This window comes from Ochotona curzoniae, unplaced genomic scaffold (assembly GCF_017591425.1).
Source record: "Ochotona curzoniae isolate NIBS_2020 unplaced genomic scaffold, NIBS_Ocur_1.0 scaffold_2587, whole genome shotgun sequence".
In the NCBI taxonomy this organism is placed as follows: Eukaryota; Metazoa; Chordata; class Mammalia; order Lagomorpha; family Ochotonidae; genus Ochotona; species Ochotona curzoniae.
Window position 1 is genome coordinate 22,990,194 of NW_024467096.1, and position 60,948 is coordinate 23,051,141.

General features: G+C 44.8%; 1 long non-coding RNA gene across 1 annotated transcript; it reads right to left on the reverse strand.

Moving 5' to 3' along the window:
* Positions 1-14,277: 14,277 nt before the first annotated feature.
* Positions 14,278-59,215, reverse strand: LOC121171307. Its single transcript, XR_005886109.1, has 3 exons — positions 59,173-59,215; positions 56,214-56,354; positions 14,278-14,506 (listed from the first exon to the last, which is right to left on the reverse strand). It is a non-coding gene; the product is annotated as an uncharacterized LOC121171307 (long non-coding RNA).
* Positions 59,216-60,948: the final 1,733 nt, after the last annotated feature.

Below are 60,948 nucleotides of genomic sequence, written 5' to 3' on the forward strand. Positions count from 1 at the left end.
CAAAATATTTAGGTGCGCAATCCACTCATCACATAAAGTGAAAAAAAAAAGTCTGTTCCTAAGACCCAGATTAGACTATTCCAGAATTCATGGGGCAGCAGTCGGAGTACCCAGGAGGGCTTTAACACAGCAACATGGAAAAGTAGGCCTGGAGTGGGCACCGCTGTGGCCTTGGTTCTCTGTTTTAAAGCCAGACGCAGAGGAACCAGCTATCTCTGAATAATTTAGGCATACGTAGCAGGCAAGCCCAACAGTAACTATAGGAATGCGCCAATAATAAGGCAAAAAAATCAGTCCAAAGATGATGACCCATGAGCCCCACATCACAATACTAATTGGAGTCTCAATTGCTCTGCTTGCCAGAAAATTCCCCATTATTGTGCCTGGAAGGCAGCAGAACATGGTCCCAGTACTGGGGTCCTGCCCATGGGAACCATTGAGAAGGAGTTTCTGGCTCTTGGCTTCAGCCTGGTCAGCACTCTCTGCTGTGGCCATTTGGGGAGTGAACCGTGGCTGGGAGTCCTGTCTCTGTCTTACTACACTTTCAATAAATAAATCTTAAAAATAAAGAAAAAAATTTGTTATAATTGACTGACTTATAGTATACTGAAATCAAATGCTTCACTTTCAAACTTGGATTCAGATTTAAAATTATTATGTCAATGACAGATAAAGAAAACAGATCTATGTAGATATACTTCCAAATCACATGTATTTTACACTAGCATGAATCCTAAACAGAAACTCAGCCAGGGGCCTGGTATGATGGTTCTACTGAGTAATTGGTTGCTTCTAAGTGCCAACATTCCATATGGTCACCGGTTCATGTTCCTGTCTGCTCCACTTCCCATCCAGCTTCCTGCCTGTGGCCTGAGAAAGCAGAGGAGGACGGCCCAAAGCCTTGCAACCCTGCACCTGCATGGGTGATCTGGAAGTAGCTCCTATTACCTGGCTTCAGACTGGCCGTTTGGGGAATGAACTAACTGATGGAGAATCTTTGTCTCTCCTTCCCTCTGTAATTTTGCCTTTCCAATAAAAAGAAATAAATCTTCTTAAAAAAATACAGCCAGAATATACTGCAGCACTTGGCTGTGGTTCTCGGTACTAAGAAAGTAGGGAGAAAGTTGAAATGTCAGCTGGTGTGTAGTGCAACAGGTTAAGCCTCTGCCTGCAACACCAGCATCTAGCTCCCTGCTAACACACATGGGAGAGCAGCAGAGGATTGCCCAAATGCTTGCCCTGTCGTCCTGCAGAGAGACATGCACAGATTTCTGAGCTGGCTGGCCCGGCCACAACTGGTAAGGCCATTTGTGAATCCGTTAGAAGATGAAGGACCGGGCCTGGCGCAGTGGCGCAAGTGGTTAAAGGTCCTCGCCTTGCACGCCCGGGATCCCATATGGGCGCCGGTTCTAATCCCAGCAGATCCGCTTCCCTTCCAGCTCCCTGCCTGTGGCCTGGGAAAGCAGTCGAGGACGGCCCAAAGCTTTGGGACCCTGCACCCATGTGGGAGACCCGGAAGAGGCTCCTGGCTTTGGATCGGCATAGCATCGGCCCGTTGCGCTCACTTGGGGAGTGAATCACCGGACGGAAGATCTTCCTCTCTGTCTCCCCTCTCTGTATATCCGTCTTTCCAATGAAAAAATAATAAAAATAAATCTTAAAAAAAAAAAAAAGAAGATGAAGGATAGCTCTCTTTTTTCTTATTCTTCTATCATTCTATTCTGCCTTTCAAATAAATAAAATAAATACTTCTTTCAATTAAAATAAAAGCAATAAATTGAGAAACGAAACAATAGCTTTGGCTGAATTTTTCAGGTTTCATAATATTATCGACAAGGTTCATCGCTCACTTTTGTAGTCAAGGTTTCACATCTCTTTCAGGTCAGTGAAGGACATATTTCTCAGGCCTATTTTAGAAAGAAAATAATTTTTTAAGATTTATTTGCTTTTATTACAAAGTCAGATATATAGAGAAGAGGAGAGACAGAGAGGAAGATCTTCCATCGACTAATTCACTCCCCAAGGGGCCGCGATGGCCAGAGCTGAGCCGAGCCAAAGCCAGGAGCCTGGATCCTCATCCTCCCATGTGGGTGCTGGGTCCCAAGGTTTTGGGCCGTCCTCAACTGCTTTCTTATGCCACAAGCAGGGAGTTGGATGGGAAGCCAGGCTGCTGGGATTAGAACCCATATGGGATCCCTACATGTGCAAGATGAGGACTTCAGCCAATATGCTACCACACCAGGCACCCCCCCAAAAATTTTTTTTAATTTATTTATTGGGCCCGGAGTGATAGCCTATTGGCTAAAATCCTCAGCTTGAACGCACTGGGATCCCATATGGGTACGCATTCTAATCCGGGCAACCTGACTTCCCATCCAACTCCCTGCTTGTGGCCTAGGAAAGTAGTCAAGGATGGTCCAAAGCCTTGGGACCCTGCACCTACACAGGAGACCTGGAAGCAGCTCCAGGCTCCTGGCTTCGGATTGGCTCAGCTCCAGCAGCTGCAGTCACTTGGAGAGTGAACCAGCAGATGAAAGATCTTCCTCTCTGTCTCTCCTCCTCTCTGTATATCTGACTTTCCAATAAAAATAAATAAATTTTTTAAAAATGTATCTATTTGGGGCGGGGGGATGAGAAGGAGGTCTCCTACTTGCCAATTCACTTTGGAAACAGTCGAGACACCCAGCGCTGGGTGGGAGGCACAGTCGGAATTTGTAAAGTCCATCCAGTGATTGGATAGTGATTGCGAAAACGACCGATACTCCACAGGGTCTACGTTGCAGGAACCCAGAGTCAGGGGCTGACCTGGGAATCAAATGCAGACATCCCAACCCAGATGTTATAACCAGAGATACAGGAATTCTAGACAGTTACCTAACCACTAGGTCAACGCCTGTCTCCAAAAAGAATTTATCAAAATTAAAAGCAATACAGACCTATTGAAATATAAAGAAACCAGAAAACTAGTAAAGTGTGACGGATACTACTCACATTCATGAAACACGAGAATTACTGGAAGAAAGTTTGGTAGCTTAGTGTGAGGTGCATAATAGTTGTGCCTTTTCATTCTCAAGGTAGATAAATAAGCAAATCAATGTTTTTTCAAAATGAAAACACCTCACATCAAATGTCATCTTGCCATTGCCAGGGCCTTGTTGGTTGTCTCTTTCGAGTCTTGTGTCGGCTCTGTGAAGTAGCCCTGGTACACTCCACCTTACAACTGAGGGGGAAGATCAACGCAGTGAATGACTCCCCCTCGCTTCAGCACGTGTGTTAGAGATGAGGTCGGACAAGTTCACTCGGTACTTCAATCCATTCTCCCCTTGCATAGAACAGTCTCCTCGCATGATGTGGAGGCCGTGTTTCCAAAACTCAAAAACAAAAGCTGTTTTGACTTACACGTGATTCAATTTTTTATTTAGTTCTTTCTCGCTCAGTTGCAGTTCCTGTGTTGACTTTTGAAAACATGAACAGAAATGAAGAATTTCTCCTCTCCAATTCATGCAACTTGAACAAAATGCAGATTTAAGAGAACCCCTTTAGGCTTAGATTCACCAAAGACAACCAAGACAGGAAAGAGGCTCTTTAATGCCACGTGTGGAAAAAAAAAAAAAAGAACGCTTCAGGACAGAAAGGAGGCTTCTAAGAGAAATGAGAAAGATCCGGCTTCCTTCAGCTACTAACTCCAAGACTGGGCCCCAAAAAGTCCTAACTTCAAAAAAATAAATAAAAGAAAAACTTCAAACCCTTACTCTAAGAGGAACTCATGTTGAATAAAGCAGGTATGGAGTCAGGAATCCTTCCACAGCTGAACAGAGCTAACTGAGGAAAAAGAACATCAGAATAAATATAACTGAAACTGAAAACTTAGCAGAATGGACGGCAAGGAAGGATTTAAGGGCCCGGAACTAAGGGAAGAGCAGGCTGAAGAGGAGAAGGAATTCGTTAGTATGTGTTTCATAGCTTAAGTTGATGAGAATATGAATCCCGCTGTGTCTGAGCTCAAATGGAAGGCGGTAAAATCACAGCGTCAGATTAACAGCAAGATTTCACTAAAACCACTCCATCACAGAGCCGTTCCCCAAACTAAAGAAAACAGACACTATTGGATCCAGCATTCTGCATTAAGAAGCCTAATGTGTATTCAGTTAGCGTGCCAATAACTGAAGAGCAAATGATTAAACTCCTAAATAAAGCTAGCCGAAACACTACAAAGTAGAAGTTGTTGTAAAAGGTAGGAGACTAGAAAGTTCTCTCGTCCCAAAGGAAGGGACGAACGGGATATTCAAATCAGTTCAAAGAAAATTCGATTCAGAAGACTCAACATAAACACACCTTGGGTGTGTTACTAGACATTAAGCACCAAGAGAGAATTCTTAAGGCATCCGGGGAAAGCACATTACCACCCGCGCTGGTTAATTTTCTGCACCAACTTGACCAAAACACAGGTGTGCAGACATTTGGCCAAATATTACTCTGGGTGTGTGTTTGTGAGGGTATTTCTGGACAAGATTAACGCTTAAAGCAGTGAACCGAGGAAAGCACACTGCCCTGCTCAATGTGGGTGGCTCACATGGCAAGTAAAAATACGAGTCAAACAAAAAGGCTGAGTAAGAGAGGCCCTGCTGCTTGGTTGCCAAGGCTCAGTCCTCGGTCCTTGGAGGCCTTCATGCCCTGAAGCTCTGGTTCTCCTTAAGTCTCCAGCCTTTCCCCGCTACACTGACATCACCTGCTGAGGTGGGCCTCCCCAACTGCATGAGCCATTTGCACACGGTAAGTCAGGGTGTACGCACCACAGAGTATTTCAGAATATTCAGGGGAAAACAGAATGTAAAGCTACGTTGATTGGCGTCCAAAACAATAAAAAAAATTTGAAACCCACGTATATGTTTTTTTTCATAATACATTTTTTTCTTGCACTTTTGGAAAATGTCTGCAGAGGTTTTCTTCTTTCTTTTTAGGGCACAAAACAAACGTTTCAATTGCATTTCCCATGAATTTTATGGCGTGCCCTTTTAAATACACACACGCATACACACAATTTAGTTTTGTTTCTGTAGAAAAGCCTAATACACCTAAAAAGAAACAATATCAGTCCTTCTTGCCTCAGCAGTCTCCATAGTAACACACACAGGAAGTAAGTGTGACTCGGGAACAGTGATTCTGTCGGGATGTCTTCCCAGGACAAAGAGCATGCAGCCAGGTATTTTCAAACATAAAACAGCCAGAGAATAACCCTGATGTGCCCTTTCAGTAAAAATATCTTACGATGAAATCAAAGCAAATAAGGCAGGAATCACAGTAAAAGTCAGAGAAGCTGTGGTACCTAAGCTAGTGGGAAAAAAAGCGGTGAGAACAGAGCGTCGGCATTATAAGTCTAGATAAATTGGAAATGATAAATCAAGTAAGCAAAGGAGAGATGGGCCAAGACGAGGTAGAAAAAGACAACATTGACCTTCACATTGTTTACCACCAAAAATTGGAGAAAAACACATGCACTCTTAGTTGTCTTTAGAAGATATCCCAAGTGGAGAAGACTTTTCTGAATTAACAAAAATTTAGTATGTAATAATGATACTTGTTCATGAAATACAATGTGATATTTTGATACAAGTATATAATGTGTAAAGATTAAATAAAAATCAGCATATCTGTCACTTCAAAAGAAAAAAAATATATAGGATACAGATGCCAGAACACTTGAGCCATCCTCTACTGCCATCCCAGGTACATTAGCAACGAGCTGGATAGGAAGTAGAACAGCTTGGAGTCAAACTGACACCCATATGGAATGCTAGCACTGTTGGCAGTCACAACCCACCATGCTAGTGCTGATTCCCAAATATATTATGGAGAAATCTCCCTTAAAAACATAGTTTTGTGGGCCTCTGGTGAAAGTGGGGAGGGTTGAGACAAGAAGGAGAGTATGTGGGACAAATGTTTCAATTTTCTTTTTTCTCCTGTATTTGCAGGGTAGGAAAAGGTGGATACCACTTCCTACTGTCAAACCACATCAGCACTCTGGAATAGGGGACAGTCAATGATGACACTTCAGAGACCCAGAAGTGGGGAAGGGTGTCCTAAGGGTGTTACCTGAGCAGTTTCAATAGCTCTGAGATGTTGTCGGCTTCATTGCACCATGGTTGAGAAAATCTTTCCAAGGTGTATTGGCTAACCAAGTCCACCTTAATGCACCCACACACCCAGAAAACATGCAAAACCTGACCTGGAAAGTGATCCAACCTGTTCTGCTTTCCATCCTCTGATGAGCCACTCAACGCTCTCCATTGGCTTAGATGAGCTGGCTGGCATGTCCCCTTTGTGCATCAGGGCATGCTGTCCACTGCACAGGCATCAGCAACTGAGAAGGCTGAGTACTGACACATGCATTCTAAGGTTGGATCACATATATTAAGATTTTCTCTGTGGCCAGGGTTTTCATTCCAGCATTGTAGCTGGGAAGTCCCCCCAGAGACTCTCACCTGGAGTGACCTCAGACTTGATTCTTATGCACACCAGCCAGTGCAGGGTCAGGTTCGATCCATCACCCACACCAGCCAACACACACAACAGTAGATATAGTTGCCCAGTCATTTCTTCCCCTCCCAGTCCTATCTCTCATGCAAACTGATTAATCTGCAGCCAAGCCCAGTCTGCCACAGGTCCAGCCTTTACGTACACCAACAGGTGCTGTGGCCTAGCCAGGGCAATGCCCAATAACCCTCACCAGGCCTACCCCAGCACCAGTTTTTGCATGTGTCAGCATGTGCTTTGGCCTAGCCTGGCCCATCTGGCATCCTATCTGGCTCTTGTGCATACCCATGGGTGCTGAAGCTTAGCACAGCCTGACATATCCCCAGACATAGCCTACAAACACACCCACGGTGCTGCTGCCTTGATCAGCCTGGCCTGCCCCCAGCTCTGGCTCTCATGCTTCTCCAGCAGGTGCAGCAACCTAGTTCAGAAATGCCCATAGTTCCCCTACCAGGCACACTCCCAGACCTGGACCTTGAGTGTGCTGGCGGGTGCTTAAACCTGTTATGACCTTCCTGCATGCTCAGCTCTTACTCACAGGTATTGCAGCCTTGCCTAGCCAGGCATGACCTACACCCTGTCCTGGCTCCAGCGGCTATTGTAGCCTGGTTCAGCCCAACCTGCCCCCAGACCCAGCCCACAAAAATGCTGACAAGTTTTGCAGACTTGGCTGGTCTGGCTTGCTTCCAGCCCCAGTTCTCACACTAACCAGCAGCACAACAACCTAGCAAGGGAATTCCCCAAGTTCCCCTCTGAGGCCCACTCCCAGGCCTAGACCTCATTTGTGCCAGTGGGTGCCTCAGCCCCGCTTGCATATGCCAGCAGGTGCTGCAGCCTGGCGCAGCCCAACCTCCTCCCAGCCTTGTTTCCCACGTGAGTTCTGCCTTCCAGCCTGGCTCAGCCCCATCATCACTCCCGGTTCTCGCACGAACTCGTAGATGCCACAGTCCCACAGAGGCAAGTCCGTAAGTTCCCTACAGAATCTGACCCCAGATCCAGTTCTCTTGCGTTCTGGTGGTGCTGTGGCTCAACCTAACATGACTCACCCCTGCTCTGACACTCAGACACACACAGCCAAACGTGCCCCTCAGCCTCAGCTTTTGCTTGCACCTGAGGGTGGCAGGTGATGCTACTTAATCCAGCCCAGCTCTGCCTTGAGGGCTGGTGCCTTGGTTGACCCAGTCACACCCTGCAGTTCCCTCTCTCTGAACCACGCTGTCTCAGCTCCCTTGCCTACCTGCAAGCTTAGTGGTCCAGTCTGTAGAAGCCCCCAGAAGCCATTCCTCTCCTCTGTCAAACATGCCCTCGGCTGCACTACTCCAACATGTCCCCAAACCCCCTTCCCATGGGGAAACTGCAGCCCCCCCCCCCATGCCTAGGGGCCAATGGAGTATGTCCAAGTCTGGTATACCCCAACTTCTCCACTTATCTTTTTAAAAATGAGGCAACTGGGTCCGGCGCGGTGGCGCAAGTGGTTAAGTCTTCGCCTTGCCCGCCCGGGATCCCATATGGGCGCCGGTTCTAATCCCGGCAGCCCCGCTTCCCTTCCAGCTCCCTGCCTGTGGCCTGGGAAAGCAGTCGAGGACAGCCCAAAGCTTTGGGACCCTGCACCCGTGTGGGAGACCCGGAAGAGGCTCCTGGCTTCGGATCGGCATAGCATTGGCCGTTGCGCTCACTTGGGGAGTGAATCATCGGATGGAAGATCTTCCTCTCTGTCTCTCCTCTCTGTATATCCGCCTTTCCAATAAAAAAATAAGAAAAATAAATCTTTAAAAAAAAATGAGGCAACTATGCTGGCACATTGGTATAATTAACGCAATTTGTCACTAATAGACCCAGAATGCCCACTGGACATTGGCTGCTTTTCTCCCAGCAATATGAAACTTACCTAGGCACAGGCAGCCTAGGAGTAGTCCCATACTTTAAAAAAAAAAAATACTTTATTTATTTTTATTGGAAAGGCAGATATACAGAGAGGAAAAGAGACAGAGAGGAAGATCTTCTGTCCACTGGTTCACTCCCCAAGTGACCGCAATGGCTGGAGCTGCGCCAATCTGAAGCCAGGTGCCAGGAGCTTCTTCTAGGTCTCCTACACAGATGCAGGGTCCCAATGCTCTGGGCCTTCCTTGACTGCTTTCCCAGGTCACAAGCAGGGAGCTGGATGGGGAGCAGGGCTGCCGGGATTAGAATTGGCACCCATATGGGATCCCAGAGCGTTCACGACGAGGACTTTAGCTGCTAGGCTACCATGCCAGGTCCAGTCCCATACTTTTTTAAACATGTATTTGAGAGATAGAGTTACACAGAAAGGGGGAGAGACAGAAACAAAGAGAGAGGTCTTCTACTGGCTGGCTCACTTTCCAAATGGGCCATGTCAAAGCCACGAGCGTGGAACTCCATCTGGGTCTCCCATGAAACCGAAGCACTCGGGCCACGTTCTCCTGCCTTCCCAGCCACAAGTAGGGAGCTGGATGTGAAGTGGAGCATCCAGGACTCAATCAGAGCTCTGGGATTCTGGCATGTAGTTTTCTGGGGTATGGTTTTGATAAAATGTGTCTGTTGAGCACAGAAAGATGCAAACCCACCAGTTTTAAGCATGGAAATGTCTGTGCAGTGGCCTTCATGAACATTTTAATCCTGCTTTTCACAATGACCTCCCTATATGGTTTGTATTATTTCAACAGTAAAGCAATTTTTCTTTCAAAAAATACTAGACGATGAAACGAAAAGATCTTAACAAGCATGGATATGTACCTCATTATTCTTTGCTTGTTTTTCTAATGAATTTTCAATTTCTAAAAAAAAAAAAATCAAATTACTGCCTAGCTATCTTCCATCTTCTTGCTTATTAAGAATTTCACACAGTACCTACAAAGGATCACTCAAAATTCTCCCAGGGAAATTTCTCACATTCTCCCAATGGCAACAACTACACGCTCTTTGGAAAGAAGCAGCTCCCTCTCTTTAGAAATATTCAGGATAGCAGGGCTGCATGTTCTCTCCAGGGTAAATATGCAAAAATAACCCAAAGAAGTAGTGTCAGTACAGACAGTGGTACAGGCAGACCTTGGTTCCTGTTTTCTAGCTGTTTGACTTTGGATAGACCAAGTCTCAGGTGAAAGATCACTGAACATGGTCTGTAATGGACAAGTACTAAAGAGCTTATGAAAATAAACTGGCACAGAGTAAGTCTTCACTAAGTGGCAGCTCTTACTATTTCCATAGTCGCTATAAATGGTCCAGCACTGATGATAGAGGTACTTTCATATATATTTTTTTAACATTATCTAGTTTTACCTGAAAGATCCACAGTGAGAAAAATCTTCCATCCACTAATTTACCCCCGACAAGTGGTCACAACAGCTGGAGCTGAGCTGATCCAAAGCCAGGAGCTAGGAACTTCTTCCAGGTCTCCCACAAGGGTGCAGGGTCCCAAGGCTTTGGGCCATCCTTGATTGCCCTCCCAGGCCACAAGCAGCAAGCTGAGTGAGAAGTGGAGCAGCTGAAACATGAATTGGTGCTTGCAAGGTAAGGATTTTGTCACTAAGCTGTCGCACTGGGCCCAACAGAATTATTTCTTAATAAACCCATCACATATTGAACATATTGTTAAGTGGGAAATCCATTTAGTTAAAAAGCCTAACTTGCCAAACATCACAGTGTTCTACAGGGCCTGGGTGCTTCCCCTTGGAGTCCCGGGACTGGCCGAGCTATGACTCATTGCCACTGCCCAGAATCAGGAGCTCTTGCTGGCTGCGGAAAAGAGCAACTCCCAAAAGCTGAAGGACAGGTTCTGCTGAATGTATCGCTTTTGCACCACCATAAGGTGGCAAAATTTCATGTCAGGCCATTATAAGTTGGGGAGAGTCTACTTATTTCACTGAATCAAGAGGAGGGATTTGGAGGGAGGACTAAATTAGAGAACATTCTAGAAGCTTCTTCAAAGGTAGCTTCAGGGTTTTTGTCGTGTGGGTTGGGCATTTTCAGACCTTTTCCATCGGAGCAGCGAATGGGCAATTCCAACTGTGAAAAGTGGTAGGAGAAGGCTTTTTCCTTTCTGGCACGTCTTTACCCACACACAGCTGGGCCCATGGAAGAATCAAAGAGAAGGAAGGTCTCTACTCATTATTTCACAGACTCAGCTTTGTAGCATGTACCTGGATTAATGTTTATGAGCCCTTAGAGTGTATCATTTACCAGATCATAAACTGCAATCAGATTGTTCGACTTCCCAGAATCCAGGTACGTGAGATAGTGCTGAGCCTTTCCAGGTGAGTGAACGACCCCAACAAAAGCCCCTCTTATCTTCACCCAGTCGTGACACCCAAGGGCATAACCGCCTGCATCACTAGGCCAGCCAATGCTCACCGGTCCAGCACCGTGAGCCTTACACACCCTCCCTTCTCTTTGAAAAGGGTGTTCACGGGCACACTCAGCTATCCAGAGGAATAATTCCTCAGGCAGTCAGCCTAGCCGTTGCTTTTGTGAGAGACAAGTAAACCTGAGCCGTGTGGAGATTAAGGCTAAGAAAATGCTGTGTTCCCACTGCAAGGCCAAGTCCAGTCTTGCGTGTGCATGCAGCTGGAATTCTGAGCCACTGGCACTGAGTTCCCCAGGCGTATGTGAGGATGTTCTCTGGGGTGCTGAGATCAAACAGACATGCCTTCAGCAGCACCTCAAAACACTTTTGGGAAATAGAATTAAAGGATAAATGTACGGGCAGTTGAGATGCTCCTGCCCCACGTGCGGATCCTGGATTCCTCTCTCTGCTGACTCCAACTTCCTACTAACGGAAGGCAGTGACCATGGCTCAAGTGTCTAGCATGCTGCCATCCTCCTAAGAGGCCTGGCCTGAGCTCCTGGGCCCTGGCCTCCCCTCCTCTGGCTGTGTGAGCATTTGGGGAATGAACCATTGGATGAGAACTCTCTCGCTCTGCTTTTCACTTCCTTATTCTCGCTCTTGCTCTAAAATAATGTTACTAACTGAGGCCAGCATGGTGGCATAGTGGCTAAAGGTGCCATCTGCTATGCCTACATTTTTCATGGGTGCCAGTTCATGTCCCAGTGGTTGCATTTATGATCCAGCTCCCTACTATGCTGCTTAGGTCTGGGAAAGCAGCAGAAGGTGGCTCAAAGACTCGCCTTGCGGGAGACCTTGAGGGAACTAAAGGCTCTTGGCTTCTGCCTGGCCCAGCCAGCCACAGCGACTGCAGTCATTTGGAAAGTGAACCAGCAGATGCAAGATCTCTTTCTCTCCTTCTCGCTAGCTTTCAAACAAAAATAAATTTTAAAAGTGACAATTACAGCAGTAACTTTCAAAATGGATTCCTTACTCTTACTAGTTTCCTTCTGCCACCCCATGTCGCACTGCCACCTTCCTCCACTCCCCCAGTTAAACCGCACACTGGCTTCTGTTTGCCTGCACAGAAAATACTGAACTCTTTTGACTAGCAATCAAGAGAAAAAAATTCTTCTAAAAAGGTTTATTTATATTTATTTATTTGAATGACAGAGTAACTGAAAAGGGAAGATAGACAGAAAACCAGACAAAGAGAAAAAGCAAAAGATCTTCCATCCACTGGTTTACTCTCCAAATGACTGTGATGATGGGGCCTGAATCAACCCAAATCTAGCAGCCAGGAACTCCAACCAGCTCTCACACAAGGGGGGCAGGACCCCAAGCACCAAGACCATCTTCTACTGTTTTCTCAGGTGCTTTAGCAGGGAGCGGGATCAGAAGTCAAGCAGCTGGGTCTCCTCAAGCTGTAGTTCCTATGGAATGCAGCATCAAAGTTTCTTCTGACCCGTAACATTCTCTTGTATTCTAGGGTCATCATGAAAACTGACCCTTTCAAATACTGTTAAGCTTTTCTCATAAAATATCAATACAGAATAAGCAGAGGGCTTAAGGGGAAGGGTCAGGTGAAGGTTCCTTTTAGCACAGCTGAAATATGCCCCTGATTTCAAAATTAATATTGAGAGATGCAAGAGGAAATGCCCAGAGAAAATTCAGATAGCACAAATCAGCAAGTTCCTAAGGAACAATCCCTGATTCTACAATTGCATATTAGTGGACAGGTGTGGAGAACTGACTACACACCACGCCTGCCTGGAATCAAGCGTTTCCTACCCAATCTCCTTTTCATCATTAGAGTGGCTGTTTTGTTTTGTTTTTCACTATACTTTTCCCCTTTCTTCTGGGGGAGGTGTCAGACATCCACAGACAGGTAACAGGTTAGGCAGTCAGTTTAAAGTCCAGCAAAAACCCTCGTCCTTATCTCATTGTCAATTATCCCATAAGGAAGTTGCCTGGGTACTAGATACCTTCTCTTTCTCCAGGTTACAGGTTATTTCCTCATCTTTTTGTTTTGTTCCATCTCATTTTTTGAAACAAGTCCTTATGTTAAAACAGGGGCTCAAAGGACTGAGTAGATCAGAGTTTTTTCATATGTAATAGGCCACTAATGAATAGACTAATTATTTATTTATTTATTTATTTATTTATTTGATAATCTTACTTAGTTGATTAGGGTACAAAGGGTCAAGGGCTACAGGAAAGTGGGTAAGACCATTATTTCCACACTAATATGATCAATTGTTCCCTGTATCTGGGGTCAGGGAGAAACAAAGGGAAAAGCCCCTCCCAGCCTCCCACCCATCCTTGGTCCCTGATGGCCCAAGTCTGTAGTACAAACTGGCATGCATGGGAAATAGAGTAGGGGGCAGGCCTGATGGGGGATATGGGGAGTCACCCCAACTAGGCTGCAGCTTCCACTGGTTCACGTGAGAGTCGAGTATGAAGTGGGTAGGATCGAGCTGGACTACAACACCCATTGGTTCAAGCGGAAGACAGGGCTGGAAACAGAACTTACCCAGCAATTGCAAAGACCAGCATGTGCATAAGTTGATTGGGACTCGGACTGTGCCGGACCCTGTACTGGCAAACTCACACAAGAATCAGGTTTGAGATCACCTGAGATGAAGTTTTTTTGGAGATCCCTCCAACTGAACTGCTGATCTCAGAACCCCAACCATGAAGAGACTATGTCAGTTAGTGGATTCTAAATAGGTTTAATCGTGATTGGAATGGCAAGATTGGCAGCAGTTCAGAACTGTTGAACTGTCAAAACTGCTTGAGCAGGACCCTCGGAACATGCCTCACATCGGGAATAGACTCATTCTTATGGGAATACATGGGGACAGGCGTTTGGCCACTTTGAAGGCAATGATCTATGGGGTTTTCATTAATATATGATAATTTTCTTGACACAGTTGGCAAAAATTCAGCTACTGTGAGTGTGCAAGTTCTGCTGGCAGGCCTCCACAATATGTGAATAATAGGTGTGCCTATAGTGTGTCATATGGTCTACACACAAACAGAAATATCTAACCAGCACATCTTTTTTTAAGAATTTGTTTCCTCCCCACCCTCATTCTTAACAGCTCACCCACACTGACATATTTGCCAAAGGAGCTGCAGCTCTGCTCTCACCAGGTGTCAGGTTTGATATTTTTGCCATATTCTTCCATACTTCTTATATTATCACTTTTCATGACCATAAGAGTTACCTATTATGAAGCCATTTTTGAGTAATAGAACTTTGAATATGAAAATAATGTATGTTACGTAAGTATAATAATGCCACTGGTAGAATAATCTATTCTGGCAATTCTCCACCCATAAAACATGGACCCCTGAGGATCTGGAAAGTTAGCAAGTCACACAGGAACTATTTTCCATAGTTTAAAATCTCTAAAGAAAATTATATTTGTATCATATGTCTATTTGTATAAGTTAATAATAGCATTACACTTCTTAGCTTTGGAATAGAGTCAATTCAGTCTGGCAAATGGCTAGCCCATAGTGTTTGCAACTTGTGATGGGTGGTTGTGCTAGCAAAGACAGTCTTCTGATGCAATGCGTGCGTCAGCTTGTTAGCAGGTGATAGGACCCAAGGTGCAGTGCAGGGACCTGTAGATGAGAACAGGTTGACAAACAAAATTAAACAAAATCTGTACCAGTGAATATTTCTTATACATGGCTACGTTAATATCTGTTCGTTTGACATAACTGTGAGGGAGGTAAATATGGTTTTATTTACTAGGAAAATGCATTCAAAACATGAGATAAGAGAACAAAGATGCTCTCTGGGTAATGAAAAGTGGTGCTGTCTTTTCTGCAACATTACCTGGTATAGCATTTACCTAGGTGTGGTGCCCAGAAAACTAAATCTGAGGTACAGTGGCCACTATGGGCCACTGCTTTGGTTCTGCAATAATTTATGTTGATCTGGTGCTCAAAATGGCTACCCCAGTGAAAACAAACAAGGTGGGCCAACGTCTCTCATGAATTTCCAGGAAAATTCCTCCCTAATCATAGAGAAGGAAGAACAGCTCTAAGGACCTGTATGAACATAGCCCGAAGGAGTTTAAGCCCAACATTGATCTCGAGCGTCCTGACGCATTTGATATTCATATGAATTTTACACTCAGCTCCATCCTATTGCCATGTTTGCTTTCACATAAAAGGACATTAGGACTTGACAGCAAACACAACGGATACTAACCAAGAGGGGCCGCGGAGCAGTTGAGCCTTGTTTGCCAGGTTTCCAGGCTACCAGAACAAGCTTCCAGGAGGAGACCTTGATAAGAGCTCCAGGGGGAAGTCAGTCTCTATGTGCGCTGATAGGGGCAAAAGTAGGTGAGCGCCAGTGCCTTGGCACAAAGCCGGAGGACGCTTGGCAGCGGTGAAGGTCAGGTGTTCCTGGAGAAGGCGGCAGGGCTGAGCGGCAACAAATGGAGAGGCGGCCCGGGCTCCCTCCCCGGCCTCTTTCCCCTCCCCCTCCTGATCAGCAAGGCTGTTCTGTGCCCACACTCACCTCTTCTCTACACTTCCGCTTTCCCTTTCTATTCCTGAACCTCATTTTGATTACTCCCTCCTCCCACGTTCTTTATTTCTTCTTCTATTTTACCCCTAATCCAGCCTTCTATTTATTATTGTTGGGGATGTGAGGGAAGGGAGGCAGGGGGCAGGTGGACAGGTATGGCTTACCGGGAACACACTTTTGCTTCCTCTTTGTGAAGAGGGAAAGGATTTCAGTTCCTAAAGGGACAAGCACACGATGAGGGGCGGGAAGGAGTGGTCTGCTGTTTCCCCACTCTGCAGTAACTGCTACCCAGTGCCAGTGTTAGAAGTGGTCTTCCACATCCAGTGGTTTTCATGCATTTGAAATTGAACACTTCGTCAAATCAACTTCTTGGAACAAAGAGAAGTAATATTTTTTTAGTGTGCGCAATCTCATATTCAATATTCAGGACCCATGAACACAACAGGAAGTAGCTGTGTATTTCTGCCCCACTGACCCTGCATGTGCTCACCCTTTGAGGCCAATGTACCTCTTCTTTTGGAGGCGACTTCGTGCCAGCCTTTTCTGATCCCTCCAAGATCTGAGAGAGAAAGAAGAAAGTCGGTTGCTCACTGGATACCTTCAAAGAGTTTCAGTTTGGCTATCCTGTGATGAGTTAACTCCAGGCTTAGCCCCTCCTCCAGCAGGACCGTGCCTCGGGCTACTCTGGCACCGGGGAGGGGCTTTAGCTGCTCACCCTCTAGATTAGCACCTTCCTCAGTTGTATTCTAATTAGTGCCTGGAGTTGCTCTGCACCTGCTGGACTGAAAGGTCAGAAGAAAGGGGAGGAAGGACAAGAAAAGCTTTCCCAGACTGGGCTGCTGTGGGGAAGCATTTGGGGCTCTCTGGGGCTGGCAGGTTGCAAAATGTTGGCTTTTTCTCCTATGGGGTTTTCATGGGTTTTGTTGAGACCCTCACATCTTCGGACTTCCAAGCCTGTTCTGGCAACATCGAAGTGAATGTCTTGAAGCAGGTGACTCATCCGGAAGCCCCTACCTCCAGTCTCTTTCTGTTGCAATCTCCTGGTCTTGTGTCTGTGAGGTGGAATTAGGCAACCCAAGCTAGCTCCTTCTCTGTCTCAGACCGTGTGAGGCCACAGCAGCACACAGCTCCAATGCATCAGTGAGGGGTGTGCGCCTGCCTCCTGACACACCGTCTTCCTCTCACACGCACAGCCTCTGTTCTGCTCACTCGACAAGGCATTCGATGCTGGACCACTGGTTCCCCCCACCTGCAGGGGAACCAAGGCCCCCGAGTGGTCTCCTGGGTTGTGAGTGAAGGACACTAGCAGCACACTGATGACTCTCAGAAGGCCTGAAAATCTCTCCATCTCTGACCATTCTTGGCCTCTTCCACTTTAATCTTGCATTCCAAAATAGGTGAGGGGTTAAGATTGCAAAACTAATTTTCAACATCTTTGTGTGGGTTCTGCCCAGTAGGTTTCTCCTACGATATATTTCCAGTTCACATTTGTAACATTTGAAATAATATGTCATGTAGGTGAATTCCAGAATTTGAAAACAGGAGTTAAGAAAGATTGTTGAGTCAAAGATCAGCCTCCCCCTCTGAGAGATCAGCCAGGCATTTGCAAAACCCTAGAAACACCTGCATGGAGCCTGCCCTGTTGACAATACAAGTCTCATCTGAGCTCTTAAACTATAAATGAAAACGTTAGCTGAATAGAAAGATTTATTCAGAGAAAGTGGCACTGTGGCACAGTAGGCTAAGCATCCAACTGTGGCACTAGCATCCCATATTGGCCTCCGTTTGAGTCCTGGATGCTCCAATTCTGGCCCACTTTCCTGCTAAGCTACCTGGGAAATCAGTGGCGAATGGCCCAAGACTTTGGTCCCTGTAGCCACGTGGAAGACATGGAAGAAGTTCCACGCTCCTGGCTTTGGATCTGCCCAGCTCCAGCTGTTGTAGCTATTTGGGAAGTGAGCCAGCAGGTGGAAGGGATCCCTCATTCTTTCTCTGCAAATCCACCTTTCAAATAAAAATAATTACTTCTTTTTTTTTAAAAAGTGAGACGGAGAAATTTGCCCAGGATCACCTCACTATAAGCAGCAGAATTACGACCAAATCATGGTTCCCCAATATCTATCCCTGTAAACTCATTGCTGCATGATCGTGCCCACATCCCATGATGCTCAGGGAACTGTGAAACGTTACAGGTCGGGTGTCCCCTGGAACTCCATGGTCAGAAATCAGGCTTCAGATTCCAGGTCCTTCCTATATTCCTTGCTCTTTTGTGGCCCCTAAGCCTTTGGTTTTCTTAAAGAGCTTCCATAATGGTCGAAGAATAACTTATAGAAAAGCTCTCCACCTCAAGCAAAGCCAGTGTCATTATCACTACAATGTGGTGGTGGCTACATATCACATATATATATGTGTGTGTGTATGTGACCATGGTTTGTTTAGGACAACCTTGATTTCAAAATTATTAGAGAAGTTGTTAACCATAAAAAATATGTAAGCTAAACAAATTTAAAAGGTTCTCCTATAACCGTTAGGTATCTATACAGCAATGTCATATTCTACTTGTGTTTTAAAAAACTGGGCAGTGGGGAGGAGCCCAGCGCAGTGGCCCAGTGACTAAATCTTCACGTTGCATGCTCCGGGATCCCATACGGGTGCCAGTTTGTGTCCTGGCTGCTTTGCTTCCAATCCAGTTCCCTACCTGTGGCCTGGGAAAGCAATTGAGGATGGGTCAAAGCCTTGGGACCCTGCACCCACATGGGAGACCCAGAAGAAGTGCCTGCTTTCAGATCAGCTCAGCTCTGGCTGTTGTGGCCACTTGGGGAATGAACCAGCAGATGGAAAAGCGTTTTCTCTGCATCTCCTCTCTGAAAATCTGCCTTTCCAATAAAAATAAATAAATCTTTAAAAAAAAAATTGGGGGGCAGCTGCTGTTGTGGTGCCACAGGTAAAACCCCAGCCAGGAATACTCACATCCCATGTGCGCACTGGGACTTGCGTTTCTCAGTCTCTCCACTTCCATTCCAGCTCCTTGCTAAGGCAGCTAGGAACGCAGCAAAGGATGGCCCAAGCACTTGGGCCTCTGCCGGTCAAGGGGAGACTTGAATGAAGTTCCTGGTTTCACCCCTGGCTCCACCTCTTGCCACTGCAGCCTTTGGGGAGCAAACTAACAGGTGAAAGATCTCTCTCTCACCCCTTCTTCTCGTTTGTAACTCTTCAAGTAAACGTTTTAAAAGAAAAAAAAAAAAACTTTTGCAAAGACTAAAATGTGAAGTAAAATGTGTGCATGTTATATAGTGATGTTATAGCATCAGAGGATAGTGAAAGAATACATTCTGTCTATACCTAAGAGCTTAGGAAAACGGTTGTATACAGCAAGCAAATGGAAGGTACAAAGCACTGTGAAACAGACACGGGTGCCAGCCCAGCACTGGGCAAAGCAGTGTCCACACCAACAGGACTTCTTCCTCCCACACCGCCGTGCAACAGGACTCTCTCTCGGAGGAATCTTTCTGTAACAAGCCATGAGGCACACACTCCAGTGTGCCCGAAAGGCTAACACACCGAGGAAAAATACAGGCCGGGAGGTTCCCTCAGTAGGAGGCCCTGGAAGGAATCCCCGCCAAAGGCACAGGGAAAGTCAGTGCAGGTCAAAGGGCATTTTGACCACAGCTTGGAAGGAAGGGTGTTGTAAGCTCCTTCCTCCCCAAGCAGGAAAGCTTGCCCGTATCCTTGCTTGAACTCTGTCGGTTGCAAAATGCACGCAGCGCTCTTAAAAGCCCTCCAGAAAAGACTTTAATCTTCATTGTCACCATTTCTGAAAGAAGGGTGCGAGATCAAAGGAAACCGTTTCTCTTGAATTAAAAACTCAAGTTCCCATTGAATTCCAGCCTTCTCTAGGCGAGGGGCCCTGCTCTTGATTTTGTTTTTATTTGTAGTTATTAAAAGCAAGAGAAGTATGTTTAAAAAGAACCCTGAGTGCTGACCCCAGTGATGAGTGAGGACCTGGGAGATGAATGCCGGGTGTTGCATGATACACCGTATTATAGGTGAGTCACAGGGCGTGGCAGTCCAATTAACTCCACAGCTCCCAGTGGGGCCCATTATTTCCTCTGCAGAAGACTATTTCATGTTGTGTGTTTTCTCAGCATAACCGTATATACTCCCCTGCCAGGTAAGTATGACCGTATATACTCATGCTAAGTCATTTGCGTCTCCAGCTAAAATTGAAAACCCATATCCAATTCAGGTCCACTGACTTTGAGTTTTTTACTTTAAGAAATCACTTCTCCTTCCTTCATCATTGGAGGAGGCCCTGAGGACCCTCATGAGTACTAGCAATCTGCAAGTCTAACCTTTCCTTTCTGAAAGGCCAGGCTGCGCTTATCTCAGATATTGTGCAATTTTAGCAGGCCAGTCAACAGGCAAGGGAGCACCCAAGCAAAGTATGACTGCATGGAGACAGTGGGGATGGAATGGAAAGAGCAACCAGTATTGTTTTTTTTATGATGATCATTTTATTGTATTTTTGATGTTATTTACATAGATGACAAGGATGCACACCCATGAGGACCACTGATTGGGGCGGGGAGGGTCAAGGCATGGGGAAAAGTGAGAGGAACAGATGCTTCCAATTTTCTTTTTCTTCCCTTTCCTCCTATATCCAGGAGGAGGGAAGGAAGTTAGGGAGAGAGAGGGAGCTGCTCCCTGCTGCTCAAAAAACCTGAGGATGGGGGATATCGACCTGATGTCATCTTAGAAATCTTGATGTGAAAAAGAATGTTTCAAGGATGTTACTTGAGTGATCTTGATAGTTCTGAAAGACTCGGTATTATTGCTCCAAGGGTGAAAAACTCCTTCCCAGGCCCACTGGCTGACAGAGTCCACTCCAGTGCATCCAGATACTTGCTACCAAAGCTCAGCCAGGCGAGTCGTCTAACCTGTTCTATTCTCCATCTTATGACATGGCATTCACTGTTCTCTGGGGGCCTAAATGAGCTGGCCTTCTTGTCCCCCATATGCAGCTGGGCATGCCAACTACTACACAGACTCAGCAATCAAGCAGCCCCAGTCCTTCCTTCATGACTTGCATGTGATTCAAGGTCAGATCACAAATTTATGATCTTCCCGGTGGCCAGAGTTTTGAGTCTAGTTGTCCAGTTGGGGAGTTCCCCCCAAGAAACCTCACTTGGGGTGACCCCAGACCTTACTCTCACATGTATCAACCAGTTCAGGGTTCAGTTCAATCACCCACATCAGACTACACACACACTGGTAATGATGCTTGCCTGGTCAGTTCTGTCCCCAGCCCCATGTCCTATGCAAACTGACGGGTGCCAAAGACCAGACCCTCATGCCAGTGGGAATGGCAGCCTAGTCAGGGCAACCCCCAATAACGTCACCATGCCACCCCCACTCTGGTTCCTGCACATGCCAGTATGTACAGCAGACTAGTCCAATTCGTGCTACATCCCAGTAGGGCTCTCATATACACCCATGGGTGTTGCAGCTTAGCTCAGCCCACCCTATCCCATGATCCTGTCCATATGTATGCTGACAGGTGCTGTCATTTGTGTAGTGTGATCCACCCCGAGCCCTGGCTCTTATGCATTCCAGCAAGTGCTGCAGCCCAGCAGATGAGTGCCCACAGTTTCCCTCCTAGGCCCAGTGCCCAGTTTCAGTCCCAGCTCCTATACATGTCCAAGGGGCACTCTGGTCCAATCTGACACGACTTGCACTCTGTGCCAGCACTTACCAGCAGATACTACAGCAAAGCTTGGCCAGTCAGCACTCACTTTGGCTCTTGCATGTACCTGTGGATGCAGTGGCTTGACCTAGCCCAGCACTCCCTGAAACCCAACTTGCATGCAAGCCACCAGTTTTCATAGCCCTACCCAGTCCAGTTGGCCCCAAGTATCGGTTCTCAGTTTCCCCAGTGGGAGCAGAGGCCCAGCAGGGGAGCCCCTGTAGTCCCCACTGGGTTCACTCCCAGCCTGAGTCTTGTATTTGCCAGTGTGCTACAGCCCAGTTTGGCAAGACCCATCTTGCCTTGGCATTTGCCAGTGGCCTGGCTTCACCCACATGTCCCAATCTCAGCTCATGATGGCGGGTGGGGGTTGCTGCAGCCTAGCCCAGCCTGACCAGCCCATAGTCCTGGCCATAAGATGAACCTGTAAGTATTACATCTCAATCAAGTCTGGCCTGCATCCTGTCCTGACTCTCACACCTGCCAGTGGATGTGAAAGATTGGCCCAGCCCAGCTCGTCCCCAGTTTTTTAGGAAAGCCTTGGGTGATCAAAGCTGCCTTCTGACAGCATCCTCTTGCCAAGTCAGCTGCTTCTCTGGGTTTCCCTGAGCCACTGTCTTCCCTCGACTGAGAAGCAGGGACTTCAGGATCTGCCCTGTCCCAGAGAAGAACACAACCCTGGCTCAACAGACACTGAACTCTTTGATCATCAAACCCTAAATGAATTTGTATCTTCCCATTCCCCTTTCATTTACTTCTTATCTTCCCCAGGGATTAGGGCTGTGCAGGCAAGAACTAGTGAGTGAATGAAAGTACAAATGGATATGTTAATAAATGCATATTGTCTGATTGTCTATAGAAGCATTTATATGGCTTGTGAAGTTAGCAGTGTTTTCCCCTAATGTTGTTTGCTTGACTATGATGCTATTATTATGATAAATGTACCTTTACATTTGTAAGACTTTGTGCTATTTACAAAATGCTTTCACATGCATTATCTTATTTAATCTTCACAGCAGTACTGCAAGGAAGATATTATTATCCCCTACTTTAGATAAGAGAATGACTTGTCCAAAGTACACAATAAGCACAAAGTTGAACTTGAACCTAAGTTTTGCCACATGCACCTCTGGAAGTCTTTTCCCCAGGTTGGAAGGGGTGTAAGAAGGTGAAGGTTATGTTTATTTGTAAACAGATGCTTGTTTCTGAAGATGTTGTAGGGTTGTGTCCAAATAAGGGAAAGTGGCATCTTTGACTGCCTGGCAGGCCCTCCAGCAGGCACCCGGCTCGTTGCTGGCTATGCCTGCCTTTCAATGTACGAGTGGGCTTATTATGCCAGGTCATGAAACAGGATTCACATTTGCATAGAGCTACTTCACACCAAAATATCTACTGTAAAGAGGAGAAACTTGGGCTATTCACTGCTTATTATTTTGGAGTTGATTTGCTTTTTTTTTCTTTAAGCTTTATTTTTATTTATTTGTTTGTTTGTTTATGTAAAGGCAGATTTTACAGAGAGAGAAGGTCTTCCATTCTCTGGTTCACATCCTAAGTGGCCACAACAGCCACAGTTAAGCCGATCTGAAGTCAGGAGCCAGGAGCTTCTTCTGGGTCTCTCAAGTGGGTACAGGGATCCAAACACTTGAGCTCTGCTGCTTTCCCAGGCCATAAGCAGAGAGCCAAATCAGAAGTGAAACTGCTGGGATATGAACCAGCACCCATATGGAATGCCAGCGCCACAGGATGAAGGATTAGACTGCTGAGCTACCACACTGGCCCCTGATTTTTTTTTTTAATCAAGTGATATATTCATGATGATCCTACACTTCTTTCTTCACCACTTGAATGTCAGCCCGCCACAAGGAATGCAGCAGCACAGCAGGAGTCCGATGTTTTTTTTAATGGCTTCCAAATGTGTCCTCTGTGGCCTGCATCCTAAGCCCTGGTGCTCTTTCTGTGCTAATGATCTGTGCTGTTGGCCTTGCCAGAGCAGCCCCATCTAGTATCGCATGGCTGTAGGCCCTTAAAAATCATTTAGTGTGGCACTTTTCAATTTTTGAAAAACTGGCATTGAATATTTTATTTAAATGAACCTAATATAGAAGTCCAATCAGCCCAGCAATTTCAAGCAGATTTGCTTTGAGTGAAGAAGAGATTATGGTAGTCCTAAAGGGCTCTTCCCTCAGAGTGGTCCTTGAGGTATCCAATAGAATCCTAAAAGAGCTGACCCTCTCATTGTACATCGGAGGAAATGAAGGCACAGAGAGAAAAATGACAAAGATACAGAACTGCGCTCAATACCACACAGGCTAATGCTCTGTCTGTGGTGCCAGCATCCCATATGGGCACCACAAATCCATGTCCAATCCAACTCTCAGCTTATGGCCTAGGAAAGTAGCAGAAGATGGCCAAGTCCTTGGGCCCCTGCACCCAAGTGGGAGATCCAGGAGAAGCTTCTGGCTCTTGGCTTCAGATCAGCACAGCTCTGGCCATTGTGACCATTTGGGGAGTGAGTCAACGGACAGAAGATTTCAATCTGTATGTGTGTGTGTGTGTGTCTCCATCTCTCTTTCTCTCTGTTAATCTGTCTTTCAAATAAAAATCAATCAATCTTTATATAAAAAGGGTACAGAACTTAGGACTCTGCTAATTTAGTCCTTTCACTTTCTGTGCTCCTCACCTCAGTTTAACTGTAATTTCTGCCTGGATTCCAATCTCCTCCTGTCTGCCCTCCAGAGCTCCCGCCCTCACACCTGCTGCCTGCTTCAGAACTACCTTTGCAGTCTCGCTTGACCACCTCTGCTCATAGAGCTTATTTCCCCAGTCAAAACAGAAGCCCTTAGAAAGATGCATATTCTTAGATTCCTTTCTTTATAATTCTCAACTTTAAATTTTTATATATTTATTTTATTTGAAAGTCAGAGAGAGAGAAAATCAAATAGAAAGAGCTCTTCCATTTGTTCCATCTGTGTGGGGGGCGGGAGGGAGGTAACATTGGTTGACTCCCCAAACAGATGTTGTTAGGCCAGGCTGAATCTAGAAATCAGGAACTGAATCCAGGTTTCCCAGGGGGGTGGCAAGGACCAAAGTGCTACAGCTATTGCCTGCTGCTTCCAAGGACGTACAGCAGTGTGCTGCTGGCACCAGGAGCTCAGCTGGGACTCGAACTTGGCACTCCGATAGAGGCTGCAGCACCCCCGGTGTGTTAGCCAAATGCCCACCCTCTGTCTTGGAAAGTCTGATTCAGTTGGCTTGGCCTGGAACTCAGGTGACTCTTATAGTCAGTGAAGTTTGGGAATTGTTTGCTAGACAGAGCAAGTTAAGGGCATCCTTTTGCAGGGAAGGTAGAGTGTTCTAAGGTGGGCCAATTATTTCCTGTAGATCCAGAAAAGATCTAAGTATTGCTTGAAATTTTTCTTTTCTCCATAACTGAGGAAGATGAGTTCTCTGACACAGAGAAAAAAGTTTCAACCAAAAATAACTTGGTTCACTTTCGAGCCCATAAGATGTTGTAATGTCATGTCTGACTTGCTTCAGTAGGAAGTCAGGCCTCAGCCCAGGATCTCTCTTCACTTCCCTGCTACCAACCCCTGGTTACCCGCTGCTGCTGGCTCTTGGCTTACAAAGGTCTACTCCAGACCCTAATGCCTTCACAAATTGCAATTGTCCTTTTCCCACACTGTCCCTAGCCTCCCTGCGTAGCCTGGCCCACAGGATCAGCCCTAGTCCTCGCTCCCTCATTTAGCTGCTCCACACACACCATGGGTACCTGTTTTTAACCTGTCTGCCCTCAACTATCTGTCCCACTGCCATCATCCTTCCCAGCAATCTTAACATCAAATGGCATGGGGCTCCGTCCCACTTAGAATGTTTTTTTCCTTCCTATCTTGCTTTAGGAAAACAAATACTTAAATATTTACCTTTCAGAATCTGAGACTGGTCTCATTTCCTTTGCAGAGACCATCTGGCTATAGCCTATCTCCTCCTTAAACTTGATTCCAGTTCAAATCGATTCTGCCCTAGTCTCTGCTTGCTCTTCTGCTTGTCATAAAACAAGGCCATCCTTTGCTTTGGAATAATGCCATTGTGATGTTGGCCTCAAAGGATGAAGTCACAGAGAATACGAGGTTTCTTGATATTACATCACTCCTCAGTCTCTCTACAAATTATGAACACAAGGACATTGCATAAAAATTATGTACTAAAAACTGGGGGACAATGGGAATGTATCTGTATTTGAAAAAAAAAAAAAAAGGAACTTGATTGTTTCCAGAATCCAAAGAAAGGGGATTTTAAACCCTCATGGATTCCCTGCAGTCCTGACCTCCATCCTCGGAGGTCTCTGGAGCAAACCCTTTTGTAATTCCTCACTGCGGAAAATAAGTTCCTTCCCATGTGATGTGAGCCATCTTCATTTGCTGGATTCTGACATTTTATTTATGAGAACTGTTCTAACAGAACTTACATATAATTCCTTGCTTTATCTAAATCATTGCAATAATTTTTATATGCTTTTAATGTCAAAGCAATACTGCCGTGGAATTTCCACCTTGTTTTACAACATCCAATTCTACCTGTGAGGTGTTGAATAGGCCCACTTGCAATTTGAATTTAGAGAGTTCTTATAGATTTTCTTCTTTAAATAGCATGAATTTATGTCAGTATAATACGTTGCAAAGATTTATCACTTCCTCCATGTTCACCTTCTGCCAGTTTGAGACAACAAATTGATTCACAAAAGGCAAGCCAATGACACGAATGAAGATTCTCAGTAACCTCACTGCAGAGCAAACTGGCCATTGTTTTGATCAATGAGATATTCAGGGGATGACACTGGGTCAGAGTTTTAGGAAATCTCTTGGAAAGCAGCAGAGTCAGCTGACACCTATATTTCCTTGTCCCGTATCTTTTCCCTTCCTGCAAAGTAGGTCTACAGCAGATTGTACTGTGCTTGAGGCAATACTCTTACTCCATAGATGGCTGGATGGAAGCAGAGTGGGAGCCCGGATTATACCGGAAGCAGGGAATCACCATTCCGGCACTGAAATGCCTAACTCCAGACATTGGGTGACCTGAAAAGAACTGAAGTCTATCTTTGTTTGGACTTTTATTTTTCTTGTTTCCCTTACAGCCAAATGAAATGTCTAACTTCTAATGATCAGGTAAAGAGTGGCTACATACATAAAACTTTTCACCATCTAAAAGCTTAAAATCAGGGCGGGTCTACAGATCAGGCATCTGAAATCGAATCATCTGTTGGGGAATTGATCATTGAAAAACCTGAATCACTTATTAAGAAAGACAAAAACATGAATGCTACCATCCCCCGCCAATTATTTCATCAGCTTAATTTGTACATAAAAAAAGAAGATGGGCTTCCAGCCTTGTGACTCAACAAGACCAGCCACTGCCTGTGACACCAGTGTCCCATATGAACATCAACTTGAGTCCAGACTGCCCTGTTTCTGATCCAGTTCCCTGCGAATGAACCTGGGAAAGCAGTAGAAAATGGCCCAAGAACATGGCTATCCAGCATCCATGTGAGAGACTGCATGGAGTTCCGGGTTCCTGGCTTCAACCTGGTCCAGCTGCAGTCATTGTGACCACTTGGGGAGTGACCCAGTGGATGGAAGACCTCTTTCTGTGTGTCACCCCTGTCTCTCTCTCTCTAATTCTACCTTTGAAATAAGGAAAATATATTCTGTTCATGTGACAAAATGTGTGTTCAGGAATGTGTATGTACTAGTTTTGCTCACTCAAGCAAAGAGATGTTCAGCTTTAACAATGGAAGCTGTAGGCATCCCTAAATTGTGGAATCAGTTTATTGAACTGATTATTTCTTTAAATCATTGGTCAAAGTATCAGAATCCTAGACTTGAAGAAAAAGCGACAGTTAGTGGATTCCTTGATGTATTGCTTAGTTGATTCTCCCACCTCCCCAACGCCAAGAATGCAGCCATTCCTACTGCATGCAAAGTGTAGATGTTTGCAGACATTTTAATGTCCTAAGAACTCTCTCTGTGATCATTTGTAATCATATCTGTATTCATTTTTATAAGGATCTTCAGAAAGTTCAGGGGAAGTATGTATAATAAAAATTATGTGTTGACTTCAAAAAAATGTAACCCTAAAAATAAACCTGTTTCTGAATTTCATTTGTCCATAGGCTTTTCCATGTTCCCTCATGGAACTAGCTACAAGTACCCATGTATTACATCCCACTTGCGGGGTCAGAAGTGTGGCACATCCTGAACTAGTTGCTCAGTGTGCCATAACGCTAAAATACAAGGGTCCATCAAGCCATGTTCTCCTCTCAAATTCCAAACCCTCTTCAGACTCCATGTGCTGCTGCTAAAGTTTAATTCCTTGCAGGAGAACACTGAGGTTTCCATCTTCTCGCCAGCTGTTGGCCAGGAGACGCCAGCAACTCCCTGAGGCCACCCTGAGGTTCCAGCCCTGTGTCCGGCTCCTTCTCTCGCAACATGGCAGTTTGCTTGTCCTCAAGCCAGCAGGAGAGCATTTCTCTGACACTTCACATGCTTTAAAAGCTCTCATTTGATTAGGCGGGGCCCACTCACGATCATTTCCCTTGTGATGAACTCAAGGTCAACTGATTAGTAGCCTCATCATGAACCATCAGCTATAATTCTATCACAGTCACCACTGCCTCCACACTCCAGGCGACACGTACATCGGGGGACAGAATCTCAGAGGCCATCTCCTAATCCTTCCTATTCCAGCAACCTGGAGCATTTTCTGGCTTGATGGAACAGTTTCAGGGGCTACTTTGAATTCACAGTTCTGAACGGGGATGTCACACAGTTGCCCGGAAATGCCATTGTCAGCACTGCACTTTTACTGATGTGTGGAAATTATATATTCAACACTTTAGCATAACTATTCCTTCAGAATAGGACAAAAAGAAACTGTTGCCATCCCTTTCTTCTGTGTACGTGCCACAGGCAGCGTGCTCTTGGACTTGCTCTCCTGGGGCTGGCACAAGGCATTTTCTCCTCATCTATGGGCACTGCATGGGCAGGAGCTGGCAGCAATAGTGGCAACTGTCTCATTAGGCTTGTTTTTCAGTGCAGCTCTGGGCTTTATTTATGAAAACTTAGCAGTTTCCTCTCGCCTTCTCAATTAGTCTGTGAGCTACCTAAGACCCTATTAAGTCAATTTCAGCTGAAAGTAGCCTGAGTGAACTCTGTTATTTGCAAACAAGAACCTTAACCAACATGGTAATTAATTGTAAATGTGGTGGCGAGGAGCAGATCTTTCAAGAAACGCCTACCTGACTCAGCCAGGTGAAAGGCAGCGAGGATACAAATTCTGGCAGGAGGGAAGAGTTGCTCATTCACCACTTGGTCATAGGGAAGGAGGATCCGATTGAAGGCAAGGCTTTCAGAGCCCAAGTCCCTGCAGTTACACGAGAGTGACTGAGCCTGTAGGAGGAACGCGTGCAGATCCAGGTGCATGCTACAGATTAGGAAGCGAATGAAGACACTGTGCTGGTTAATTTCATGTGTCAACTTGGCTAAAGTACTTCTTCATGAAATTCTAGTCTGGATGTTAATGTGAAGGTTTTTTTTTTTTTTAAGTGAGATTATGGTTTAAATGGGTTGCTTTTGAATAAAACAGATTAGTGTGCAAAACATGACTGAGCCCTATCCAAGCAGCTGATAGCCTCCTGGGAGGAGAATGGCTCCCCAGGGGAAGAGGGAACTCTGCCAGCAGAGGCCTTCGGAGCAGCATCCTCTCCCCTGTGCTCCCAGCCTTTTGGTCAGCCACAGATTCCAGACTAGCCAGTCCCCGCCCCCCACAGTTATGAGAGTCACTTCCTTAAAATGAAATGTCTCTTGAGATGGGCATGTGGTCTAATGATTAAGATTTAAAATACCCTTGTCCCAAATCAGAGCACCGGGTCTGACTCCCGGCTCCAGTTGATGTGGCTTAGCTTGGCAGTTCACGTTTAGTTGAACTGGAACTCCCCCATCGCTGCAACATAATGCTGTCTCTTCAACCGCCGATTTGCTACAGCCACCTTCTCTGGATGCACCTGTCACAACCACCTACTCCATTTGTGTAACCAGTTGGGGTACATCCCTTCCTCATAAAAGAGGGGGATGACAAGGAAAGGCCTCATTTCCACTGCTGGGAATCACTCAGAGGTGCTACTCCCATTTTTTACTCTCGACCTCACAGGCCACTCTCAGATCTCTCCTAGTCTCCCAATCTCAGACAGCCCTTCCCAATGACAGGTACAACTTTGGGTTTTTTTCTCCTTTCTCATTTACAAGCAACTCTTTGACCCACTCATGCTAAATAAATTCTGTTTCTATTTGCACATGATACCAGCCCCTGCTTAATATTTCCATCTCTGTAGGAGGCAAGAACCTGGATTAAAAAGTTAATATGTTCATTGCTCACATCACAGCCACCAATTCCAGCGTCCTGCTAACGCAGACCCTCTTGTCTCCCTGCTTGAGCCTGGCCCAGTTCTAGCCGTTTCAGGTATTTGATAAGTAAACTCAGGAGCGTGTACTTGCTCCCTCTCTCCCCCACACATAACTGCATAATACAGACAGGCCTAAAGCTTGTCTGTGACCTTCATCAAGTCATTTGCATGAAACTATGAACTATGCTCTAACAAGAACGCCTTACCTTATGCGGCCACAGGGCTGTTAAAACTAAAACTGTAGGAGCCAGTGCAATAGTTCAACAGGTTGTGGTACCCGGATCCCACATGGGCGTTGGTTCTAGTCCCGGCTGCTCCACTTTTGATCCAGCTCCCTGCTTATGGCCTGAGAAAGCAGCACAGGATGGTTCAAGTTTCACTCCTGTGAGAGACCTGGAAGAAGCTCCTGGCTTTGGATCGGCTCAGTACCAGCCATTGCAGCCATTTAAGGAATGAACCAGTGGATGGAAGATCTCTGTCTCTCCTCTCCGTAAATCTGCCTTTCAAAAAAAATAGATACAGATATAGGCATATGTAACTGAGATTGTAACCCAGTGTTATCCTATGGATTATTGAGTTGCAACAGCTGATTTCACAGCCTTATCATTTCTCTAATACAAAAATGGAGGTGTTGTTAGGGATGAGCAAGGCTCCATTCCCACCTTGAATGATTAGAATGAGCCACTTGGGAGGGTCTGATGACACCACATTCCCCTTTTCCGGGTGCTGGGAGCCTTCCCAGGCCACCTGCAGCAGGCCCTTCCCTGTCAACCTGACAAGGCTGGCCTTGCCCTCTGGAATCCCATGTAGGGCCTAGAGAGAGACAGTCACCCTGTAAGGCAAATACACTTTTCCTCATGCCCAGGGGCCTTCGATAAAGTTAAGCCACAGTGAGGAGGGCTTGCACAAACACATATACATAAGCAAGAATCCACACGCCGATGACATTCAAAGGGACTTACACAAAGTAATATTTTCCCCATTCTATTCCATACACTCACAGTCTTTCCATCAAGGGCTCAGGTCACTTGTTCCTTTCTTGTGAATCCTAGTGGGCTTATGATTGGCAGAAGTAAGGTTATGTGACTTTGAAGCTAGGTTATAAAAGGCAGTGGTTCCCTCTGACTCTCTGTGGGATGCGACGTCTGACATCCAAGGCCGTGCTATAAAGTCAAGCACCAGATGGAGAGACCTTGACCACACTCGTGGGCTAAGCCCCCAGCTCCACTCCCAGGAAACAGTGCCAGTCTCAATAGATGAACAAGCAGGCTTTGCCCCAGCTTCTCAGCTGCTAGTTGAGGCCTCAGACATCACAAGGCAAAGATTATAACCTTGCTAAAGCCCTAACTCTAACACATCATAAGCTTAACACCTTTGTTACATTTTCTTTTGATGCACCAAGAGAGCCTTGTCTCTTTTGTAAAAATACTTTAAAAAAATGTTTTTAAATGTATTTATCATTTTTTGAAAGGTAGGTTTAGAAAGAGAAGGAAAGACAGAAAGATCTTCCATCAGCTGGTTCACTCCCCAAATTGCCACCATGGCCAGAGCTGAGCCGATTCAAAGACAAGACAGAATACTTTTCTGGGTCTCACAGGTGGGTACAGAGTCCCAAGGTTCTGGACCACTCTCTACTGCTTTTCCAGGCCACAAGCATGGAGCACATGGTACTCAAATCAGTGCCAATGAGGGATGCTGGCACCACAGGCAAAGGCTTAACTTACTACGCAATGGTGCTGGCCCCAACTTTAAAAATTTCTGACATAAAGATAGTACTTATTAATAGAGTAATATGACATGTTTCAATACAAGTATACTCTATGTAATGTCCAAACGAGATAAGCATTTTTATATTTTTTTAAATTTAACATGTTTTAATATTAAAATATTTTAAATACTTTAGAAAGAAATATATAGTAGGTTATCGAGGGTCACTTGTTTAACAGAACATCTAACTCCTATCTAACCATAACTTAGCACCAGCACACACACACACACACACATACACACACACACACACACACAATTTCAGGGGTGGTGAGATGATACAGCAGGCCTACTCTCCCTGATGGTACTCTCCCTGATGGCATTCCATATGGGTGCCAGTTCATATCCCGGGTGCTCCATTGTTAATCCAGCTCCCTGCTTAGAGCATGGGAAAGAGCAGATGATGGCTCAAATCCTTGGACCCCTGCACCCATATGTAAGCCCCCAAGAAGCTCCCTACTTCAGATCAGCTCAGCTCAGGCTATTGTGGTCATCTGAGGAGTGAACCAGCCGATGGAAGATCTCTCTCTTTCTCTCTCTCTCTTACCTTTTCTCTCTGTAAAGTCTGCTTTTCAAATAAAAATAAATTAAGTCTTTAAAAAAAAGTCTTTTTCTCAGTTTGGGGTAGCTTCTTAAACAACATTAGGAGCTAAAACAATATTTAGGGCAGTGAAAGAGGAGCATTAATTTAGGTTGGCCTACTTTAAAAACAAAACAAAACAAAAAGATGTAGTCAGTTGAAAGGCAAAGTTGCAGAGAGGAAACAGAGGTTTGGAGTGCTGGCTTACTCCCCATATGACTGTGATGCCCAGGCCGGAGCCAAGAGGCCTCCTCTGTGTCTCCCACATGGGGCAGGGGCCCAAACACTCGGGATATCCTTTGTTGCTTTTAACAGGGAGTTGGATCAGAAGTAGAGTAGCCAGGGTTTAAACCACAGCATATGGGATGCCGGCATTGCAGGCCATGGCTTAACCCACTGACCCACAACACTGGCCCAGGGTTGGTGTGTTATTGGCAGGAGTATATAGTACATTTATTAGAGATTCTGATTCAATATGTTAGGTTGTGTGGCTATAGTCTAGTTTTTCTCAATCAGTTCACAGAAATCTGGTTTTAGTTGTCTTCCCTAAATAATGATTATTTTAAAGTTGTTAGGTAGTAACACACAGGTTTTGGATAAAATAAAATGTTAATGAATATTTACCATTTGTAAATCATTCAAACACATACGACTACACACATGGGTGAGTAAAGGACTAACATATTTGAAAAATGCTCTTGTGTGTAGCCAAGAGACTTCTACCGAAGCTTGCTCTCCGATGAGTAGGCTTTTGCTTGGCAAAGGTTGAAGAACAGTTGTTAACTTCCTGAGCCAAGAGGGTGTAAGTATGGCAATAACAAACACGGATCACATGATTTGTAAGAAAGAAATCTTTAACAGTGACAACCTATCAGGGAATTCAGAGTACAAAAATAGACAATCTGCAAGTGAACTACAATAAAATAGTTAAAATAGCCAGTTGTGAAGAGAACAAAGTTATGAAATGACCCACCATGAAAGATGGCCACAGTCCAATCTTAAATAGCCAGACCTGAGTCGGTTCATGGAACAAGAAACCCGCTCTCCATGAGGAAGCAAACCCAGAAAGCCCTGGAGACAGGCTCTGTGGGGACTTGACCTAGAAGTTAGGGAGAACTTTCTTGTGGCCTTCTCCAAGAGCCATTCTGCAATGCCGACTACTCACTATCAGAAAAGGGGAAATATTTGGGAGGATGAGTAAGCACTGGCTCTAAGATACCGTTTGTTCGTGGCAACCCAGATTTCCAGCCAGAACGAACAAAAGCTAATGGGGGGGAGGAGGATAAGGGTCTTAAAGGCCTAGTTAGTGCCAGAGTAGAATTGACAGCTCTATAAAACCATCTTGTTGGGGCCAGCATTGTGGCTTAGTGAGTGAAGCAGCCACCTGAGATGCCAGCTTCTTACAGGAATGCTGGTTGGAGTCCTGGAAGCTCTCCTTCCATTCCAGAGCCCTAACAATAGCCTGTAAAGTGTTCAGCCCCCGCTGCCCATGTGGGAGACCTGGCTTAAGTTCCTGATAACTTGAGGAGTGAAACAGCAGATGCAAAATTGCTCTCTTTCTGTATAAATCTGCATTTCCAAATAAATATAAATAATTCTTGTAATTAAAAAAAAAACATTGTTTGACATTTTCCCCATTTTCCAAATGATCCAAATGGATGTGGAAGGAGGAAACTCAGCAACTGGCAAAATCCCTAATTGATCTCTGGCCTTTAAGTTAAATGATGTTATGGTTTGGCAGGTAAGCAAGTAAAGCTGCTTGCAAGGTCAGCATGCCATAACAGAGGACAGGTTCAAATCCCAGTGGCTCTGCTTCTAATCCAGCTTCCTGCTAATGCATGAGGCAGCAAATGACAGCACAAGTGCTTGGTTCTCTGCCACCCATGTGAGAGGCTCACATGCAAGTTTCAGCCTGGCCCAGCTTGTCATTGCAGCCACTTGAGAAGTGAAGTAGCAGATGGGAAATATTTCTCTCTCTCTCTCTCTCTCTCTCTCTCTCTCTCAGTCACACACACACAAACACACACAGACACATGCACGTAAATAATAATAAATGTTGTTACGGTAAAAATGACCAGATGTGACAGGTACAGGTGCAGCAGTGCAGCAGGACAAGGCTTTGCCTACAGTGCCAGCATCTCATATGGGTACTAGTTTGAGTGCTAGCTACTACCATTCTGAACCAGCTCCCTCCTTGCAGCCTTGGAAAGCAACAGAGGACAACCCAAGTCCTTGGACTCCCCACACCCATGTAGGACACCTGGAAGAAGCTCCTGGCTCTGGGTCAGCCCAGCTCTAGCTGTTGGGACCATTTGGAGAGGGAAACAGCAGATGGAAGATCTCTCTCTCTCTCTCTCTGTCTCTCCTCCTTTTCCAATAAAAATAAGTAAAACTTTTTTAAAAGAAGAAGAAATGGCCAAATGTAAGCCCTAGAGCTACCATCTCTCTCATCTTTTGACTTGTTCAATCTAAATCATGCACACTCAGGGTAATCAGAGACAGCTGTCACAATTAAAGGCTTGCAACATGAATGGCTGGAAGCTGCTGTCATATTCCCCTTGAACTGACCTGTCTGGTCTTCACATAAGAAAAATGGGTTTTACAGAAAGACAATGGATCACTTCAGGTTAATTAGGTTGTCGCATGCATGTGTGAAATGCCACATCAGGAGAATGTTGTCATTTCCATAGGGGAAAGCAGTCTAGCCCTGAAAAAAGAATGAAGTTGTGGATCCAAATCAAGTTTTTTCCCTGTCCTAATGGATACAGCCATGCTTTTACTGGCTTTACTGCCTAACAACAACATGGATCTCCAGCTCTGTGCCATAATTTGGTCCACAAAACACCATAGTGGTTTCTAAACTGATGCTATTGTGCTGATACACATGTATACAAAGAGAATATTTATATGCTAGATACTTTCATCAAACACATACATCCCGAAGGATGGAATATATGAAAAACACTGAGGAGCAGGTGTTTAGCTTAACAGTAAGTTAAGCTGCTCCTTGCCAATGATGCCAGAATCGCATAGCACAGTGCTGGTGGGAGTCCCAGCTGCTCGACTCCTGACCCTGCTAGCGCACCTGAGAGGCAGTGGGAGACGGCCCAGGTACATGGGATGCTGTCACCCACGTGGGAGAGATCAAGATGGAGATGTGGGCTCCTGGTTAGCCATGACTGCTGTGGACATTTAGAAAGCAAACAAGCATAGACATCGCTCCCTCTGTTTCTGTCACTCTGCCTTTGAAATAAACACTTCAAAGAAGGAACAAAAGAAAGAAACGGAGGCCTATCACTTCAGTGAAATTTCTAGAAGACCAGCAGGTTCGGGCTTCTCAAAACGTTTCCTGCAATGATAGAAAAATATAATGCACTGTGCACTTCAGGACACCAAAAGAGGAACCAGCACTCTCCCAGCATGTGTGTGTTTTGGAGAAAACATATGACATTTGCCTATGCCCCTCCAACAATTTAACAAGCCATCTGAAAACCTTCCAGCTTTGTGTGTGGCACGAGCAACAGATGACTCTCTAATAGAATAAGGCTGCAGGGCAGGCCCTTGAACTTCAAAGTGTCCTTTCAGTAAGTAACTACAGCATTCTCTGTAGAGCTGGACCCTGGTAAAGTTTAAACAGTGCACCATGTAACATGGAAATTAATCTGCCCACCCAGAACTCTGTATTACTTAGTGTACTGAGCTATATTGTTATTTCTTAGAGCATCTTATCACTCACTGGAAACTGTTTCTTTTAGAACCGGCTCAAGCAGGTTCCAAAAACTCAATTTGCCAGAGCAGCAAACTCCAGCTTCCACTGCATCAATTCCTGCCATTAACAGATCTTATGACCAGAGCCAGCAAAATGGCTCAAGTGGCTAATCCTTCATCTCCAAGCACCACATCCCATATGGGCACTGGTTCTTGTACTGACTGCTCCACTTCCCATCCAGCTCCCTGCTTGTGACCTGGGAAAGCAGTGAAGGATGACCCAAAGGCTTGGGACCCTGCTTCCTTGTGGGAGAGCCAGAACAGCTCCCACCATTGTAGCAGTTTGAGGAGTGAACCAGCGGATGTAAAATCTTTCTCTCTCTCTCTCTGTAAATCTGTCTTTCCAATACAAATACATAAATTTTAAACTGAAAAAGGAAACGAGATCGCTATGACCAGCATCTGGCTTCTTTTAGTACTGTCTACATTGGACACAATAACACTAAGCAGTGTCCTACAGGAACCCCTGTGTTGTAGAAGTAGTCTCCCATGCTCCTACTACATAACAGTACTTATCTCTGTCCCTGTAACGCAGCTTGCAGTCACCTTCATGCAGAAGTGGAGCAGCTGGGGGCCAGTGTGGTGGTGCAGTATGTTAAGCTATCACTTGGGACACTCGCATCTCACATCAATGGGCAGGTTGAAGGCCTGTCTGCTCTGCTTCTACTCCAGCTCCCGGTGGAAGGTAAAGGGAGATGGTTGAGGTGCTTGAGTTCCTGCTGCCTCTGCGGGAGACCTTGATGGGGCGCCAGGCTGCTGGTTTGGGCCAGATCCAGTTCTGGCCATTGTGACCATTTGGGAAGGGAACCACGAGATAGATTTTCTCTCTTTCTTCCTCTTCCACCATTTCCCCTCCCTCCCACTTTCTGCAGTTCTGCCTTTCAAATAAATGCATAATCTTTCTTAGAGATCATATATTTGAAAGGCAGAATGATAGAGAGAAAAGGAAAGACAGAGTCATTGCATTTTCTGCTTTCCCAGGAGAAATGAACAGGGAGGTCGTTCAGGAATGGAGCAACCAGGACTTGAACTAATGCTGCCCATGTGGGATGTCAGCCCTGCAAGCAATGCCTGAATCCACTGCACCACAACACTGACCCCAAAATAAATCGTACCCAAGAAAAAAGGAAGTGGAACTGCAGCATGACAACCCCACTCCGAGTGACCTGATGGTCAGTATAAAAATAACACACACTGGCTGGAAGCCCAGGTAGCATGCTTCATGGCCCACTTACTGGGGAAGAGAGGTGACCCATAGATTCATATTCATTTATGGGCAATTAGCTTGAGATACCTTTAGCTTGGAAGATTGGTAACAAAGAGAACTGGAGCAAAAACCTCTCGGCCCAAGGTGGGAACATTCAAGTTCTGTGTAAATCATCAAAAAAGACTGACAATGGAAGGTTTTCACTAACGATCAGGCAAAGTGACTGGGCCTCACTTCTCTCCATAGTCGGACCAGTCACTACTAAATGATTTCATGGAAAAAGTGGCCATGGTTTCAGAAAGTTGCTGCATGGGCTTTTTGCCCATGTTTGCCAATTGCCCAGTTTTAACAGCAGCAATGGACAGACAGGAACCTTGTCATGCAGTACCGTACCCCAAAAGAATAGCAAGCCACCTGATAGCAGGTTACTGATACAGAGCCTGTTCCAGCACACAGGCTGGAATCAGTGGTTTCTAAAATGGGTCAGTTCTAGACATGGATTTGTGTCCTGGTCCCCAAGCTTTTGCCAGCAACACCATCTGTGGACTTACCAAATACTTTGCTCGCTATAATTCCCATGATAATGCTTCTGCCCAGAGAGCTGATTTTATAGCAGAGTGATTTGGACATTGCTTCGATGCATTTAGGATGCACTAAGATTTCTAACCAGAAGCAGTTGGCTTTCCATGACCTGTTGAAAAGTTGGGTTTTTTTTTTTTTTTTTGAGAGACGAATTACCATCTACTGTTTCATTTCCCCAAATGATCTCAATGGCCCTCAGTTGGGGTGGAAGTCAAGAGCCAGGAGCTTAGTCCAAGTCTCCCACATGTATGGCAGGAACCCAATTATTTGAGCCATTAGTACTGTTTCCAAAGTGTGCATTAACAGAAAGTTGGATTCAGGAGCCAGAAGCACACATTAGACCCAGGTACACAGATGTAGGGCATGCATATCTTAACCAGTATCCTACAAGCCAGGCCAACACTTGCCCGGAAGACACCTGCTTTAGTGCCTGCTGGGAGCTATCTTACAAAATTGAGATGCTATCCTACAAGGAACAAAATACACTATAAAACAGCGATAAAGACACAGTGCTTTCTGCTCCCATGACCAGAAAACAAGAGCTAGAATTCAAGAAGTGAAAATAGGAGTGGCATTTCTCACTGTTTCCTCAAGGGCCCGCTAAAAAATTTGACTTCACATCCTTTCACTCACAGTGTGGACAGACAATTTTTTTTCTCTGACAGCAGGGTTCTCCTAGGGTGGTTTTGTTTTTTAATTTTGCAAGCTCACTTGTAAGTGCTTTTGAGCTCCCACATCCAAGCAGAATTTTCAGAAGGTCAAATCACAAGGAATGAGCCTTTGAGTTACTCCACATTAGATAGTGAATCCCAGTGAACTGAGTCCATATTGATCTGAAGATGAAATTAAAATGAAAGGGTTAGTTGATGAAGAATGTTATAAACATCCGGTAAAGACCATTTGTAGAAAATACAACTATTTTATGTTTTGTCCTTGCTTTATAAACTAGGTGCTTATACTGTTGATAATTAAAGCCACTTATTACAAAATATCAAAGTAGAATTGAGGAAACATAATCACAAACACTTAAATTAGACCTAAGAAACAAATTTCTAAAAGTCTCCTTGCTTGGAGAGAGGGAGAAGTGTTCTGGCTTGCTTATTTGCATATTTGTTTTGGCTTTTATGAAAGATTTTTGCTTTATTAATTGGGAACCAAGCTTATAATCCTACTTTATTCTGATAAAAAAGAAGTTATACTCTGTTTTGCTACAGTAAACTTCTTTCTTTTGTGGTTATGCAAAATCTATTTTAAAACTCCTGCAACATTCCATTTCTCTTATTTTGTTTTACTTTCCCTAGGTAGAATGCCAAAAACGGCATCTTCAGAGAGTTTTTACAAATACGACAGGACCGGGCCTGGCACAGTGGCTCAACTGGTTAATCATCTCCCTCAGAAACTCCAGCATCCGATAAGGGCACCAGTTTGTGTCCCAACTGCCCCACTTCCCATCCAGCTCCCTGCTTGTGGCCTGGGAAAGCAGTGCAAAGCCTTGGGATCCTGCACCTGTTGGGGACACCCAGAAGAAGCTCAAGGCTCCTGGCTTTAGATTGGTTCAGCTCTAGCTGTTGCAGCCATTTTGGCAAGTAAACCACCGAATAGAAGATCTTTCCTTCTGTCTCTCCTTTCTGTAAATCTGCTTTTCCAACAACAATTAATAAATCCTAAAAAAAAAAAATTCTAGGTGCCGGTGACCGGTGCTTTGTAGGGATGTGTGTGGAGCGGGCTGTGCTCTTTCCGTGGCGCCTGGCGGCATGAGGGGCGGAGGGCACGGGTTACAGCAGGTGCTCACAGGTGTCCACAGCCCCAGGCGGCCAGCTGGGCAGGTGCCTGTGTCAGCACAATTCAAGGCCCTGAGGAGCTGCAGCCGCAGGACACCGCCTGGAGGCCGCTAGCTGCCCCCAAGCGCAGCACAGCAGATGGACAGGGTTCCCACCCAGACCTGTACTGTGTGCAGCATTTAGTTTTATAAATAAATGACTGGAAAGCTCAAAAAAAAAAAAAAGAAAAAAGAAAAAGGTATTGCCGGTAGTTACCCACTTTCTGCTCTGGGAAAAATTAGGGTCTACAGAGGGAATCAATATTCTAATGGGAATGTACCAAACGCAGCGCCAGCTGCCCATAAGGGTACCGATTCTAGTCCCAATGGCCCCACTTCCCTGATAATGACCTGAGAACTCAACAGAGAATCGCCCAAGGCTTTGGGACCCTGCACCCACATGGGAGACCCAGAAAAAGCTCCTGATCCCAAGCTACAGATTGGTCCAGCTCTGGCCATTGCAGCCATTTAGGGAGTGAATGATAATCAGATGGAAGACACCTCTCTCTGTGTGTGCTGCTTTTCTCTCCTTAACTCTGATTTTCAAACTAAATAAATATTTTTTTTTAATTGTGTCAAAGATAGAGGCAATGCCACAGGCTTCTTCTTTTTTATTTCTTTAACATTTCTTAGACTGAGATAGATAAAGAGATCTTCCATCAATCTGAAGACAAAGGATTAACAAATTGGCCCATTGTACCGGCCCCATGGAATTACTTGTTTTCAAATAAGAAAACCAGTCAAAGTACCCTACAATTTATAGAATTGTAAAATTATTTAAAAATACAAGTGAACCTATGGACTATGCTCTATGTATTTATTTTTAAAATGAGACAAATTCAATTTCACAGCCTATGACATTGAATCATTATTAGCTGGCTTAACATAGCCATACACTTGTTATTCAAAGAACCAATACTTAACTGTACTTGTATGTTGTTAATAAAGATGGGAGACAGAAACAAAACATCTCATCCCCATGTTTGATCAACAGTGATTGATTCACTGACATGTAGTTGAGTCAGGGTTAGGAAATAAAATACTACTTGAATATACTTTAAGAAATCTATATGTGGGCCCGGCACAATGGCCTAGCCGCTAAAGTCCTCGCCTTGAACGTGCCGGGATCCCATATGGGTGCCAGTTCTAATTGCAGCAGCTCTACTTCCCATCCAGCTCCCTGCTTGTGGCCTGGGAAAGCAGTCGAGGACGGCCCAAAGCTTTGGGACCCTACACCCGTGCGGGAGAACTGGAAGAAGCTCCTGGCTCCTGGCTTCGGATCAGCACAGCATCGGCCGTTGTGCTCCCTTGGGGAGTGAATCATCGGACAGAAGATCTTCCTCTCTGTCTCTCCTCCTCTCTGTATATCTGACTTTCCAATAAATAAATAAATCTTTAAAAAAAAAATCTATATGTGAGTCTCTGTTATAATTGCTGCAATGTATTTTTATGCTATCAGTGCAACTTATTATTCTATCCTGTAGATCTATAGCTGTATGTATATTGTTCTAAGCTGTAAACGTGAATAATTAATATCAGAAAACCAAGAAATCAAGTATTAGCCTAATTCATCATACCAATGTCTTCCTTCATCCATCAGGAAACTCCTGCTGGCAGGTGCCTCACTCATTCAACAACTCATAGTGCTAGTATGCTGGAAGCCAAGACAGATGTGAGGAAAAGAGCAGTCAATATCCTCAGAATAGGATGGAGAGTTTGGAATTCTCAGAAAAGAAATGTCTTCATCAAATCTGATGCTAATAGCTATAACCATAAACTGTAATGAATGCCCCGAGGAAAAGGCTGTGATCAGCTGAGCAGATTCAGGCAGCTCTTTTTTTGAGGAAGTATCATCGAAGCTGAAACCTAAAACTGTCTCAGCAATAGCAAAATGTGCGAGTTTGTGGACCAAGCTACTCCAGCAGAAAGGCATGTAAAAACCTACAAAGCGGGCCCGGCACAATGGCCTAGCGGCTAAAGTCCTTGCCTTGAAAGCTGGGATCCCATATGGGCACTGGTTCTAATCCCGGCAGCTCCACTTCCCATCCAGCTCCCTGCTTGTGGCCTGGGAAAGCAGTCGAGGACAGCCCAAAGCTTTGGGACCCTACACCCTTGTGGGATACCCGGCAGAAGTTCCTGGCTCCTGGCTTCGGATTGGCACAGCACCAGCCATTGCGCTCACTTGGGGAGTGAATCATTAGATGGAAGATCTTCCTCTCTGTATATCTGACTTTGAAATTTTGAAAAAAAAAAAGAAAGAAAGAAAGAAAGAAAGAAAGAAAGAAAGCAACAGTCTTTCAGCAGGTATTTAAAAAAAAAAAAAAACCTGCAAAGCAAAACTGGACATGAATGGAGACTGTGCCATAGGAGCTGGCAGCCAGGGACAGCTGCCTCCGGCACAGTACACTATGGCTAACACAGGAAGACGCCTCACCACAGTTGGCACTCCAGTTTAAAAGACTGAGCAGATCAGCCTGATTGATACCAAACACTGTACCAGGAACACAACCAGGCTCTGGAAGGAGAATTAGCTTCGAACATCTACCTGCAGTAGTAAAAAGCAGGCACAGACCAAGCAAAACCCTTGAGAAAGACAAAAATTGGGAGTTCAGACAGCAAAAGCATGAAAATCAAACACACGGACCAGGTGGGCACAGTAACTTAGCGGCTAAAGTCCTCACCTTGCAAGCACCCCAGGATCCCATATGGGCACCAGTTCTAATCCCAGCAGCCCCGCTTCCCAACCAGCTCCCTGCCTGTGGCCTGGGAAAGCAGTCAAGGATGGCCCAAAGCCTTGGGACACTGCACCCGCGTGGGAGACCCGGAAGAGGCTCCTGACCCCTGGCTTCGAATTGGCTCATCTCCAGACGTTGTGCTCACTTGGGGAGTGAATCATTAGATGGAAGATCTTCCTCTCTGTCTCTCCTCCTCTCTGCGTATCTGCCTTTCCAATAGAAATTAAACACACACACACACACACACACACACACACACACACACACACACGTGGGGTTTAGTTGAAGAGGTTAGACTGGACACAGGCCTTTTTGTCCACCCATCCTTTCCCCTTTCCTTTGAACCATACAGAAAATATATTTTTTTAATGTTCCCCTAAGATAATTGTACCAAAAACCAAAAACTGCACTGTCATCTGACAAGAAAATAGAGGAAGAAGCAATGTGATACAAAATTAAAGGGAAATGGTGGGTAAACAAAAAGAAACCAAAACAGCTCACCCAGTCTAAACTACAAACAGACGATCATTTTGATGAATTCGTATTTTCTAAGCAAAAAATGCTAATTAAAAATTACGCTTGAAATGGGATTGATTTTCACTGTACTCCTGTCCATTTTAAAAGGGGGTACCCAATACGCGTGTTACATTGAGAACAGCCCCAGGAGGCCTGGGGCTGCTGGGGGGGTTCGCACACCTGAACCAACAGCCCGGGGCAATGAGCTCCAGTTCACCTCCACTCACAGTAAGCACTCGGGAATGTGCTGGGTGGCCAGGGGTTGCTCTGCAGCTGGTGAACATTAGAAACATAACCAACATCTCCAGAACAGTTTCAAATGATCAAGGAGGAAAATCTTCTGAGAGAACCGGGGGTAGGGGGAAGGGAGGCAGGAGGACTCTGAAATACTAACAGCTCTCTCCTACAGTGTGCCGCCACCAGCTTCAAGCCGCTCTTTACAGGAAATGACAGCCCCGGAACTGTCTACTCCAGCGGGGAGTTTGCTGCTGTGCTTGATGCCCCATGCAACTGGATGAAACAAATTCCAGGATTTCCACTTCCGTTCAAGGTATCTGTGTTATTGCCAGAAACTTTGCTGTCTTGCAACCAATACAGAAACAGAAAGAAGGGCAAGTCTTCCATTTGCTCATTCATTCTCCGAAGGCCTGGGTTAGCCAGGCTGAAGCCAGGATCTCAGAACCCAGCTCAGCTCTCCCATGTGGGCAGTGGAGACCCAAGTGCTTACCCACCTTCTGCTGCCCCCACCCACCCCTCCCCAGGGATCATTAGCAGGAAGCTGGAACCAGAAAAACAGCCAGAATTCAAACCCAGTCACCGCAAAACATGATGTAGGGGTCTTTTTTTTTTAAAGATTTATTTATTTTTATTACAAAATCAGACCCACAGAGAGGTGGAGAGACAGAGAGGAAGATCTTCCATCCGATGATTCACTCCAAAAGTGAGCCGCAGTGGCCGGTGCTGTGCCGATCTGAAGCCAAGAGCCAGGAACTTCCTCCAGATCTCCCACGTGTGTGCAGGGTCCCAAAGCTTTGGGCTGTCCTTGATTGCTTTCCCAGGCCACAAGCAGGGAGCTGGATGGGAAGCGGGGCTGCCAGGATTAGAACCAGCGCCCATATGGGATCCTGGGGCGTTCAAGGCAAGGACTTTAGCTGCTAGGCCATTGTGCCGGGCCCAGGATGTAGGAGTCTTAAATGTCTTCTTTCATTTTTAGACTTCACTTGTTTTTTTTTTTTAATTTATTGGAAAGACAGATATACTGAGAAGGAAAGACAAGAGAATGATCTTCCACTCACTTGCTCAGTCTCCAAATGACCACAAAGGCTGCCCGAGCTGGGCCAGTCCGAAGCCAGGAGCCCAAACCCTTGCTTGCAGGATCCAAGGTCATCGAACAACAGCCAGGAGCCCTGAGCAGTTCACAGAAACAGAAGAAGAGTAAGCTTCCTTCAGGACTAGGGAAAGGAGCTTTCTCTGGTCCTCACTTAGTTCCAACTTCGGATCCCCACCCTGTCTTGCAATGACCATCAGGATCGCCCCGGAGCCCATCCCCAACCCCACCAATACACACATCACACGCACACACACAAATTGGAATAGATAGACAGAGAAAAACAAGGAAAGCTTAGAACCAGACAGGAAATGGTCAACGTGGACTCACATGTGCCTTACTAGATAGGACACAAAGATTAGTTACTCCTCACTAAGGTATTGAAGATTTTTCTGTACACCCCTCCTAAAACTGTCCTGCACTTCATATGCCTTGTTAGATTTATAAGCCAGTTTAGACTATCCCAAAATCTGCCAAGTTCAGCAAAATTAAGCTTCAACTCTATAAACTGCTGAATGCTAAAATGAAAATAGATATGAGACAGCTGAATAGTAGTACCCTATAGCCATTTTAAGGTGTATAGCAGCCAATTCTATGTATAAACTAAAATTGAAATGTCAATGAAGTAGTCACAGGATGTGGTTAAGAACTTGCATTTTTTAACATATTTGTTACTCAATACCATGTCAATTAATTCCATAATGTTGTAAATTGTTGTTGATGTTATATTGTGGCCTTTAATTGATCAGGATGATAATCTGCCAGCTCTGCTTTCAGACCAAAGATGATCTCCCCAAGAAGCCACCGAACTTACCTGGACAATAAGATGCTGGACTCTATGCTTGCAGTGAAAGAATCTTGACTGTAATACTGCAACAAGGTGGAGAAATCCAACATGGGTGGAGGATATAGGGAGGGGCTGGGGGAATCCCAGAGCCTATGAGACAGTGTCGCATAATGCAATGTAATCAATAAAAAAAAAAAAAAGCCAGGAGCTGCCTCCAGGTCTCCCACAGGGGTGCAGGGTCCCAAGGCTTTGGGCCGTCCTCAACTGTTTTCCCAGGCCACAAGCAGGGAGTTGAGTGGGAAATTAATTGCCAGGGCACAAATTGGCACCCATATGGGATACTAGGGCAGCCAGGACAGAAACTGGTGCCCATATTGTATGCTGGGCATGTGAAGGGAGGATTAGCCAATTGAGCCATCATTCCAGTCCCCCACTAAACAACTTATTAAACATTGAGCCTATGTCCTCCATAATATAGGCACCTTCATGAAAAAGCACATAATTGTTTATTTCAAAAATAAATGAAAAGTTAAAATACTATTGAGAAGCTAATGGAAGAAAGGCCACATTATACACAACTGAAATATATCAAATATAACATAACTGATTTTTTACCTCAATGTCAGTACTGAATCACATTTTGGGGTTTAATTTTTTTATAAAATTTTATATATTTTTTTTTTATTTTCTTGATTTGCAGAACTACACAGAGAGAGAGACAGAGAAAACTTCCATCCATTTGTTCTCTCCCTAAATAGCTAAAATAGTCAAGGCTGGGCCAGCCTGAAGGCAGTAGCTCAAAACCCCAGGCACGCCCCTACACAGGTGACAGAGCCCAAGCAGTTGACCTCTTCTCTGGTCTTTCCCAGGAGGCATTCGCAGGAAGCTGGACTGATGGCAGAGAGGTTGTAACCCAAACCTACACTCCAGCGTGGAATGCCAGTGTCCCAAACAATGGCTTTGCTGGCTGCACCACAATGTCCACCTGTAGTTAAACTCTCAAGGAAGTGCTGAGTCTACATCTAGACGTCTTACAGCTTTCTGTTTGTAATCATCACTGTCATACTAAATGTGATGGCCACTTTTACTACCAAAAGGCACATGGAAGCCAAACATGATTGAGAGAGCAGCAGGTTTATATCTCACAGAAAGATTTGCACATTTGGGGACAAATACCATTGAGCAGAATAACAGGCAAAAAAAAAAAAAAAAACTCATGTGTCATGTTTCAACTTTTGTTTTTCTTTATTTTGACCCTACAGTTTAACTGAATCTTAGAGAATTAAATATGAATATCACTCCACTGAAAAATGAAAGCTATTACAGGTCTACTCTAAGCTTCAAGTCAACAAAAAGAAGAGTGGCCTGACACAAACATCAGAGTAACTCATTAAACTATGCTCTTGGATGAGTCATCGGAGCCAGGAGCAGTCCTCATTCCCTGCCAGGAGAAAAGGGGAGTTAACTGCTGCTTTGCCAAAGTGCAAGCTGCCACAGTCAACAACCTGCCTACAGCACAGACCCCTGAGTGTTAGAGCTGGAAAAAGAGCAGCTGTGTGAGAACAAGAGCTGGCAAAAGCAGAATGGATAAAAGAGACACAGAGCTCTTGGATAAAATACTAATACATTGTTCCTAAGCTGAGCTTTCTGATGCAGAAGGGTCTAATAGGGGCCAGAGAAGCAACAATAAATGCCCACTAATGTTTTTTATTGGAAAGTCAGATTTACAGAGAGAAGGAGAGACAGAAAGATCTTCTTCTGTCTGCTGGTTCACTCCTCAAGTGGCCACAATGGCTGGAGCTGAGCTGACTCAAAGTCAGGAGCCAGGAGCTTCCTCTGGGCCTCCCACACGGGCGCAGGGTCCCAAAGCCTTGGAGTCATCCTCGACTGCTTTCCCAGGCCACAAGCAGATGGGATGTGGAGTAGCCAGGATATGAACCAGCGCCCCTATGGGATCCCAGTGGATGCAAGGCAAGAACCTAGCTAGCCACTAGGCTATCATACCAGGTTAAGTGCCTGATAGTTTAAGATACCCCAGAAAGAACAGGATCTCTTTCTTCCTATCAATAACCAATCAATGCACAGATCCTACTCGCTCCTGTGCCCTTCACAAACGCTCAAAAAATTTTTTTGAGAAAAAAAAAACATAAAAACTCAACCTAAGAAAGCATTATGCCAACAAATAAAAAGTTTTCTGGGTGAAAAAATATGTCTGAGCATGCTCCATGTGTGGCCAGTTATCTCCCTGGTGACTAGACACAACCATTTTCGCATGTCTCACCATTTTGTGTATCAGGACATTGGACACGTCTCATCTGAGTGATTTCTCTATTCTGTGTGTAATCTAGTGAGGTCATTTGATCACGCACACCTGACCGATGAGTCTGGAGGGTCCAGGACGGAGCAGTTCACTGTGCTTTTGTCTTGATGGCAACAGCAGAAAGTACACACTCAGCTGAAGCTGCCAAGGAGAATACTTCTTAGCATGACAGTCCCCAGACAGTCGAACCTCTTGTGTACTAGCTGGTTCTCCTGGATCAAGGGTTTCAAGAAGTCTAGAAAGACTCCAAGGGGAAAAGTTGGAATTCACTTCCAAATGTGAGGAGTAGAAAAGAAGCAAATGAGGTGACGCCAACACATCCCATCACGTTCCGCCTAGACGTTCTTCCCAAAAATCAATTTACAGAAGGGGAACCCCAAAGGAATATGAGGGTGTTGATGAGCCAAGAGAGAGACTAATTTGGGGAAGGTAGAGGTAGTTGCAAAGTGCAAGACAAATGCAAAAGAAAGAGGGAGACAGTGCCAAAGTAGAGTCCCCCACATGTGTGTAAGCTTCCCCCAGAACACTGGTGAGGCGGCCTTGTGGCAATCTGGGGAGTAAACTGGCAGATGCCAGAACAACTCTCTCTCCTCTCGCTCTCTCCCTCTCTCCAGATCTCTGCCTTTGAAATAGCATAAATCAGTCTTCAGAAAAATTGGATGAATACTAAGCAGAGAAGGACTCTACCACACCAAGTAAGCTAAAACTGTGGGGAAAGGCTAACCGGGGTTTTGTAAGATGAACAACCCCTAGAGCAAGCAGCTACCAGAAACATGGGGGCAATTTTGCCTGCCTAAAGACATTAGTAACAGAGTGAGAACTTTTGACTATTACAGCCGGTGTGAAAGGGAGGCAGGCGTGCTCTCGGCAAGTCACAGATAAAGGTGAGGGCTGAATAAATAATTAAAATTGTCCACTGCATAGCAGAGTTGTGTGTGGCTTTGGATACAGATAGTCCAGGGATGCTAAATTCCTGTCAGAGTAGTAAAGCATCTTTAGATCTGACCTAACAAGCTTCAAGGTGATAGGAAAATAAATACAAAGAAAAAAAATCACATTTTTAAGGGAAACAACAAAGGAAAAGAAAAAGAACAAAATTCAAATAATTTTTAGGTTTTTTTTTAATTATTTACTTGGGACTGTCGCTGTGGTGTAGCAAGTCAAGCTACCTCCTGTAATGGCAACGTCTCATACAGGCTCTGGTTAGAGTCCTGGCTGTTCCACTTCGGATCCAGTTCCCTGCTAATGTACTTGGGAAAGCAGCAGAGATGACTCTAGTGCTGGGTCCCTGTACTTGGACCCAAAGAAGCTCTCGGGTCAAAAATAATTATGTAATTGAAAGATGGAGTGAGACAGAGAGAGAATCATCTTTCTGCTGATTCTCTCCCAAAATGATCACAGTGATGGAAGCTGGGCCAGCATTCCTTCCATCCTCCCCAGCACCCATACCAGACATGGATGAGTTAGAGCTCCAGCTCTATGGTCAGGTCTAGTCACCTGCTAAAATGCACCCACAGAGGTAGCATATGGTGGGTGACTGACATACCCCTTCCTTCCACCCCTGTGGGAAGCCAGATTGGGTTGCAGGTTTCTGTTGCCACCTGCTTTAACCCCAGCTGTTGCAGGCATTTTCGGGGTGAGCCAGCAGATGGAAGATCTTCACCTGGATTTCTCTCTGTCTATATTTCATCTTTTCAATCACATAGACAATAAATAATAAGTGAAAATTTAGATTCTGACTTGAAAGCAGCTGGAGAACAAATATTACCTGACAGCATAGTTTATTATAAGCCTGTAGTAATACTGTTTCATCATGTATAAAGAGAGATCAATAGATCATTAGAACAGAAGAGAATGTTTGAAAATAGGTCTGCACATACAGAGACAACCAATTTTTTAAACCTAGGGTTACAAAGACAGCTTAAAATAGACAACACAGTCTTTTCAATAAATGATATGAAAGCAAATGGATATCTGTATGTAAGCCAAGAAATGTTAATCCTTCCACACATCATCTACAAGGCTTAATTCAAAATTGATGATAAACATAACTATGAAACCTAGAGCTACAAAACTTCTACAAAAAATACAAGAAAATGTTTGGAAGCTTATACAGCAAATAGGTAGGGCTGACAGTAAGAGTATAATTGTAAAATTTAAAAGTGATGCATTTTATTTTAAGACCTTATTAAACTTTGAAGATACTCTTAATGAAAAGATAAGCCATGGATACAGAGAAGTAATTTTAAATCAGGTGTCTGAAAAAAAAAAAAGGTTTGGATTGAAAATACGAATGTATTATACTTCAATAAAAAGAAAAGAAATGCCTAAATTAAAAATTGGATCAAATATGAACAAACTTCCCTAAAGAATACTCATGGAGGGGCTGGCACCATGGTGTTGGAGTTAAGGCTCCAACTGGGTGCTTGCTTCCCATATGGGACCACTTCAATTCCTGGCTGCTCCACTTCTAATCCAGCTCCTTGCCAATGTGCCTCTCAGGGAAAGCTGTGGAGGATGGTTCAAGTTGGGCCCCTCCCCCCACATGGGAGAGCCAGAAGAAACTCCAGGCTCCTGCATCGGACTGGCACTGCCCAGCCACTTCGGCAATTTGGGGCATGAACCAGATTTGAAGCCAGGATCCAGGAACTTCTTCCGGGTCTCCCATTGGGTGCAGGGTCCCAAGGCTTTGGGCCATCCTTGACTGCTTTCCCAGGCCACAAGCAAGGAGCTAGATGGGAAGTGGAGCTGCCGGGATTAGAACCGGTGCCCAAATGGGATCCCGGGGTGTCCAAGGTGAAGATGTTAGCCACTAGGCCATGCCACTGAGCCCAAATCTACCTTTCTAAGAAAAATTAGTCTTATAAAAAAGATCTGTTCCTAGTATGTCCCAATCACCCAAATCTGAAAATGACTTTTTTTTTCCCAATCAATAGAGTAGTTTCCAGCAAGAAACAGGAGTGAATGATTGATACATTGGATATGTAAAAGCATGAATGGATGACAAAAAAATAAAAGTTACATTGGGTAGAGGAAGTTGGAGAAGATAAGCAAATTTGTGTGATTCTATTTCTATAAAGTTCTATAAAATATAAATATATCCGCAGTTGGGAAATACAAATCGGTGATTGTAAACTGGGAGTAGTAAGTAGAAAGGATTTTGAAGATACACAAGCAGTTTTTTTTCTTTGCATGGTGAATAATTTTTTAATTGTGGCTATGGATATATTCACATTTTAGAACTAATGAATATATACACATTTCAAAACTCATCCAGATAATGCATTTAAATGGATATAGTTTGTGAAATGTTGATTATACTTTGATAAAAATGACTAAAATAACAGAAATACTAGCCAAAGTAATTTTTTAAATCTGTTGAAAATTTATAAACATACATTTTTTAAAGAAAGCTCAATAAGCATTCCAAAAGAATGCTGTATCTGAAACTGCACCAAGTTACAGAAACACACTATTCAGATCCCTCATGGAAGAAAGATTTCTTGTCCCATCAATAAACAGCCTTTAGTTTGGAGACCTTCGGGGATGGCTTCAGCAATAGAGTTGCCTCCCCCAAGGGGATGGGATTCAGCGAGGGTCTCTTGGGATTCATCGACTATCTAGAGCCCCTTAGAGGCTCAGCTTCCCTTCACAGCCTAGGGACCTGTTCTGTCCAATTGCTACTTGCCTCCTTTCATGGTGATAAGCTCGAGGCCGCTCTGCATTAAGCAATCTGAACACTGCCCTTTGTTTCTCCACAGAGAACCTGTTATGTCATGCTGTATGATCATCACATTGCAGTAACCCAGAGATAATGAAGAAAACTTCTAAAACCAGAGGTGAAAAATACAGTACATCCATGAGTTTATTTTTTTAAAGATTTATTTTAATCTTACTGGAAAGATAGATAGATATGCAGAGAGAAGGAGAGCCAGAAAGGAAGAGCTTCCATCCAATGATTCACTCCCCAAGTGGGGGCAACAGCCAGAGCTCAGCTAATCCGAAACCAGGAGCCTGGAGCCTCTTCCAGGTCTCCCACATGGGTGCAGGGTCCCAAGGCTTTGGGCCATCCTCGACTGCTTTCCCAGGCCACAATCAGGGAGTTGGATTGGAAGGAGGGCCGCATGGATTAGAACCAGTGCCCATATGGGATCCCAGTGCATGCAAGGTGAGGACTTTAGCCACTAGGCAACCATGCTGGACCCCATCCATGAGTTTCAATCACCTAACTACTCAGCGTGAACATGCAAGCAGCTAGACAATGGAACAACATTTTCAATGTTTAAAGGAAAAAAGTGTCAAATGACCATTCAACAAAAATACCTTTCAGAGATGAAGGCAAAGTGGCAGGCGTTGTGTTGTAGTGGGCTGAGCCACTACTTGGTCCACTTGTATCACAAGCTGGATATCCCTGAATAAGTTTTGCCTCCATTCCAATCCAGCTTTCTGCTCATGAGCCTAGGAGGCACCAGGTGATAGCCTAGAATTTTAAGTTCCAGTCCTCTACATAGGAGATCCCCATGGAGTTCCTGATTCCTAAATTCAGCCATTTGGGCAGTAAACCAGTGAATGCAAGAACTTTCTTTGTCTCTGCTTACTTTTCAAATAATATTGATATTTGTAAAAACAAAGGTGGTGGTAAAACTTCGTAAGTCCCAAGAAAGTAATATTTTCTACAAGTAGACCTCCATTATGAGAAATGACAAAAGGAAATTCATTAAGTGAAAAAAGTAATATGAAATGAAAAGTTATGGAGAGTGAAAGAACAGTTATTTATCAAAGTCAATATAAAAATGGGGTTTTAAGTCCTAAAGATTATTATTAAATATTTGAAGCACAAATAAGAATGATGTGTTCCAGAACATAAAACATATGTAACACATATGACTCCCACAGGAACAAAGGCCAAGGAGAAAGTCCTGAAGGTATATAGCTGGGTGCTTACAGCATGCAGCAGCTGGCTTCTGAGACACCCCCAGTCCTCTTTGCTCTGACATCCATGCCCTTGAGTGACTATTCCTCCCGCAGCGAACCAGCTGCCTCCTCGTGATCACAGGGAATACATTCCGGGACCCCAACCCCAGACACCACAGCTCACGCCCAATCCAATAGATATGATTTTCCCTACGCATATTTATACTTGCAATAAAGCTTCATCTATACTTGGGCACAGTAAGATATTAAGAACAAAAACTAATAACAAATAGAAAAACCGTAACAATATACAAAAGAGCTAAATGAAGTGAATTTGGTACCTCTCTTTTTCTGGCTCAAAATGTCATACTATACTTGTAGATCTTAGCCAAATTAGTATACAATTATTCCGTCTATATTAATCTGAGAACTTTCATCTTTTCACTTAAAGACCTTCAAAAATTTTTTTTTAATTATTTCAAATCAGAGTTCACAAAGCAAAGAAGCAGCCAACAGAATGGGAGAAAATGTTTTTGCACACTACACGATAGTTAAGGAGCTAATATATTCAAGATCTACAAAGAGCTTCAGAAACTCAACAATAGCAAAACAGCACTGCTAAGACGTGGATGAAGGACATGCACAGATACTTTTTAGAAGATGAAATTCAAATGGCTAATAGCCACATAAAAAAATGCTCAGGTTCTCTAGCAATCCAGGAAATGCAAATATAAACCGCACTGAGAGTTCTCCTTACTCCAGCAAGGCTGACCTACATCCAGAAATCAACTAACAACACCTTGTGCATGTGGGAGAAAGGGTACCCTACCCACTGTTGGTGGAAATGTAAACTAATGTAACCAACTGCTATGGAAGTCAGTGTGGAGAGAAAGCGCTTAGCCAGCTGAGAGTTCATCTACCACATGACCCATTTCATTCAAATGAAATGCATTTGAGAGAGCCACCTGCAACCATATATTTATAGCAGCAAAATTCACACAAGTGAAGACATGGAATCAATCCAGATGCCCATCAACAGAGGAATGAATAAAGAAACTGTGGTGCATCTACTCTGTGGAATACTTAATCAGCCATATGAAAGAATGAAATCCTATGGTTTGCAACAAAATGATCCTAACGGGGAACCATTATATTTAGAGAAGTAAGCCAAAAGGATAATAAAGTCCCAAAGGATAAACATTACATGTTCTAAGAGAGCCCTTATGCCAAGTACAAAATAAATAGATATAGCTAAACAAACGCATGCAAATATTCTCATAGATGACTAGTACAATGGAGACTAGCATACCAGCAAGTAAAGACACGTTGTAGTATGTAGCTCCACTTCTGAATAAAAGTAGGACACCCAGTGAAACATTTAAATATAGCTTTACAGTACAACACTAGATTTTCTGCCTTTGCCAACAAGCCATGATACATTTAAATAGCAGAAAGTTAAACTTGTAATTGCCACTAAGGGATTATACTTACTATGATAATGTGGGGGGGGGGGAATTAAGGGAGGGGAAAACAAAGAGAGGAAGTGGGGAGGAGGGGTAAACTCTTATAATTACAAAACTGTACCATGGAAAGCCATTTTTTTAAAGGAGGTATAGAGAGAAGGAGAGACCGAGAGAGAACTTTTGTGCACTGATTCATTCCCCCACAATGACCTAGGCTGAGACAGGCCACAGCTAGGAGCCAGGGGCTTCATCCCAGTTCTCCCACATGGCAGCAAGGGCCCAAACACTCGGGCCATCCTCAGCTGTTTTCCCAGGCCATAAGCAGTGAGCCGCATCACAAGAGGAACATGCAGGACTTGAACCAGCATCCATATGGCATGCCAACATCACAGGTGTGTCTACCCACTCAATCCTGACGCCAACCCCTAGAGGGAGGGCTTCACGGCTTCACCTTTGCAATTCCAAATTTCTGGCATCACTATGATCACTAATGTGCGGTTTGGGACTCTTACTAAGCAAAATGAGGACTATGTGAATAGAAGCACTGTGACACAGCACTAGTTAATCTAACACCCTAGTGAGCTACTAACAGAGCAGCAGACAAGTGGCATATATAGCACTAATGTACAGCACTCACAAATAACTGATGTACTGTCACAACAAGGTAGAGTGGCTTGGATTTTATCACATCACGAAGAACAGCTGGCAGTTTGAATTTTATTGTTTATTTCTGGAATCTCCCATTTAGTATTGTTGGGCTGCAAGTTTACCACAGCTAACTGAAACCACAGAAAGCAAAATCACAAATAAGAGAAATGAGAGTGGATTACTATTCTATATAAATGATTTTATGTCACTTTACAAAGTTATTTGAAAGGTAGAGGGAGGTCCCGTTTGCTGACCCACTCTCCAAATGACTGCGACAATCAGGAAGGAACTGGGCCAAAGTTGAGCACTGGGAGCTGGATTCAGGTCACCTACATCCCTTGAACCATCGCCCACTACCTCCTGGGAGCCGCGTAACGGGAAGCCGAACTGGGACCTTGGGCCAGGAATTGAACCTACGCGCTCCGATATTGATATGGTCATCTGAATGGTCACTTTTTAAAAAATACTTATTTATTCATTTTTATTGGAAAATCAGTTATACAGAGAGGAGGAGAGACAGAGAGGAAGGTCTTCCATCCAATAATTCATTCATCCCCAAGTGGCAGCAACAGCTAGAGCTCAGCTGATCTGAAGCCAGGAACCAGGAACCTCATCCAGGTCTCCCACATGGGTGCAGGGTCTCAAGGCTTTGAGCTGTCCTTGACTGCTTTCCCAGGCCACAAGCAGGGAGCTGGACGGGAGGCGGAGCTGCCATGCCCCTATGGGATCCCAGCTCATACAAGGCGAGGACTCTAGCCACTGTGCTACTGTGCTGGGCCCTGAATGGTCAGTTTTGAAGTGAAATAACAGAAGCTATACGTCTCCAGTGGACTCTCTTTCAGTAATTGCTCCAAGCAAAAGCTCTCCGCAGAGCATGAAGGCAGTAAGCTGTGCAAGGTAAAGCCTAGGTGCAAGAAGTAAGGGCGCACAACAATACTAGCTCTGTCTTGCCAACCATATGCATGAGGCACCCCAGATGCATTTCCTGTAGCCCTCAGAACGCCTGCAGATGACTGCAGCCCCAGATGATCTCTTAACCACAACCTCACAACAGACCCCAAGGTGGAAATGCTCACCTAAGCCATTTGCAATTTCCTGACCCACAGAAGCTGTTAGAAATATTTTAAAGATGTCCTCTGTTATTCTAAACTACTAGGCTTTGGTGTAATTTCTTCCACAGAAGTAGAGAGCTCCTACAGACTTCTTGAACCTACAGTGTATTATAATGATGTCTACCTTCAGCACTATGAGCAGCACGCTGAAGAATCCCTATAAGGCTATTGTCTTTGCATCTGGAGCTGGAACTTGAACTGTGCAGGAAGGCAACTGGTGGTGGGGGGGGGGCGATACTAGGAGGAAATAAAGACTAATCTAGCTCGAGCTGGATGAACTGGAAGCTGTGCCAGGCTCTGTGCACCGCCACACGTAGTGAACAGTGCTTTGCAAGCAGGCTGTCACCTCCTGTTAGGGAGCTTAGCACACAGCTGACCGAGTGTGAGTCAAAGAAGCTGAGAAGGGCAGGAGGTAAGGGAAGCAGAGCAGCCGCCTGCCTGCCCATTGCCCCGGCCCGAGAGTGTGAGCCACCAGACACGTGCCAACACCTGGAAACTGCGATGACTCCTGGCTGTCTCCCTGGCAGCTGGAAAGAAAAGCAACCTGCTTCACTTCCCATGTCCAGGCTCCAGAATGTCTACAGTCCACTACAACCAGAACACGGAAGGAAGGGAAGCCTGCCTGTTCCCTGCAAGCCTGTTGACAGACACCAAAACATGACATAGCAAGCAAGAGGAATGCAATAGTACATAAATGTACACCAGCAAAGAGAGGTGTGTAAACCAACTTTATAAAAATGAAGTTGAACAAAGACCATAATGCAGCAGAAGTTATAAAATAAAAAAATAAAATGTTGTCAATCAATTCACAAGAAGATAGAACAGAGGAAAGAGAATTTAAAAGTAAAGTACAAATAGAAAATAATAACGAAGTTGGTATTTTTTTCTACACAACCAAGCTTATCAACAACTATATTATGTAAATACTTCAATACATCAGGTGCACAGATCAAAAGTACAGACAAAAGAACCAAGATGACAGAGGAAGATCCTCCATCAATCACCTCCTGACAGAAACACCAGTTTGGGCAATGACCCAGCAGCCTACCTTGACAAGAGTGGGAGAAGCCGGGGCATGAGTTTCATGCCTGGTTTTAAAACAATGATAAAACATTCATTGAAGAAGCAGAAAGGAGTCGCCTGTGTCTTGCCCTCCTCAACTCCAAGCATCACAACGTGGAGACACCTCCTGCTTGAAGGAGGAAGAGAGAATTAAGGACAGGCCTTGGGTTTGAAATCTAGTTCCAGGTTGTGTTAAAGGCTAGAACCTGCCATTTGGGAGATTAGCAGAAGACTAACCATTTCCAGGCGGCAAGAATCTTTGGCGGTGATGAAATTTCCTAGATGGGAATGGAGAGGTAATTATACAGCTGTGTGTATTGATTCAGCCTCAATGCCTATACATGTGAAAGAGCACTGTGTCACTCTGTGGGTGGCCAACCTCTAAAAAGTTGTATGAAACAAAACTTGGAGACAGCATTGTGGCACAGCAAGGTAAGCTGCCACCTATCATGTTGGCATCCCACCATGGACACCAATTCATATCCCAGCTGCTGCTTTTCTGATCCAACTCTCTGCTAATCCCCCTGTGAAAGCAGCAGTGGATGGCCCAAGTGCTTCAGCCCCAAGACCCACGCAGGAGACCCAGATGAAACTTCTGGCTCCTGGCTTTGGCCAGACTAAGCCCTGATTGTTGCAGTCATTGTGGAATCAACTGAAGGACAGACTTTCTCTCTGTCTCTCTCTCTCTCTCTCTCTCTCTCTCTCTCTCTCTCTCTCTCTCCCCGTGTGTGTGTCTGTGTGTGTATAACTGCCTTCCAAACAAATAAACCTTTGAAAATTAAAATGAATGAATAAACAAATTAAACTTGGGGTCAGTATTGTGACCTAGTGGGTTAAGCAGCTGTAGGCAATGCCTGTATCCCATACTAGTACTGGTACTGGTACTAATACTGGCTACTCCATTTCCTATTCAGCTGCCTACTAATACACCTGGGAAAATAGCAGGAGATGCCCACCACCACCAATGTGGGAGACTGAATGGAGGTCCTATCTTCTGGTTCCAGCCTGGCCCACTCACAGCTGTTGTGGTCATTCGTGGAGTGAACCAGGAGATAGACAACTTCTGACTCTCTGTCTCTCTCTAACTCTGCCCTTCATATAAATAAATTTTTAATTAAATATAATAAATGGAAATAAAACTAATCTCTTAAAAATATTTCTTCATTTATGTACTTATTTGAAATTCAGAGCTACAGAGAGAGAGAGATCTTCCATCTGCTGATCCACTTCCCCAATGGCCAAAATGCCTAGAGCTGAGCCAGGCCAAATCCTGGAGACAGGATCTCCATCCAGGTTTCCCACATGTGTGGCAAGAGCCAAACACTTGGTTCATCTTTTGCTGGTTTTTCCAAGCCTTTAGTTGGGAGCTGGACTGGGAGTTTGGCATGTGGTGCATGAATTAATAATACCCATATGGATTCCAGTGTTGCAGTCAGTAGCTTTTCCTGGAACATCACAATGCTAGCCCCAAACTCTTATAAATGAAAACAGATGTGTCTCTAAAGTCCAAGAGATGGGATAAATATAGAATTAGATTCAGCCACAGATTAAATCAGTGAACTGAAAACTAAAAGATTTCTTATCCCAGAAACACATAGCACTGTCAAGTTTTATGATATTGTTGGATGTCTCAAATACTTACACAGATTAATGTTTGTTAGTTTAAAAAAGAGAAAAAATGGGGAACTTTTAGAAGTAAAAATGCAATTTTCCAGCCTTGAAGAAATTCAAGTGGCTTCACACGGTATCACTGTTTGCAGATAGAATGGGACCAAAAAGGGGCCAGGGCAAGGCTCAGTGCAAGGCGCCTTGAAAACACGGCATCCCATTCGGACGTCGGTTCAAATCCCAGCTGCTCTACTTCCCATCCAGCTCCCTGCTTGTGGCCTGAGAAAGCAGTTGAGGACGGCCCAGAGCCTTGGGACTCTGCACCTATGTGGGAGACCTGGAGGAAGCTCCTGGCTTCAGATTGACTCAGTTCCGGCCTTTGTGGCTACTTGGGAACCAGCGGACAAAAGGTCTTTCTCTCCGTCTCTCTTTGCCTTTGTAAATTTACCTTTCCAATAAAAATAAATCTTTAAAAAAAAAAAAAGGAAGGAAAGAGAGATGGCGAGCAGACAAAGTGAAATCAATACAAATATGTTTGAAATTCTATAATCTGGAGAAAAATAAGAAAAATCTGACATAAAAAGCAACAGATGAATAAGGGGTGATGATGGAATTCGGCATTTTCATCAAGTCTGATAGTTAGAAGGCAGTTAAGCACAGTCTTCTGTGACAAAACATGGTGTGGAGTCCAAAAATTTTGGACCAAGTAAAGCCAGTATTTACTTACGAGGGAGGAATAAAGTATTTTCAGATCTACAATCACACCTCCTGTGACTTCTTGAAACAGCCTTAGACCGTCCCACCTTCTCTGAGTCTCCAGTTGGGTGATTACTACCTGGTCTCCTCCTGTCTGCTCATGGCCCAGTCATACCTTCTGCACTTTGCAACTGGACCATCTTTTTCCTGCATAAACTGCACCAAGCACTCCTGCTCTTCGGGGCTCGCTCTCTCTGCCCCCCCCCCTCGTCACTCTCCTTTCCCACTCGCTGTCCTGTTCTCCCGTTCTCAATGGGCCATAGCCTCTGAGTCTTCAGAAGGTACCATATTCCTTCCTGACGCCCCTGCCAGGATGCTCGGTCCCCCGTTACATTCTTCAGCTCCCTTCAGGTCCAAGTCTTAACGCTAGAGCCTCAGAAAAATGTTCCAGGACCCCTCCTCCTATTCCTGCCCCCTCCTCCCAATTAGGCTGACTCCTGCTACTGACCTTGATAACAGCTGTACTTTCACTTATTGCATCATAGGGTTATAATGAAGTAAATATTAGTATAATTCATTATTTAATGGCTTTTTCTTTTCACCAGTAGACAATAAGTCCCATAAACATAGTCTGGTTTTACCTGCAGCTCTGCGTCAGTCTGTCCACAATGTTTGTTTGTCATTTCTTTAGTAACCGACTAGACTTTCCAGCCCCTCTTGGCTATGTGGCTAGTTCTGGCTAATGAGGTGTAAACAGAAAGTAGCATGTGCAGCTTGCGGGCTGCGCGTTCTGGTAGTAAGCAGTGTTGATCTCCACTTCCTGCTGGGGAGTAAACCATCGCAAGCCTCACTGCGGTGAGCTCTTTTTTTTGTAAATGTCAGATTCTATCTTTTAGAAAAATTACTTATGTGAAAGGCAGAGTGACAGAGGAGAGCCATAAACACACACACACCCAGTGAGAGAGCGGGGAAATTTTTCGAGGCACCAGCTCACTCCCCAAACGCCCAAAGCAGCTGCTCTCAGGCCCAAGTTAAGCGCCAGGAACTCCCTCCAGGTTTCACGCAAGGGTGACAGGAACCCAAGGACATTAACAGGAAGCTAATTTGGATGCGGAGGTGGTACCCAAACCAGGTGCCCTGGCCTACCACGCGAGTGTTCCCAGCTGTGGTTTATCTGGCTGCACTCGGGCCAGTTTTTTTCAAGCTGAAGAATTTACAGAGGAACAAGTCTGCCTGACTCCGAAGGGCCACCTCAAACTCATCCTAGATATCAGGCCTGGATTAGCCTCTTGAACTGTTACAGGCATGGGAAAAAAAACACTTCAAATAAGAGTTGGGGCTGGCCTCTCTCATGAAAAATGCTCCCCCAGCCTCCTCCACCCAAGGAAGGAGCTCTCTAATTGTCTCTCCTTTCACTTACGGTTCCTCCGACGACTTTTCCTTTCACTCATGGCTACCATAAATATTTATTAGAGTCAATGATCTATTTCTATAACCTTTCAATTTTTTAGTATCCAGTTATCTGGGTGCCCTCTGTAAATACTCACTGCTTCCAAGTTGTCGTTCTCCAATTCTAATGGGAAAAGAGGACACAACTGCAAAAAAATCCCTTCTCACAAGCTGTATTTGGAGTCTTGAAACATGTTCTCCCCTCGAGGGGAGATAGGATTTACGTGCTGAAACAAGGAAAATTTAAGTCAGTCTTGCTACACCTTTTGGCAAGGAGAAGCTCCCATGCAGCTGTGGCAGTCAGTTGTATAGAGGGACGGACCCTTGCAGGAACCTCTTCGCTGGCAGGCTTATCTCCACTGGGAACCCCTTGGATCTGTCACTCAGAAATGTTTCTAAAATGCAAACAGTATTGTATCCCTTCCCCTGCTTAAGCGCTTTCATTGGATTTCCATGAAGAACATCAAAGTCCTCCCTAAGTCCTGGAAGCTTTTTTGGAATGTGAGTGCCAGCCACACTGACCTTTCTCCTGCTTCCTCCCGACTGTCCTCCTCCTGTCCTCTTTGCTTGGAACCTTCGTCCCTCCTGCTGCCTCCTTCAGCCCATCTCAGTCCTGCTATTCTGTAGTGTTGTTGGTGCGGTGAGCCTTGTCAGCATCTTCACGCTCCCACCCCCATTACAGGTGGAGGACCACCTGCCAGACATGCTTGCAGCCACAAGTGTTCACATTCAAGATTTTTTTTCCAGATTTTGAATTTTTTGGCATATACATGTGCTATCTTGAGGACAGGACCCAATCTAAATACAAGAATCACTTACACTTCCTGTGCACTGTAAAAAAACGCACATAGGGAACCTGAAGGCAATTTTATATGAAATTTGCTCACCATTATGTTTTGTGGTTTATGGGACCTCCACAGCTGCTGGGTGAATAAAATGAATGCAGGAGAGATCATTTGTCACATGAG